This window comes from the organism of the source record quoted next, unplaced genomic scaffold (assembly GCF_019419815.1).
Source record: "Pyrus x bretschneideri cultivar Hongxiangsu unplaced genomic scaffold, Pyrus_bretschneideri_v1 Contig20, whole genome shotgun sequence".
In the NCBI taxonomy this organism is placed as follows: Eukaryota; Viridiplantae; Streptophyta; class Magnoliopsida; order Rosales; family Rosaceae; genus Pyrus; species Pyrus x bretschneideri.
Genome location: NW_025999502.1, coordinates 3,221,136 through 3,280,135, shown reverse-complemented (window position 1 = coordinate 3,280,135; position 59,000 = coordinate 3,221,136). Strand labels below are relative to the sequence as shown.

Below are 59,000 nucleotides of genomic sequence, written 5' to 3'. Positions count from 1 at the left end.
GGTTAACATGTGTAACTACTTAGGATGGACGACATGTCTTAGGAGTTATATGGTTTTTCAAAAGGTATTCACAAAACTTAATGAGTCTTGCATGTTCACATTCAATCTGGACGCTACGGACGGGTTGCATGTTAGATATACATTCTATGTTGGGGGTTCCAAGTAGGGCATACTTTAGGAAAACCTAACCTTCAAAATATGCATGTGTAATTCATAAGGAATTATAAGAACTACGTAGGATTGTTAAGGGGACGGCGGAACCATACGCTTTTACAAATTGATATTCAAAACTATTTTCTTTTGTTTTCTTTACTTTCCCAATTTATTTAATTGTTTTTAATTTAATTCGTTTTTAATATTTTAGATCATAAAATCAACATTTTTCAAACCTTCTTTTCAAATAATTAATTAAGATTTGATATTTACATAAATTATTCATTCAATCCCTGCGGAAAATGACCTTACTTGAGCCGTTTATACTACAACTACCTTGTACTCTTGTATTTATTTTTAAGTGTTTTCATCCCTACTTTTGCAAGTGGTAAAATCCCTATCACAGAGCTTCATCTCAGATCCGAGAGAGTTCCGGCGAGTTCACTTTCGCTACCAAGGTAAGGTCTGCAACTACCTCCGTTTAATTCCTTTCGATGTTCTAAGTTGTTTTCTATCCTTGCATGTGAAATTTCCTCCATGTTTGCGAGATTGAATGAAGAGCTAACGTTCTCTACTGTTCCGGAGAGTTGTAGGTTTCAAGATTTTCCGACCAAATCTCGTCTCTTGGATGAGATTGACACCACAACGAACTCCTCATAATCCCAAGGACCAGATTCAAGCTTTACATGCTTGAATATGTCAGGGATTCGTAGGGACCTAAACTGGGCTTTTAGGCCAATTTCCAACCACCTCTAGCCATCCCTTGGCCTCGATTTTGGTAAAATCAAACTCCTCTTAATCCCAGCTTCATTTTGACATATGTGTATTACAAATGGTTGAGATTTAATGTTGATCTGCTTCTGTTTTGAATCCAAATAGGTATTGATTTTAATTTTTGTATTCGTTTGTGTGTAATTTGAGATGGAATGTGGAAGTGGTTTGAATTTATGGTGTATTTATTCTGGTGTCTGACGACTATACTTAAATCACTTGACTCTAGATTTAACATTCTACCTACTGATATCATGAATACAATTGTTAAGAATGAGTTTTCAAAATTGTCGGTGATATTGTGAACTTATTCAAATCATTTTAGAGAAAATACATCCACTTTGATATTCATGTATTTTCCTTTCATTTTCGTTGTTCTTGCAAGTTGTCTGGTTTCTTTATCTTTGAGGTTTTTATTCATAACCTTGGCAGGAAGAGGCCCAGATTCTATATAGACCGGCTGATTAATTTATTTGTGGAACAAGAAGATGGGATGAAGTAAAAAGCTTTCTGGGAAAGATTCAAGTGTTCAGAAATGCTTGTTTGTAATATTTGAATCTGTATGAATTGATTGTTTGTAGAACCAAATCGTGAAAGCTTGTTTGTAATATTTGAATTTGTATTTTTTTATATTTTACCTATTGGGCACAAGAACAAAACTGTGCTAACAGAACTGAGACACAAAAGAACCCCTATTTGTGCTTAGCCCTTGGGCACAAAACATCCTATGTGCTATCATCAAATGCAACGCCTATAGAGGGCACATATAGAAATATAGTTGTTACATTGTTGCTATTGGTTTATGGGCACAATTGTTGGTGCTTTTTGGCCTCAAAGGGCACGAATAATTTATTGTGTGCAGTGCTCATATTTTTTGTAGTGTAATTTGTTATCGAATTCGCCATCTACGAGATTCGAACTTAAGACCTTTCACTTTCAAGTGAAGAGAAATACCACGAGACCGTAGTACTGAGTGGTTTGATTATATCGATTTTTAAACCTAAGCAAAATGTAAAAAGACTACTATATAAAAAATAAATATTAAGTAACTTCTATTGAGGGTATGACAAACACAGCGGATAAAGAATGATCAGGGATTCTGCTCTCCTAAAGTCCTTATTTTGAAGACTTGTGAGGACCAAGTGCATACATTTGACAAATATTTTTAAGTTTTTGGATCTAAACTAATATAATTTTACGGTTAATGTGCATTTGGTCCTGCACAAAATGAGGACCTTAGGAGAGCAGGACTGAGTGTGTATATACACACATACAATTTTATGCCAAAATATTAATGTACATGTCTTGCTATCAATGTGACATCCTGTCCCGGAATTATCGAAACGTACATGTGAATTGACCATTTTACCCCTAGTTTGTTTTTGTTATGTTGTTTGGTTGTTTGTGTGGTGTTGGCAAGCGTTGGGCCACACACACACACACACACTGTCTCACTCTCCCTCACCCTCTGTCATTTACTCTGTCTCTCTCTCTCCCTCCCGTGCTCCCTTTCCCCTTCCTTTTCACCATATACGTACGGACCAAACCCAAAACCCACCAAATCTTTGCAGATCGAGGGAACCAAGTACACCATCAAGTTCGTTAGGCTGAGAGGAGTCCAGTGGTGCCATTTTCAGGTGAGAAACCAGTCGTTTTCACGTCGATTTCGTAAGCTCCGTTTTGAGCACTGTTCATGCAAATTTATTCTAGCTTGTTTTTGGACTTTTGAAGCTCTTAGATGTCTTTGTGAGGTTCCCAGGAGCTTGGGAGTAGCTCGTTGGGTGAATTTGGACGTCAGGATCGTTGGATGTGGAGTTGGCCGAGTTTTGGAGATTTGGCCGGACAGGTATAATCTTGTAATTTTAGGCCTTAAAACTTGTTGGAACTTGTTCTACTAGCTCTAAGGTCGATTTTGGTGCAAGAAACGTGAAAAAAGGGGGGGTGTGTCAATCAACATTGTACATACAAATAAAAAATTTAATAAGCTTTATAAGGGAAAAGGGAATACAAGTGAGAAAGGTCACCTGGAGGCTGAATGGAACCCAGTTCGTCGGTTTATCGGTTCTTTTCCACAGTTGAGATTTTTCACTTGTTTTAGTTTATCATATTTAGAAACTGGGCACTAGAATGTAGACGGAAAAAAAGGAAATTGGAACACTAGAAATTTTTTTATTGTGGTTAATGGGTATCCGTCAATCATGAAAGATTCATTAACTAATGATGGGAAAAAAGAATTTTTTGTTTTACCAACTTGGATTATTCTTTCTTGCTTTTCCAGCAACATTCTTTTCAGTTTTTTGTGTTGCTGGTGGGTTTTTGCTCTATTTTCTGACCGCTGCCCACAAGCATAGATTCCTCTCTCACTCTAGATGTTATCTGTCCGTCTTTGCTGCAAGAGCTCTCTTTCTAAAGAATGGATCAATGTGCTCAACTTTGGCTGAATTTTCTCTGCTATCTTCCTACTTTGGATAATGCTAAGGAATCAAATTTATAAACCAAAATTTGCAAATCAAATGACATGCTATTCTTACCATTCATTTGTACCATATCTAATAGAGAAAGAGCTCATTTATGTTGATGAACCCTACCCCTATTAGAGAGATGGTACAAATAGATGGTCACTATCCCACAATTTTGTAGTTTATTTACCTCTCCTTTTCATTGATGCTTTGCTTTGCTTTTTTTCCTTTTGAGTTTTTTGGCGTAGCTCGTATGCACTGCACAATTCTCTTAATAGTGATGAATGATGCATATTCACGTGTTTTTTTTTCCATTTTTCTCACTCTTCCCCCAACCGTTTTGCCTATAAATACACATTCTTATTCTGGGTTTTCTACATTGCTGTGCCTTCTTCTAGCTTGCATGGACTTGGGGATGACAATTCAAGGTATTCTTGCTCTTCCCCCTCTTTTTTTGTATCGCTTTGCTCATTTTTTGAGTGTTATATCTTGCATTGTTGTGGTTCTGTATCCGGAATACTTTCTCTTGAAGTCCTTCTCTATCTAATTAGGGAAAGAAAACCTCTATCGACTAATTTTGTATCACATCAGAGACGACAACATGAATAGCATAAAGTTTCGTACTCCACTGTTTATACTAACAATCCTCAGTAAAATAGTTAAGGTCATAATTGAATTTGAGTATCAAGCGTGATTTTTCATAACACCACCAAACTTGTCTTCCTTCTTAACTTTATCATGGAACAGATTTTTCTAATTTGGTGTTTATAATCTGACTTAGCATCAACAGTCAATACACTTCTTCATTCCTTCCCTTTTGTATCAAGTACATGTCTTGTACTGGAAGGCTGATCTTTTTGGTTTTTGTATATGAGAAAAAGAAAACGTCTCCACCTGCAATTTCAGTTTTATTTTTAGCCGTCATGACTCATGAATAATCTAAGACTTAAAAGTCTCATGTTATGCTCCACCTATCGGCGGCACATCTCTAATATTGGAATCTCTACCTGAAATTTCTCTGTGCGTATGTGCGTGAGCACGTATTAGATCCCTGTGGTATCATTTTCTTTGCTGCTAAAACACAATAGTCATACGCTAGTATACAAAAATAAATTACTGAAAACCAAAAAAGTGAGGTGCATCATAACAAACAAAACCTGACCTGCCTTACTGCCAAACATATTTTGGCAACCGTCGCATCGACATCCACCCGAACAGCCAACTTTAGCCTTTGGAGAAAAAAACATGGAGCAATAAAATGATAAATCGCATGATAACAGGCTAAGAGCGTTTAAATAGTAACTAACTTCCTGCTCCGAATCTTGTTCAATGAACTTGGAGAAACACCGTGTTTCAGAAGCTACAAATGTTCATATAAACCTGGTACTAATTACAGTATTTTTTGAGACAATTTGACTTCTTGCAATTGCATCCTCTTTTGTGCCTGGCTGAGTATGGTGTTGTCAAGCTCTCTTCTTCTTGTGGAGGGTTCTCATTTGTCAAAATTCTTCCAAATTAGCAAACACGAAAGAACACGACATATATTTTGTCGATTCCACATCTTGGCATGTATTTTGGGCTTGGCTTGAAGCTCGTATAACAATTGGGCTTTGAGACTTGATTGGGCTTGCATGTGACATTTTTGGACCTCAACAACGCCAAACCATTCCTCACGGCCTCACCTCGCCGACGTTGTAGGATTGAGCAGTTATCATCATCATCATCGAATTTTTACTCATCGCCGTCGTCTTCCTCAAAGAAGGGCTTTTTATTGCTTCCTACGCTATCCGAGTAGATTGATGGGTTGAGAAGAAATTGGGGGCTGAGAGGTGGTCATGTGATGTAGAGCAAATGGCAGAATAGACCGAGGAGGAGATGGACCGTCAGAAGACAAACGGACGCAATGAGAATGTCTATTTGGCGTCCAAGCTCTAAATTGGATCCGTGATACTTTTTCGAAAAGAAAACAACACCATGAGTCAAACCTTTGATATACCAAGACTTATGATTAATTTTGATCATCCAGAGTCGTTTCAGCCTCCAAAACTACGCTTAAAGTTCGTAATAAAATCGGATTGTCACATCCCGGCCCGGGGCGGAACCACTTCCCGGGCCCGACTCCACCGTAGCACAATATTGTCCGCTTTGGGCCCCGACCACGCCCTCACGGTTTTGTTTCTGGGAACTCACACGAGAACTTTCCGATGGGTCACCCATCCTGGGAGTGCTCTCGTGCGCTACTCGCTTAACTTTGGAGTTCCCATGGAACCCGAAGCCAGTGAGCTCCCAAAAGGCCTCGTGCTAGGTAGGGATGAGAATATACATTTAAGGATCACTCCCCTGGGCGATGTGGGATGTCATACCCATAGTTTTCCCTCCAATTAATGTTTAGATAATGTTGTTTTAATTTCTAGAAGACCCTTGAGATGTTCCAAACGTTTGTAAACTTTATTTAAGTCCTTTGGATGTAATTATTTGATCATTCAATTATCAATTAAACAAACAACCCTTTTGAGATTTCTCTTAATTTTCTAGTGAATTCCAGACTTGTTCTTTGAGGGATTCCGTTGGTAACGCTTTTATTACTTCGTGTTGCGTCATCATAGGGATAGCGACGGCTTGGGTGTGTATTTTTGGGGTTGGAGTGGGTGGGGGAACTTTAAACGAAGTTGGGTTTGAGTTTTGTCTTAATTTTTAATTTCTTTGTTCAAAATAGTTTTCAATTTGAAAAGAATATTTAAAAAATAAATTTATTATTGCTACAAAATGACAAATGATGTACAAATACATGTATGGTGAACATACACCAAAATTAAATTGGGTGAGCAATAAGGCACCAATCATTTAAGGACTAGGATTCTCTCCTCTCTTCTTTTCATCCCCTTATATCCCTTCCTTTTATATTCTCTATTTTGTCTTTCTCTTTCTATAAAAAATTAATATAAAATATTAACGTGGCTTAACCGTGACTGTTCAAATAGGAGTGGAGAGGAGGGGAGAGAGAAAAAAAAAAAAAAAAGGGAAGAGAATCATACTCTATCATTTAAACCCAATAGACGTGACTCTTTACATTCATTGTTTAAAATAATAAAAAACTTTTATATCTTCACACATGAGCTAACGTGCAATTGAGGTTTTACAATATAACTAATTGGCAACATTGCCCAACTCCTAGTAATAAATGCATGCAAGATCCACTCGTCCCCAAGCATTCATGTTTAGTAAGTATTCATACACTCAACATCTTTTTTTTTTAATTATTATTATTATTTTTTTTTATGTTTAATTGGCCATAGTATGCCCATCCGGCCCCTCGAACTCAAATTCGGATATTCTTGTAGAGTAGTTTAAAATGAGAAAAGATTCTCTCTGGATCTCTTCTACCAAGATCACCAGATCAAATGATCCGGGTCTTTGAAATTTCATCCATCGGTTAAAAATTATTATAGCTTTTAAGAGGTCAAAACAGGTGGGCCGTTAGATGAAATTTCAAAAACTCAAATCACTTGATCTGGTGGCCTTGATGAAAGAGATCCAAAGAGGATCTTCTTCTCATTTAAAATAGTCTTGTTATAAAAATAAAAGAACAACTAAGGCGTGATATTATTGTTTTATATGCTGTCCTTCTCATCTTTCATTTTCATCGTAGAGATGAAAAACAAGCGAGTGGTTATCAAGAAACAAGAACCAATAAATTAAGTAAACAATCTCATATATGTTAAATATATAATTGTTACACAAGTTTAATTATGGCAAATATTGCAAGAAGTAAAAGTGATCCAGGAACAGTACATCTCTTGGAGTCCCCCTGCAAGCATTTGCTCATAATTCTCAATGGACTCAAGCCTTTGGATCAAAAGCTGCTTCCTGAACTTCTTGATGAATGCCTCTGCGCTTTCGTTGATGTCTTCAGTCGACTTCCTCTCTAGCTTCTTTGGTGCTGTTTCCTCTTTATTGTTCGCCATAGCATGAGACCTTGAAGCTCCGGTTTTCTGATCCACTTGAAAGCTTTTTGCTTCTTCTTTCTGATCACCTGCATTTACGGGAGAGTGGTATGGATGAGGAGGCATGGAGTTCTTCTTCATTATTGTAGCTTCTCTTTAATTTTTTTTTTACAACAAGATGCGCTTTCTGAGCTCCATTGCTTCCATATTTATATGTGAAACAAAGTTCTATAGTGTATTATATTCCTTTTCTATTTTTCAGCTAGGTGCTAATTAATAAGAGAATCCCTTCTGAGTCAAAGTTACCCTAAAAGATATTCGGTAGCGACTAGGAGAAGCTAGATAAGTTTTGACTGGATATGCGCTAGAAAGTCATGCTTTTTTGGATTGAAGTGCTATCAAACTAGCTATTTCTATCTGAAGATTATCAAACCAGCTATTCTGAGTTCTGCAGCAACTCGTGTTGGCTAATTAAGTGACAGTTGATTAAAATTATATCACTAATAATCACATGGGGTTTGGTCAACGAAATACAACTAATTTATATTGATTAACAGTAACAGTTGATTTTCTTTCTATGAAACTTGGTAGGTATTCTTTTAATTAATAATGATAAATGATTTCCTTTCTGTATAATTCAGCAGGTATGATTTTGGACGAATATAATAAGGGATTTGGCTTAATCATACAGATGCGAGATTGACAATCATCCCTTAAATATTTTATATATTTGGAAAGTTATTAACCCACACGCATGTGAGTAGACCTTTCAAATAATTCGTGCGGCTTACGGCAAGGGTTAAGGCCGAAAGGTGCCTCATCTGGCGCCATATGTAATGCCTTTGAATGCATGCAATTATTTGTTTACGTTTAATTTCTCTACACTACTATTATTGGATCGATCAAGCAGAAGAACCTTCGTGGCTCATGACTTGTAACTAAAAAAAGCATTATTGCATCTATACCCAATTCTGCCCAACTACAGGGGTAAACATCATGCATAAGTTCTATGCCGATAAGATAAAATATGAAATTTAAGAAGTACGTTGCACATCGGTGCAATTAATTGACGAGGTATGGCAGGTTGTCATCCATATGGGTGACCTAACTAAACCCTAGCGATGGCAATGGAATGGGTTAATAATCTTGGGATCAATTACAAGTGACAGGAAATTTGCTTTAGAGCCCTTGAACCATTCCCCTTTTTTCTGTTTTTAGCAAAGGTTGCGAAAAAGAGCAAACCCAAAAGAAGGAACAAGAGAAAAAGTAGGCTAGTGGATGGGATATGGATTACTCTATTACTTTGGATATATACAAGGTAATTGGATAGTGCCTTTAGGAAGATATGATAGAAACTTAAGCGGGGGAAGATGAATCCCCCTTATCTAATAAATTTGGTTTGGCAAGGGAATCAGGTCCTCATCGAATATTGGCCATATTTCAATGGTGACTAACAAATGTCTCTACAACTTACCAAATGCTCTACAACTTACCAAGAAACATAGAAAACACGACAACTCGAAAGATCACAAGCTCTCGAAACTGTGAAATCCCAAATTAATGATTTACTTTATCTTGCTAAATGCTAAGCATATCAAACTGGGCGGTACGAGACAATAGGACCCCCAATCGGTTGACATTAAAGCTAGACTACAAAAGCAAATCCAATACACATACCAAAGTAACTATTCTATTTTTACTAGTACAATTTTGGTCCTTAACTACATTAAGCAGAGGACGGTTGTTGATAAAACATCGTTTCGGTTTTCGAGATGACATACTAGGCCTAAAAATGTAGTTCAATGAGGTGCAAAAGGAGTGGAAGATAGATTTCTTAAAGACTTCCTTGTAGTTTTTGGTTCTCCAGACGATAGTTTTGTGGCACTGTCGAATGTCGATATGTGACAAAGGCCAAAAAGTTGAATAACACGGAGGGGCTCCGTGTACTGTTCACATTTAAATGAGCTCCCCACCCCAATTTTTTTATGAGTAAAGTCTTTCTCCTTTCTCAGTTTATCAGACACATGCAACCAAAAATCTCCAATCTACTAATTGTAGATCAAACGCCACAAACCAAGTCTCACCTTCTCGATGTTATTCGCGAAGATTTCCATACTACCTAGTGCTATAAATCTCCAATCTACTAATTGTAGATCAAACGCCACAAACCAAGTCTCACCTTCTCGATGTTATTGGCGAAGATTTCCATACTACCTAGTGCTACTTTATCAATACCAGACGAAGTATCGTTTAAGACCTTTTTTGCACTTAGCTCACATTTGAGGATTATGATATCACCCTTCTAGATTTAAGGAGTCTTATATTTATACCAATTAGCTTTGATTTAGTGGTACTTCTCTTCTCAATGTTAAATCGGTCTGCAATTTGAATCATCGTAAACCATTGATAAAAATAAAAATAAAGAATTTATATGTTTATATTTATTAAAATATTGTGGAGTTGTTTCAATATGTTTAGGCGTCAAACACAAATTTCTAGATTTAAGTTTATTAACTAGACAAGGAAGAACATAATTGTAACCTTACAATCTAGTTTATGCGAAAACAATTGTTGTCAAAGTCGTTTCGTACTTGTCAAGCAAGGTTTATATTATAGCGTGTTTGATTAATTTGTAATCCTTTTATCAGTCTAACTAATGATATCTGAACCCTCGTTTCATGCTTAAATCATGTATGTTTGTATTCATTTTATTGTTCAGAGACACTCAATTGAATTAACATATGTATTACAATGATGCCTTCACTGTTGAAGTCAGGACCACCACGTAAAACGTAAATTAACATAATTTAATATTTTGGAGTAGCAATTGTGATAGTTTGTATTTTGGTGTAAATTGTAATGAGAACGTAACTATTTTACAGCATATCTTACTTTATCTTACTTTCTTGTTTGTACACGTTATTTGAACAGCTTGCACAAAGAAAAAACCTCATTTGCTGGAAATAACAGAAAATTAATAGTACAAATAACAATTCACGAGTTAAATATATTCTATGAGACTTATAGCTTAAGTGATTAAAAACAATTTATTCATGCATACTATTAAACTAAACAAGGTAAATACCAAAAATATATATGATAATATTTGGGAATTTCTTATATATACATTAATCTCCAAAGTGGAGTATACATAGGAGTTACAATTAGTATTACATATGCACTTCATCAATGTGGGATAACAGACTACTATTTATACTTAAACTAATATATAACTCGCAACACTCCCTCTCAAAGCAAAGATGTCACGCATGCCCAACTTGTCAAGCGAGTTGGAAAACACACTATTAGACAAAGCCTTAGTCAGCACATCAGCAAGTTGATCTTAGATCCCACAAACAGAAACATAATAATCCCAGCATCCAATTTTTCCTTGATGAAATGTCGATCAATCTCCACATGTTTTGTTCGATCATGTTGCACTGGATTATGAGCAATTTCAATAGCAACCTTGTTATCACAATGGAGTTTTATAATACCCTTGGGTTTAAATCCAAGATCTCTCAACAATTTTTTCAACCACAACAACTCACATACACCATGAGACATACAACAAAACTCAGTTTCAGCACTTGACCTAGCCACCACTTTTTGTTTCTTGCTTCTCCAAGTAACTAGATTACCACCCACAAACGTAAAGTATCCAGATGTAGATCGCCAATTAGTGATAGAACATGTCCAATCTGCATCTGTATACCCTTCGACATTCAAATGACCATTCTTGGAGAAAACCAAGCCTCTGCCATGAGCCATCTTCAAGTACCTCAAAATACGGATTATTGCATCCATATAAGCTTCACTGGGTGAGTGCATAAACTAACTTACCACATTAACTGCATAAGCAATGTCAGGGCGAGTGTGAGACAAATAAATTAATCTCCCCACAATCCTCTAATACCGTTCCTTATGAGTAGGAACTTGATCCGAAATAAGCCCAGACGATGATTCTGCTTAATCAAAGTATCAACAGGTTTGCAATCTAGCATACTTGTTTCAGCTAACAAATCAAGAACAAATTCTGTTGAGACAGAAAAATACCATGCTTTGGATCGTGCAACCTCGATTCCAAGAAAATATTTCAATTCACCTAATTCTTTCGTTTCAAATTTAGTAGCTAGGTACTTTTGAAGGCGTTGTATCTCCTTCTGATCATCACCGGTCACTATCATGTCATCAACATAAATAATCAATGCAGATAGCTTACCATTTTGTCACTTTAGAAATAAAGTATGATCTAAATGACTCTGGACATACCCAAACTTCTTCATTGAACTTGTAAACCTCCCAAACCACACTCTAGGAGATTGTTTCAAACCATATAAAGCCTTTCGTAACCTGCATACAACACCTTTTCCAGGAGATGGTCCGATACCAGGTGGGAGATCTATATAAACTTCTTCCTTGAGATCACCATGAAGGAAAACATTCTTAACATCAAACTGCAATAGAGGCCAATCCTGGTTTGCTGTTAAGGACAGAAGAACACGCACAATATTAAGTTTGGCAATAGGAGCAAAAGTCTCCGGATAGTCCACCCCATAGGTTTGAGTATAACCCTTAGCAACTAATCTAGTGTTATACCGGTCATCAGAAGGTAATTCATCAAACATACTAATAGGCAACTCATTAGGCACATCTGATATTTTATCAGTAGAAATAGTTTCAGGAATGACAGGTGACCGATCACTATCTATAGCCGACTGATCAGTATCACGCAACATAATAGGTTATGTCCCCAACTCTACCTATAACACATCATCCATACCATCTCTTCGAATATGCACTTCACTCTCTATCTCCCTCTAAAGTGGAGAGTCGGAAGAGGGCTTCACAAAATACGAAACTTCCTCGTGGAAAGTGACATCCATGGTAATATAAGTTTTCTGAGTTGGAAGATGATAACATTTATAGCCTTTCTGATTGTTAGCATACCTAATCAATACACATCAAAGAGAACATGCATCAAGTTTACTCTAATGATGAAAGTAGACATGCACATACACAATACACCAAAACACCTTCGGAGGAAGTTTTGATACAGAAACAAAAGAAACATGTTTTTGTAGCACATCAAGTAGTGTCTGAAAATCAAGAACCCTACTTGAAACACAATCTATCAAGTACACAGTAGCCAAAACAGCATGAGCCCACAAATGATTAGGAACACATTTATTTAACATCAACGAGTGAGCAACCTCCATTATTTGACGATTCTTCCGTTCGGACACACCATTTTGTTTAGGTGTAAACGGAGTAGACGTTTGGTGAATAATACCCTGATCACAAAAAAAAACATTCCAAAGTGTGATTCACATATTCTCCTTCATTATCAGACCTGAAGACCTTAACTTTGGTATGAAACTAATTAGACATCATTGCACAAAATTCTTGAAGAAGCAAAGGACCATCACTCTTATTCTTCATCAAGAACACCCAAGTTAATCGAGTACAATCATCAATAAAAGTAACAAACCAACGGAATCCATTAGAAGTAACCTTCGCCGGACCCCACACATCAGAATGTATTAAATCAAATGACAAAGTAGCTTTAGAATCACTTATGGGAAAGGAAGCATGATGACTCTTAGTCATGACACATGTTTCACACTTGAACTTTGAATCCCTACAAGTGCGAAACAAATAAGGAAATAGATGCTTCATATAACTGAACGATGGATATCCCAATCGTCGATGCCACAACCAAATTTATGTCTGTTATCCACTTTAGCACTTAAAACTTGATGATTATTTGAACCAAAAACAAAAAGTATCCTCCATAGTCAAGATGTACAAACCCCTTATTCTTTTACCATGACCAATTATTTTCTGAGTTTGAATGTCTTGAAAATAACAACACGTAGGGTAGAAGTGAGCAAAACAATATAAGGTATTAAGTAGTTTTCCTACCGACAAAAATTGCACTTAACATCAGGAACAAGTAAAGCATGGACCAGTGATAAGGTCGGAGTAAAAGAGATGGTGCCTTCACCCTTCACAGGGGAAGGTGCTCTATTTGCACTAGTAATATACGGATCACGAACATAGTCACATAACTCATCAAACACTCTAGGATCACTAGTCACATGAACAGTGGCCCCAATATTAATTATCTATTTATTTGTTCCACCAAGATGCGTAACAACACTATGATTATATTGAGTCATTGAACTAAATCACGAACAATAAAGGCACAAAAGATGCACAGCAGAATGAAAACAATTTATCATAACACTATAGTAGATCACTGTTCATGCATTGTAGCAAATCACTGTTTACGACATTGTAGTATATTACTGTTCACGAACACTGTAGCAAACACTGTTCACGGCACTATAGCAAGGCAATGTCCTGTAGCGCAGTACTATTCACTTTCTTCTTCTTCTTCTTTTTTTCAACGAAGGAAATCATCACAAAGGTGAGCACAAAATTAAAGCACACAAGTCCCCAAGAGCGAACTACTCTGATGCCATATTAAACTAAACATGGTAAATACCAAAAATATATATGACAATATTTGGAAATTTCTTATATATATACATTAATCTCTAAAGTGGAGTATATATAGGAGTTACAATTGGTATTACATATGCATTTCATCAATGTGGGACAACAAACTACTATTTACATTTTAACTAATATATAACTCACAACACATACAAGGTTGAGTCACCTTTTCCTAATATGTTGTTGTCTGGGTATGAATAGTAGCTTGGGATGGGAATGGGTTAACCCGAACTAAAAAGCCACAATCCTCAAACCAATGGGCTTTTAGCCCAAGAAAGGATTGATTCGACCGAGTCTTGTATGAGGATTAAGATCATATGTGGTTCAATTGAGTTTTAGGCAAATTGAAATTGCCAAGGATCATAATAATACCCTGATTAGATGTGAATTATCCCAAGGATCAGAATCCATTCTTGATCAAATAAGAATGAATTAATCACATAATGGGGTCAAGATAATAATAGTTGGGATAAAAAAAGCCGAGACTGGATGAAGATGAAGTCTTGGCTAAGAGGGAAATTAAAGAGATAAGGGAATATCCAAGTAAGTGCCGAGAAAACACAGTCTTATCAAGACTTTACTATGGCAGACTTGTTTATCATGAAGGTTATCCCTATAAATAGGAAATGTTCTACGATGTGAAAACCCTTTTTAACTTAACAAATAACTCAAACGCTCTAAGAAAAATACTATCCATCCTAAACCTCTGGTCAACAAATCTTTCATTTGGATTAGCAGCACTTCATTGGCAACTGGCAACATCTTTAGTTTGGATTAACAACACTGGATAATCAAGCAATTTAAGAGCATCTTCAATTTGGATTAACAACATTGCTTCTGGTTGGTTGGATATCTATCCAAGTCTCAGCCAGCGAAGAATTATTAATTCTTTCATCCAAAGAGGTCACTTCATTAGCTTCCTAGCAAAGTAAAATGTTCTATGATTGGTTACTCTCAGGTGCATTTTACAGTTTAACATTTAAACAACCAAACCACATTCAATATAAGAGCACTCATCTTCCTTGAGAACTTGTGTCCCTACAGAATACAGATTCGGCACGCCTATATTCTCACAAATATAGTTGATGCAACCAACGCTGGTGTAGGAGATCCTAAACTTTGCAATGAACTAGGCAACCTTGCTTTCAGGTTTTAGAACCCCAATCAAAGAGGTGTTCCTTCCTTGGCCATAGTTTCTCAAGTGCAGAAGTCAATAGCACATTCAACACCACCACCACCACCACATCTATTCTACTCGCCTGACCGAGCTCTCTTGCGGGCATGCTCACATTCATAAACATGACGTAGTTAACTCATAGTTACTCGACCTGTGAGCCATGTAGGATTTGTAATTTTTAGGATCAACAATTGTATAAATTGAGAGATGTAATTTTCACACACCAATAGCTTCATTCACACTTATCCTTTATTTCTAATCGTCAAAATAAATAATTAAACCAAAACAACATACAAGATTAAACATGAAATTTGTGAGGCTAAAAATTTGCATTTATTACTCTATTTGGATGAGGAAATGTAAGATTAATAAGGAATTCCAAAATGACATAAATAGAAATGACGGAATTTTTTTCTAGAATTTGTGAATTTTCTTGTTTGATTAACCTACGAAAACAATGGTCGAATACGGAATTTAATGTGTGTATAGAGTCCTTAATATATAAATGAGATAGTAGTTAGAAAATGTGCTAGCACGTGGTGGTGGCGGCGATAATGATGGTAATAGGTAGTGGCTGTGGGAGTGGCGGGGACCATAACAGTATGTGGTGGCGACAGTAGTCGTGATGGTGTGGGTCGTGGTGATGTGTAATAGTGGTGGCCAGTCATGGTTAAGATTTTCTGTATTTTTTAATTTTAAATTATTATTCATAGAAATTTAGAAATAACACCTATTTACATAGATTTTAAACATGAGAATAAGAGATCCCAAATTTTATAGTTTTTTTTCTCATGCGAAAATTCTAAACTTTTTTGCTTATAAAACCAAACAAAAAAATTGATGCATATCAATTTATAAATGATGTCTTTTGTCCAAATTGTAAGTTTGTTTCCCTTGTGCAATTGCAACCATAGTGTACCGTAAAAGAAAGCTTGACTTGACGTTGTCGTTAAAGTGCCTGAACGACGACATTATTGTTGCTGTCGTTTGATTGAAGCAGTGGACGACATCATCACCTTCAAAGCATCCTTAAACCCTCTACTTGAAATCCAAACCACGGCTATGGAAACCATCCACCGATTCTCGCTCCGTCTCGGCCCGATATGTCTAGCTACCGCCCCGATATTTCTTAAATCCCGAATCATCTCTTTGGATCCCGGACTTCCATACCCGAATCCAGTCTTCAACTCCCACTTCACGATCGGGAAAAATTTCAGCTCAACCTCTTCTCCCGTCGCCAAAGCGGGTTGGCTTCTGGGTCTCGGAGGAGAGAAGAAGAAAAGCATCAGCATGCCCGATATAGTGAAAGCGGGTGACCCGGTTTTGCACGAACCGGCCCGAGATGTTGAGCCCGGGGATATTGGGTCGGAGAGGATCCAGAAGATAATTGATGATATGGTGAGGGTGATGCGGAAGGCTCCTGGGGTCGGTCTTGCTGCTCCTCAGATTGGAATTCCCTTGAGGGTCAGTTTTGGTATTTTATCTTAAAGGCTCAATTTTGATTATTGTTTTCTTCTTCTGTCTCATTAATTTCTGTTTGGCTGCTGAGAAAATGTCGAAAAAAATGTAAAATGTAGCTTTCTTTTTCACCCTGCGTTGGTTCTTGGGAGTAAAATTTTTAGACAAGCGATAGTCTGCACTAAATTCGTTCTAAACTATGGGGAGGGGGATTCGAACTTGGCTAAGCCCATGTATGCAGATAGATAGACCTTTAAATAGTAAATAATCAATGCTTAGTTCAATTTAAGGAAACTAATGAAAATAGCTTGAAAACTTTGAGTTTTAATGATAAGGACAAAATAAAAGATAAAGTGAATAGTATTATGTTTGACTTTTTAGTGTAAAAATATGGTTTTTCGTTAAAGTGAACTGTACCGTGGGCTTTTCGTTAAAACTCCCTTCAATTTAAGCTACATTGCTTGATTTTAGTGACATTCGTTTTTTTATTACGGTTACAAAAATTGATACTTTCTTTTTATTTTGGTGGAACGTATAGCTCAACTCACCAGCCTTAAATTCTCGTTGAAGATTTAAACTTCCGTTATTCATGAAAACCTAGCATTCCGTAAAACGAAGGCAACAACTCTGTCATTGTCATCTGCGCAGATAATAGTGTTGGAAGATACAAAGGAATATATCAGTTATGCACCTAAGGAAGCGACTGCAGCTCAAGATAGACGACCTTTTGATCTTTTGGTATGTTAAGTATCTGTGAGAGAGGTGAACATCCAAGTGATGTATTGAATCTTAAGATTGAAAATGTTGCACTTGACTATTGCAATTTATTTGTTATTTTTGAGGCAGGTGATTCTTAATCCGAAGCTTAAAAATAAGAGCAACAAGACTGCAGTATTCTTTGAAGGGTGCTTAAGGTAACGGATACAATGTTTTTCTATTTTAGCTAGAAATGAGAGAAATCTATGGTTGAGGTCGGAAGAAATAGTAAATGACATCCATTTCCTTAATGCCCTGTTCTTCTCGTAAATGGATAGCTGAGATTAATAGCTTTGTTAGGGGTTTTGATGTTACAGAGGCAGTGGCGGTGATTCAAGTTACATTTAAGTTTCTTTATCATTCTCAACATTTGTATCTACAATGTTCTTGTTAGGAATTTTCAACCCGTATTCTCTGCAAAACTATACAGAACTGATTCCATATGGTTACTGAATGCTCCTTTGTTTTGCAAGATATGATCATATGATATGAATAAAGTTTATGTATTATACCATCTCCTTGGATGCCACTGAACTACCACACGGTGAATTTTGAACCTGTCTCAATGCTAAACCGGGACTTAGTCATAGGGCATGTGAAACTATAGTTGACAACCTCGGGTGTTTCTAGTATTCGAGTCCCTCGATTAAAGAATTCCATCTCAGTTAACAAATGATAGGAAACATGACTGCTACTGCATTATAAGTGTTCCTCATTTGTTAGTAGTTTTCATCTCTAAGGTTGAAATTTTTATAATCAATCTCAATCAAGACAGTGTGAAAGCGAACATAGGATTTCATCATGGACCCTTGTTTATTTTGCTTGTGTTGGGTGCTCAACTTACTCGAGTTCACACTGTTCTAATATTGTGTTTTAGAATTTTTTTTCACTCAAGTTACTATGTCCATGGAAACTAGAATCGCCTGCTGTCGATAATATGTAATTTTACTGTGATATTTTGCAGCGTCGATGGATTCAGAGCAGTGGTGGAGCGAAACCTTGATGTTGAGGTTTCAGGTTTTGATCGAAATGGCCAGCCCATCAAAGTAAATGCTTCAGGTTGGCAGGCTCGTATTTTGCAGCATGAGTGTGATCATTTGGAGGGAACTCTCTATGTTGATAGGATGGTCCCAAGAACATTTAGAACTGTTGAAAACTTGGACTTGCCTCTTGCTGAGGGGTGCCCTAAGCTCGGAAATCGCTAGCTTATGGCTATGAAAATGCAGTCAGTTTAGAAAATGCAGAAGATAAAGGGACACATAATATGTGATGCTGTGAGATTTTATGCACTAGATTCTGGTATTCCTGGTGCGACAGACGATTCATTATTTCTACCGATGTGTTCGGTTATCTTAGAATGTATTCGAAAAGGCTTATTCGTTTGAAATTTTGGCTTATGTTGTAACGAAGTCTCCCTGTAAAATTTTTTTTTTTTTTTTTTTTTTGACAATATGCATAAATACATTCCATAAGTAATGTTTCATCGAATCGATGCCAAAACTATACTGTGTATACATTATGTACAAATATTCCAACGAATCGATGTCATCACTGCCGTTATCTCTTTTGTGCAAACCAAAGTTTTACAGTGGACTATATACAAAGGGAAAATGCTTCAGGGATCCATGCTCCAAGAACAATATGGAATCCAAAAATGTCGACTCTATACGCTGTAGCTAGATCTATACCACGATCTACTGGGTTGCTGTTCGTCCATATTCCAAACTGCCCAACCTCTGTGAATGAATGGTAGAGTATGACGGGACTTTTTGCGTAATGAAGCTTTCGCTACACGAGAAGCAAGCGGGCGGGTCTACCAAACCGAAACTTGAACCTTGAGCTTGCCAACAAAGAGAGGTGGTGATCTCCCCAACGGATGGTAGAAGCTGAATATCTTCCATGTATAACCCTTCACATGGTGAATAGTCACTGCAAACAAATTTTATTGCTTCCTCCGTAGCAGAAGTCCCTTTAATGTGCACGAAGGATATGTTCTCCACTTTTACCGCCGAAGTCTGCATTCTCATACGACATTGATGTAAATATCTTTTAGTTTAAGCAGCTCTAAAAACTAAAGATTACAATGTCAGTAATTCTAAGGAACTTTGTTTTGCTGGAGAACTAATAAGTCTCTCCGTAATAACAAGTACTCGTCGAGATGTCAAATAAATTGTGCCTTGCACTTATTAACAGAGTTATGAACTAAACTGTATGAGGCTACCGATACGTGGGATGAATGAGATAATCTATTTGCAAGAATGAAGTGTTTTTAGTAGTCTCAGTAACTCATGACCACGGAGAAAGAGGAAGTATTCTTGAACCGGTTACCTACAATAGCTCGGCTTATACCTATGAAGGACATTGGAATTAATGGGAGTAGCGCTATAATTTTGGTAAGAACTCTATACCTGATTTAGACATGGCAGCCAGGAGTCACAATAATACTGATCGATTATTATCGGATTTGATACATTTTCCATCAACACATTCCGGAATGCAATGTTGGAGGCAAAGCCACTTCCGCCCTGATGAAGATGCACGAAAAACCAATTTCAATTAAATGCATAATGGTTCAGAACAAAAGTACAAGATGAAGAATAAAAAGAACTCCTTGGTGTGTGCCTGTGAACAGAGTTCAGAGAAGGTTACCTGCCATGTTTTGATTCTCACCCCATTATCTGTGTTGGACAAGAATGCTGTATCAACTACTACATCATGCACTTGGGACCAAGAGTTTGATTTTCCCAAGCTTCCAATGCTTGATGAAGTATTTCAAAATTAGTAACATGTCCAGATGATTCCGAGGTTTACCAGAAATGGAAGTATAGTCCAGTTTTACCTTATGCCATGACCGGGGCCACAAGCAATATTTATGATCCGGATTCGTGAAGAATTGCTGACTATAGAAATACAGTCGTCTCCTGGATTGAGTGTATAAGACTCCAATATCAGAAAGAGACCAAGTTTTTTCACCACACTTTGGATTGGACAATGATTATAAGAAACCTTGATTGCTTAATCGGAAACTAAACATTAGATCTAATACTATGTTGAATACAAACTTCCAATTGGCACGTAATTTTGCTATCAAATCGCTCAAGGTAACAACCAACAACCTTTTCTGTAACAACTCAAACGTGAAAAATAGATTATATTTCCGGGATCACAAATACTGAATAAGTTTAAAATTGGCAATAGTTCCCTTGGATAACTGACCTGTTCTTATTATGGTATCCTTGAGCTCAACACCCTTCGACGCACTAATGTGGATGCCATCAGTATTAGGACTAACAGCAGGCGCTATCACTCTGAGATTTGATGCCACTACCCGCATGCAGTTTGTGAATGTCATGTGCATTTGTTGACTATTGACAATCAAAAGATTCTTGACCTTCAAATTCTTGCACTTATGAAACGTAACTGCCTGGAATGTATTGAATATCCCATATTAAGGTTATGATTAAAACCATCGGAGGCATGAAATAGTAAAAGGAAAAAACCAACTGCATTCCTCGTTAACCAAAAAAGCACTAACCGTTGGAGCATGTCGACATGGCTGCCATAAACAAATTAAAGCCACTTTTAGACAGATGTAGGTAGAATAATCTTTACATGAAACATAAAGCTTACAGGTTCAAGAGGGATATACATTTGATGAGTTGGTCTTGCAAGACCGAGCCCACCATTCCTGCCCCATTCCATTGAGTGTCCCTCCCCCTTCTACTGTAAGGTGGTTCACCCCATGGAAATAGAGCCACTTACGTCGATTCAAACCAATCCAAGTATCAGGATCTTCAGGAGCAATGACGGTACCAGAGATCTATTAAGGCATGCGATTTGTTAAAGGGAATGCAAGTAAATTCTGAATAACAAATGTCAAATGAACCATAGCTCTTGGACCAAAAAAATACTGAACCATAGATGCATTCTCATCGAAATACTGCTAGTTAGAAAGAAAGAATTACAGCAAGCAATAGAATTGATTCATACCATTAGAGTCACCTTTGATCGACAAGGCCCAGCGATATCAACAGGATGGAATAGGTAAGTGCTTCCAGCAGGAATTAAGATTCTTGTCCGCACAGGGATAGAACAAGCTATCTCCCAAGCATTTTTAAAAGCCTGAAGAGATGAAAAATACCATATCACTCGTCGACACAGGCTTCATTAACGGTTTTGTGGAAAATAATAATGCATAAGAAAGTGCCTCGTTATCGCCTAATTCCCAGAGAATGCATCTCCATAGCTATCTCATCAACCATACATCTCAGTCCATCTCTCCCACTTAAATTATATTTATAAGGAAAAACAACTCTCATTGATAAACGTCGTAAAAGTTGAATAAAATTTCTGGAATTAATATTAAATTTCTGAAACAATTCGTGGTTCTGCAAAATGGGCACAATTCATAGTGCATTTAATTAGTTATTTCATATATTGTTAAACCAATAAAGCAACAATGTCGTCATTTCATTTCAAGCGATATCACTATTCTAAGCTAGACTACGAGAGGGAAAAGGATTTGAACTCGAAACGCAGTGTGCTTAAGAGTAAAACCCTATTCACTATAGCACCCATTGAACAATGTCATCATTTGTAAATTTTTGTTTTAAAACCCCTAAAAAGAAAACAAAAATAAGCCAGCAGAAATATTACAGATTGTGGGAATTATGTTACCTGAGAGTCATCAGTGACGCCATCTCCTTTTGCACCAAACTCACCAACAGAGAGGACCCTCTTGGATCCGGGTCGGATTCTTGTCCACCAGGGTTGTGGGAGGAGCTGCAAGACAGAGTCGAAGGTTTCTCCATGCGCCGTATTTGAGCTGGCTAACAGAAAAAACATATGAATAACACCATAAATTATGGGTTTGGAAGCAATTGGGGAAGATCGAAGGCTTCTCATTGTGTCAGATCATGTCAGACAGATCTCAAGAGTTCAGCTTCGAGACGAGGTGCTTAACGACAGTGATCTTTGGAAAATCTAAGTCAGAACTGTCCCTTTTTTATTTACCAAAACTGAAAATGTCGGTACGTTTATTGGATTCTACTGAGAGTCGCAGGTTTCTAAACGCGGCTTCTTTTTATAAATTGTAGTTGACCTGATTAACCAAAACAAAACGGGTGACGCTAAAAAGACAATTTTTTTAGATCATATTTTATAAACCGCATAATGTGATGATTGTCGGTTAAAGTCACTTCTTAAATTATTAAAAATAGAATTTAACTATTGACTGTCGCACAATTTAATTTATAAAATATTGTCTAGAAAGATAGTTTTCCTATCATTTTTCAGAACGTGATTATCCAAATAAGTTATGGACGGAGTTGTGTGTTTTATTTTTGTAATATTTTTGGTTTGAAGTACTAGAAATGTAGATTAATACTAAATTTTACACATTTTTTTTCACAAAAAGGTTACTCTGAAAAATCAGGACCAAACCTATGACTTTTGAATGCGTTGAGGACCATCTGTAGTGACTTTTGAATGCGTTGAGGGATCAATTGTAGTAAAAATGGTAAACTATATTTTACACATTTTACTATATTTTACATATTTTAGGTTTAAGGTGATTTTTAAATTACGTAAAAAATTTGTAATTTTCTCATTTTTCATTATAAGAGTATTGAAATGTTATCAATATATACCTTTGATCTTATTGACTATTTGATCATTTGTTAAATTTATGACCCCATAAACATAAGACCCATATATGGGTTGACGTGTAAGCTATATTTGCGTTGCATTAGCCCAAAAAAGGAAAAAAATTCATGATTTTAGTGGAGGATTAGACATCCAAATAGAAGAATGTACTAGGGTCCAAAGTGAGAAAATTAGAACATCATGACCCATTTTGAAAACCGCCTCAAACCTAAAGAGTACGATGTTTTTACTTTTTTATTTTTTGGTCAAAAGGATAAAATTCATTAACAACAAGAGAAGTGCAACAAAAGCTCAAAACTAAATAAACACAGGAAAAGAGAAAGGGCCACAACACACAGAAGACGACCAACCTGGGAGCCCAGCACAAGCAACCAAACCACACAAAAAACCCTAAACAACTAGGCTTCCTGAAGTTGCAAACGACGATGCCACCACAAGAGAACCACATCACAATCGTCACGATCAACCACCCTCCACAATCACCTGAGATTAGACCAACAAGAAACCCAGAATTGGTGAGGACAAAGGTCACATCATCATCCATAGACCAGCACCAGAATAGCCGCCATGAGAACAATGAAGCACGCAGGTAGCAATAACCCACGAACAACATCGCTGACAAGGGCAAGCAACGGGAGTGACGAACAAGGGCCAACTAGGGTGGTGGTGTGGACACCCGAGCTAAAGCTCTACACACCCTCCCAAAGATCCGTAACAAAACGCGTTAAGTTGAGAGATGATGGAGCCAACTGAGGAAGATAATGGAGGGAAAGGGTCAAAGAGGATGGAGGAAATGGAGATTCGGGAATAGGACCCAGCATGGTGAAATCAAAGGCAAAAGGAGAAAAATGAGGAGTAGATCGTGCAGATAGCATGGTTGGGGAAGGAAAATGTGCAGGCTCCTGGAAGAGGAAAAAAACTGAAAAATTCAGAGCACAAACCACAAAGGAAATACACGGGGTCCCCCAGCCAAAGCTAGGGCCGGCGCCAAAACAAAACAGAGAGAAAGAAAATCAGTCACATGGCTGTGAGAAAAGCTCTCACGGGAGAGAAGTGAGAGTACAATGTTGTTAGCCCCAGAAAAACATAGGTTTGAAGATGTGCAGGTGGTGGCGGGGATGGCGATTGTGACGAGGTGGTGCTGGTAGCAACAGTAGTTGCATGCGGTGGCGATGGTGATGGGGTATGAATGGTGGCAATAGGAGGCAGAGATGTCGCGATGGATGGTAGCAAGGAGTGGTGCCGCCAGAGGGTGTGGTTGCTAGGTGGTAGGGGTTATGTTGGCGTAGAAAGTGACCGTGGAGGTGGCTACAGTGGCAAGGGTGATGGTAGCAGTGACGTTGGCATTGGTGGCAGTGACAGCGATGGTGGCTGGACCGTGGACGTGATGGCGCAGGTAGTGGTAAGGCAACGGCGATTAGGGAGCAAATTGTGATGAACACAAATGATAGTGGTGCCTTACATGATATTGTCATTTTGAAAGAAAAACACACAAGCATCCATTTGAAGTTTTTAAATAACCTACTAAACACATTTCACTAGTTTTTCCATCTGTAATTTAGTCCACGAAATAAACATAGCCTTGAGAGTTAGTCTTACTATTTTTTGTAAGTAAACACTTGACGTCGCTGCAAAGGATTAGGCCACATCGCTAACAGCTGCATCTTCAGTTGGCACACGCCGATAAAAGAGTACATACGCGGCGCCTGACTTCACCTCGTCTTCATTTATCGGTGATACGCAACTGTCATCAAAACTGTACCACCTATTCTCGTCTAGAAGCTGCGTAAAACAAACCAGTCAATAAATCTATTTCTGATTACCGGTGAGATATGCAGCTGATTAATGTTTCGACCAAATATACTTCTATCGTCCCAGATACCTTGATATGTGCAGTGTAGTGGCCGCTACCCATTCCGCCAATGTGATTGGTCAAGGCATAGAGCTCATAAAGTTGACGTCGCGAGTTGTTTTTGTTAGCAACGTAACGTGTTAGATCAAAACCATGGATTGGGAAATCCACAAAGGTTTCCAGTTTATGCTTCATCGACCTGCTGTATGAGAACCTCTTTAGATGGATGACTAACACTTCTGGAAGCCTCCATAGATCAAGCTTCTTACTTGCTTGCCTTCGCTCCTTGCACTTCGGGCAGTACCTACACCATACCATAATTATTCTATTAATTTAAGACACGCTTGTTTGAATACAGCTTCGTTCAACAGAATACATAGTTAATCCAAAATTCCGCTTATTAAGCAGGATACAGCTCCTACAGAACCTCTTGATGTTCAAAAGGCAAACTACATATGATTAAAATACATCCATTTAGGGCTTAGTCGAGAGGGAGAGAGACTAACCACATATCTTCAGGCACCAGTGGTTCTTCACGTAGAAAAGCTTCAAGGCAGGTGTATAAGGAGAGAGGTTCAGTTCGGGCTTTCTTTGTTACAGGTCCATATTTATAAACTTCTGGCAAGGTTTCTAGATACTGAGTATCATACTTTTCCGAAAGCTTCTGTGACCAATCAACATATATTAGTATTGATGTTGAAGATGAGGCCAATTTGATGGCTTTATCTTTCCTCGCTGATAGATCAATGCATGAATTATTTTCAGCCACCAACTTTAGAGGCAATTCTTGGGCTTTCACCGCTTCAGAACTAGTGATGTCCTTACTAGCTGAATTTGATACAGTGGAATCAGTACATGCTTCACGTGAACCCAAATCAAGAGAGGCGTCTGATCCAGCTGTTGTTGAGCTTACACCGGATATATCCATACTTTTAGCTTTAAGCATTGGAGAAAGCATTTTATGAACAATCGTCTGTATATTGCCTCCTTTAATTTCATCAACACAAGAGATTGGCGAGACAAGAGGTATTCCATAGGGTTTCCATCCTGATGCAACCTGGGAATCACTAATTCCTCTACGAGACAATTAAAAGTTAGTAGGAGAAGCCAGAAAATGATCTACATGAAAAAAGTCCAGTTGTTTAAAGTTCAAGAGAAATACAGATCAACACCACATAGATTTTGTTTTTTATGGTTTGAAATGAGACGTAAAATCAACACCACATTTTTTTTCTTTTTCAAATTGTTCTGATTAGGAAAATGTGAAAAATTAATTCTGGACAAATTATATTTTTGCAGTCTTAACTCAACAACCAGCTTCTTTTCAAAATGCTTATAAAAGTGGTTAAATTGGCCGGGACTAGTCAAGCAAGGAAAATAACTTTTTGTGAACGTGGGTACAGGAATCAAAGTTAGGGTTAGTGGGGGAGAGTGAGCTTTCTACATGATTCTAAACACTGTGCAGAATATAAGGTGAAGGTCAAAGTATACGTACTGTTCTCGACGGCGATGTATCAACTGAAGATACTTTGTTTTGTTTGGCAATTTTGGAACCTTATAAGCAGCAAGATGGTCATCATCTTTGATGGTAGACAATGATATTAATGGGTCTTCTAAAAATCTCTGAATCATATGATTTCGTATCTGTGAACCACAAATTGAAAAAGTTAACCAACCATGCAGATTCATAAAGCACAGAAGCATCAGTTCCAAATGTAAAATGCTGCTAACCTCCACAAGCAAAAGCTTTTCACCGTGCTTCACAGAACTAGCATTGCTAAGCACCTGGATCAAGTCCCTGCAACGTCCCTGTTTTGGGACTGTGACAGTGCAAGTAGACGGCAATGCACTTCCATCGCAAGAAAAAACTGTCACCGTCATTGTTCTAGTGGTGGTGGACTGGAGTGGCAACGAAAGGTACATAAAGGGATCGAACGTAACAGAGACTTTATTGCAAACGGGACAAACCAAAGTTGACTTATATTGGCCCTGTTAATAGGAAAAATTAAAACCATGAGAAAAAACTATTGGTTATTACAAACTACCAGGAAAAAAATTTCGATCAGTATCAAGATTTAGTGAAAATATCTTTTGCATTAACACCAAACCATGATGCACCGGCCTTCATAGCATCGAGCATAAAATACGAAATTATTTGATACATGAGATACAACACCAGGAAGCTTATATTTGATAAGTCTATAAGGTAATCAAAAGAATAATACGAAGACAAGTCACAAACCATTATTTGTATAATCCATGGACAAATTGTAGAAACTTGTCAGAAAAAGCACCCATAGAATTAGCGCACTAGGAGAAGAAATCAACAAGGAATAAGACCTAGGCATACAACCAGCGTATTTAAACTCAGGTACTATCAAGTCAAATGAATGGAAATTTGTCTTAGACTTAAGGTTTAAAAATGAAAAGACTGACGAGTCTCAGAAGTTTTTTTTCAAAGGTAAAAAAACTGAAGGCAAAAAACTGACGAGTCTCAGAAGATTGCGAGCAGAAAGCATAGGATTGTACATCATTAGTGGAAGTGCAAACTTAGTGATACATGTCACTGCTTGGGAGCAAAATCGAATAAAATTGTTACGTCAGCAGACAGTGAAAAACTTATTGACAGCGAATTTTGGTTCACCACTGGAGTGGTAAAATCAGAACACACAAATAAGATGGCAGTTGAGTAGTTCACCCATAATTGGGCTACATCCACTATACTTTGTAGTGTGTATTTCACTATGTAGGAGAAAAGTTACAATTAAGGGTACATTCCTCAGCTTGAAAGAACATTCCTATGTTTACGAAAATGATGGCAATGAGGAGTGGAAGGAAGAACAAAATGGTAAGTTCCTCAGCTTGAAAGAACATTTTAAACTAAATTACAAGGTTGACCAATAAGCTTTCACCCACATGTTAAGAAAATGCATATAATTTTAATACATCAGTTACACTACTATTCAATTGACAATGATAGTGAGGTATGCATAACTTACCCACATTGTGCGAAGGGCATGAACCACTTAACAAAACCACACAATTTAATCTTAAGTTTTACAAGTATAGAAGATAAAGTTTTTTTTTTTTTTTTATATTAAGAATAATGTACAATATAGGAACAACTATTGCCAGCAAAAGTACAAGTAGAAAACAGGATAGACATCTAGCACCAAGTCCCAACATGTATAAGAAACAACAATTTGAACTGCCCTTGAGGTTACAACAGATTAATATTGCAGGAATCCAGGTATCCACATCTACCATATGAAGAGTTCACCAGTCAAGACATCTCTTTCTTTACAAATATATTCAAGTAATATTGACACCATTTTAAGCGCTGCGTCTTGAAAACACTATCAACCATTTATTGACACCATTTTACAAATATATCACGAGTAATATTGACACCATTTTAAGCGCTGCGTCTTGAAAACACTATCTACCATTTATCTATTAGGTCTTTGATTGAGAAAGCATAATGAAAGAAAAGATAATGAACAGAATCAACTTCAAATTTTAAATGAGAAATAACACTAAACAGATACTAGCAGCAGCAGCAGTAGTAATAGTAGTAACCGTTGCAAGTCTGCATGCAAGTTAAGCACTTGTACAATGACCATTATTAAGTTAGTAACTAATAATTTTTTAACATATAATATTTCCAACAACATACTCACTTGGCACACATCAACAATTATAGAATCATTACGAGCAGTGTGGTTTGCCCAATACTCATCTGCGACTTCTTCATCAGGCCGGCCATCAGCATCTCTAGACTTTATATAAGGTTTGTGTTTCACGCGATTCAGATCTTCATGAAGACCATCTAGCAAAAATGCCAAAAGCTCCTGAAACAACAATTAGTTTTTCGTTAATGCAAATTGCATGCATACACACTGGTGAAAACCTAAATGCCAAGTACCAAACCTGAGAATCGTGCTGATTATAACCACTAAACTGAGGCGCAAAGCGAGCAAGTTTGGATTTAAAAGGTCGAGGGGACACTGGTGTTCGTCCAGGTGCCCATAGCTTCCGCAGTAACTCACCAAATGCTACAGCTAGCTCACCCTACATTTTGACCAATTTAGCAAAAGAAATTCAGCCAATAAAAAAAAAGCAGCAAAATTTTAATAACACAGACAAATCAACACTATCTCAGTATATCCTTCAAACTGCTTGCTTGGACTTCAATCAACAAACCGATTTCAACAAAATATCTTGTTTCTGAAAATCTTTCATCACCTCGATGTCCTAGAGAATTGAGAATAGTAGTTTGTTTCAATTCTAAGAATGGACATAAAAATGCATCATTTTGTAATGAGAATAAGGTAAACAGCCAAGTTGTGATTAAAGCAAGCAATACCCTCAAGAAGATTAAAGCTACTCCTTGAAAACATGTATGACTGAACACAAATCATTCATAGAGAGAAACAGGTATTGGCATTCATAGAGTTCCAAGTACTAGCAGTCATAAAGATCTCAGTACTAACATTTGTAGAGGTCTCTTGCAAAAAAAAAAAAAACAAAAGATTTCACGGTCTCAGGGTCTTCAAGAGCCTAAACACACCCAAAAAAAAAACTGCAAAACTGAATAAGAAATTTTGGCAGTCTATTATAGCAACAAAAGTATAGATTTCAAAAAGCACATAGAGCTGATTTAAGCTCGGATAGTGTTAGAAACTTACAACCATGCCCAGAGGGTTTTGCCAGTTTATCTCTTGATGATAATCTTCCCGAAAATATCTAGCAAACTCCGGTGTATGAACGAGGCACTGTATAGCACTATTCATAAAACAAGTATTCCCAAGGTTTTGCAACCCAGTCAAACCAACAGACGACCCCCTAGTACTAACACCAGTCGTAGGGTATGTAGTATCCAGTTCCCTTGCAATCAGGCCTTGACTATGTATGAGCTCTGAGCTGTAGTTCTTTGATGCACCCCTGGTTGCAGATAAACCTCCTGCAATCGACAAGCTTGACTTAGAAGGCTCTACAAGAACAGAGGAAGCTTCCTTCTCTAAAGAGCGAACAGAACTCGGGGATCCACCCGATGTGTTACCATTGACAGGGTTAAGCACCTCCACCAGAATCTGCTTCAATTGATCACAAAACAAAACAAGTTTGAACTCAGAAAAACAAAACTAAAATTAAATGAAGCCAAAGTAAAGCCTCCAATAAGGAAATCTCCACAACCATTAAACCAGTAAAACCGTGCTCCTTTTCGACTAAATTATAAAACCCAACTAATAAAGGTCACTCTTCCTTGACTGTAGATCTACGTCCCATCACAATTGACGGTCATTTCCTTCCCTCACCAGTTACCACACAAAATCCATCACAATTTTCTCTAGTTACTTTGCCACTTTAACAAAAGTTTTTAACAGAGCAAGATAAAATGTGTGCATATCACTGCATACTACTCAATACCGATTAACTAAACTTAGATTTTCCATTAATTATCATGCCACCATAATTTTCAACAGAGAATAAGCACCTTTGTGCATAGATACTGCTACAGCATAACATATTATTCCATATACTACATAAGACCTGTCTCAACTAGAAACCATTATCTAGGCTGGTGACAGGCCATAAAATTGCAGTCACAGCCCACAACCATAAGAAGCCAAGTTCACAGACACATCTCATCTATGCCTGCAAACCAAACACTGGTACCTACAGGTATATAATAGACAGATCTCCACTATTAAAAACCAAACATATGGTGCGTAAACAAAGAATAAAATAAAAAAAAGGATAAAAAAAAAAAAAAAAAAAAAGAAACACAGAAAGCTGTAAGTGAACGTAAATTGCTTTTGTACATATATATGCAGTTCAGAAAGTTCCTCAAAGAGAATGTGACAAACCAATAAATCATGTTCAGACACTAAGATGGCGGGTCAAAATGGGCCAACAAACTCAACTGAACCATTTGGAGGTAGATAACTACAAAAATACACTCTGATTAACCAAGTTAACTAAGTAGTGGGAGGTGACTAACCAATATAAAGGAGGCCAGCAACATACAGAGCAAAACTCTCATGAAAGAAGTGTGCAACGCAAAACAGATGCTCTTGCAAACTGACGTGGTAGAATAATAATTCAAGAATGGTACTTCCAGTGAATAGCAACACAAAAGCAATATATCTATACTTGATGTTTTAAGGAAACATTCAATTCAAACCTAAAAGCCCATAAAAACATTAAGGAACACAAGAATCTCTAATGATATCATGTTAAAGAAGTATATGTTTGTGATTCCAAAATTAAGAAACAATTTTTTGGAAATGTATTATGTAGCTGTAGCTTTAACTAAGCAAAACATGAACGTATAAAATTTCCTATGTACCATCATATGAAATTATGAAGTCCTATGCTAAAGAGAATTGTGCATGTCATTCCAATAAAGTGATGGAAGACTCACATCCTGATCCATCTGTATATTGGCATCATCAAGAGTTTTATCCATGTCGTTCATCAGGGCATGTTTCCGGCGTCCATAGTAATCCCAAATGCACACCTTCAATCGAGGAAATTCTTAAGTACCAACAACATACAGGGAGTAAACGAGCTGCTGAACAAAATATTTCAATCAAACAATGAAGCTAGATGCAGAACCAGAGACATAGGAAACTTTACTTGTTCCAAGCTAAGATCAAAGATATCACAAGCTCTTCTGTGAAGCTCTGCAATGGTTTCCTGCCAAAAGAATTTCAATCTTCAGGTAAGAAAAATCAGCACATACTTTGTAAGACCTTACTAAAGTGGTGCAACTACCACTGAAAAAAGTGGTACATCATGATCTGCCTTATATTTTACCTTTTTGCTTATTCGTACGGTAGAGCGGTCACCTTTTGGCATCACAAGTAATTGAAGCCGCAGAGGGTACACTTCTACTGCCATCTCCGGCTGAGAAAGACCTGAACTAATCACTTTCCTTGGCAATGTTGGACCACCACCATACCTACAACCAGAAACACTGCATTACACATGTAGTCTCTTGACATTCTCCTCCAACCACAATAAATTGCAAAAAAACACAGAAATGAAACTTGATATTGGCTCAAAGGCAATCATTTAAGTGTAAGGAGAGATACACTCTTCGGTACCCCTTCCAACCCCAAAAATATGCATAGATAATACTGTATGGTCACTGAAATGCAAATCTAAAGGAATTTTCAGGAAGGCTGGTCCTCTCAAAATAAATGTTAAATTTATTCAATCAATTGGTAACATTGCAAAAAAAGAGAAAGTAACAAATCTCTAGAATACAACTAAACAACAACAACGACAACAAAGCCTTTTCCCACTAAGTTGGATCAAATCTCTAGAATACAATTAATTCAATAAAATTGGTGGTGTGTTAAGATCATTCTGGGTTTCCTTTTACGATATAAAAACCCAATAAATATGTGTGTACATATATGAAAACACTTGAGTGTATTTGGATTTCCATAGTGGTAGGGTTAACAAAGAAAGGCATGACATTTCCATACCATGTATGCAATCGGTTCCAAACTTCATGCGGGAGCAAGACATAATCGCGGCCTTCCAGTAACGTATCATGTATCTCAATGCCCGAATTGGTGTCCTCTGATGCTGCATCATATATCAAGTCAGAATTATCAATACCAGCAGGCCTCTTTAAGGCACTGGAACCGGGCGAATCACAATGCTCCGACACCGAGGATGCATCATTCGGGTTATTGGGTTGGTCATGGTTCACATAATCAATCCAACGTTGCCACCATCTAATTGGAAACAAATTCAAAAATGAAAAATATCACAAAACATTAGAACCAATTTTCACTACAACATATGAAATCACAACCCATTTGATAAAAGATTAAGATTTCATTGTTTTAACAGAAACACCGAAAAATGAACAATTCACAGCGAAGAACTAATTTCTAATTATTTAAAAATTAATCATCAAATTTCATAAATAAATAAATAAACCCAAAAAAATGCAAAAATTTGCAACCTTTGGGTGAGCAAGTAGAAGACATCGCCCTCTTTGGAATTGGCTTCAGCAGCCAAAGCAATGTCTCGTATCAAAATCCTTTCTTCCTCCGGCGAAAGCTCTGTGCTGCTGCTGCTGCACAGCGACACCGCGTCCATCCCTCGCCGACTTGCAGGGTGCTGCCACGGGAATTGCAATCCCTTGTCCTGAGGCTACGGACGGAGAAGGAGGTGGGGAAATTTTGGGGAAAGAAGTCGGTGAGAGAGACTGAGAGAAACAGCGACTAGTTTTTGTGAAAAAAATAAAATTTGTAAAAATAAAATCAAGGGGCGAGTAGCGAGGGGAAGGTTTTCAAACCCACTATTCAGAATTTAAGAAAGTGTTTTTTTTTTTTTTTTCTTAAAAAGGGATAAGTTTGTGTCTAATTATTTATAAGTGACATGTCTTAAATTTGATTCGTCAAAAATGAATTTGAAATACATTATGACTAACTTATTACGTGTCGTGTAAAATACAGACATAAAATTTATCTCAACTACTGAGTCAACTGTTATTGTTGATTTCAAAGCAATTAGAAAGATTTGTTTGTGTATTTTAATTTTAAGAATAAATAAAAATCAAATCTCGCATCTCGCATCTCGCCTGAGATTTGGAGAGATTTACTCAAAATTTGACATTTATATTTCTAAAAATCAATTAAATCCCACCAAACTTTTTTTTTAATGAACAAAAGAAAAACATCAAAGAATGATCACGGTCACAACTAGTTCTAATAGAATTAAAAATTAGGCATTTTTGGCCAACAAATTAAATTTTGACTCACAAGGATTTACATGGCGCACACCATAGGTCCTGCCAAATTACACACATAGTATGTGAGTCAACAAAGTCAGATAAATTATCTAAAGTGACACATGTCGACACCTGAGACATCCGTCAAACAAATCAAATCAAGTACAAAAAGCGACAAAATAACTCTAATTTGATCAAATTATATCAATTTGGTTCAATTTCCTAAACCAAAGATTTTTGTTCAATTAATGACTAAATTAAAAGGAAAACTAATGAAAATGGCTTGAAAATTTTGAGTTTTAACGATATGAACAAAATAAAGGGTAAAGTGAATAGTACTAAATTTGACTTTTTAGTATAAACATATGGTTTTTCGTTAAAGTAAACAGTACCGAGGGCTTTTCGTTAAAACTTCCTAAATTAAATCAACTAGTCTATATCAAAAATCTAATTCAATCAATTACGGGATTGAGATTGGGCCTTCCAAACTAAGCTCAATTCTTTACCTATAAATAGTAGGCACTCATTCATAAACCAGGGGAAAATGAAGCAAGTCGAAGGGTCTTCGGACATCCAAAAATCTCTCAAACGTTCAAACACTCAAATACTAGTGTTCTTCATCAAGCTCCCATAGAATAAACAAGTACAATAGACATATGTCGATTCATCCCACAAAAAGAACATTATTTTTCTTTCGAAGTCGAAGGTATCATACACTCAAAAGGGTATAACTAATCTCCACTGGAGCCCAAAAAGGCTAAAGGCATTTTAGCCCAACTCACCTCACAATTAAATGACACACGTCTTCTCCAAAGCTTTCAACTCTAAAATTACTTGTATATAAACAGACGAATTAGAATTTCCTACAATTTGACCTTCAGTTTAATTTTTAATGTAATGATTTTATTTTTTTACACAAGGAACAATTCGCCTAGAAATTTAAGGGTGTTATTTCTTTTCTTTTTTTTCTTTTTTATAAAAAGGGGACAATTGGTGGTAAAATACGATTATCTATATCTTTCAGCCCCAGAAAGGTTATACGAAATTTTACCTTACTCGTGTTCACAATCAAACATATTCACCAGCTCAAATCATTCGAACCAGAGCCTACCATATTTTTTTAATGCTAAACTACTAATTTGCCCCTTGAACTATCATTTAACTTTCGATTCCCCTATGAACATTTTAATTGAACAATTAAGGACTTAAACTAATTTTTTGGCCGATATCCCCCTACTCTTAGTTTTTCATAGATTTCATCCAAATTAACGTTAACTCTTATCACGTGCACAACACGTGACTCTCCTTTGTCGACAAAAGCGTCACTTCGCTAGAGCTTCAAACACAAAAGCTATAGAATCACACATATTTACATGGGTTTATAGTTTAGAAATCTAGGGTTTTAAATTATTTCAAAGAATGAAGCGGCCGAATTATCTTCACATGTTGTGCACATGCTTCCATTTAACAAAAATTTGGATGGAATGAATGAAAAATTAACATCACGGGGCAAATCGACCAAAAAAAATTAGTTTAAGTCCTTAGTTTTCCAATTAAAAAGTTCAGGGGAGAAATCGAAAGTTAAGTGATAGTTCAAGGGTTAAATTGGCAGTTTACTTTTTTTTTTTTTATTTTTTATTGAAGAGTGTTATTTCAAATTGGTTGTTTTGTGAAAGATTTTGTGACTCGGTGTTTAATCAAGGTCAGCCCTCAGAATTTGAGGGCCCTAGGCGAACCTTGAATTGGGGCCTAATATTCTATGATCTCTGGTTCTTTATACATTGATATGTATAAAAGGAATTCACTAAATACATAAAAATTTCTATTTTCACGTTAAATATCATTAAAATTAATATCAAAACTCAAAAGAAGATAAATATACAAATATTACATGTCTCATGTTTTTAGACACAAATGTACTAAATGTTTGCAGCCAAGAGTCTAAGATTAAGAGTGAAAAACAATAAAATTTGATTGATAAGTACAATAACTTCAACAATGCCAATTGTTTCTCTTTGTTTTTTTTTCTAAAATCAACATTACACTAACGAATCAAATATTAAAATAATCCATTGAATAAAAAAAATTATTGAAAAGCAACAAATAAATTCATAGTTTTGATTACCTTAAAGTACAATCTTCAAGACCATGTGATGGTTGATTTAAACATTCAATAGAAATGGAGAGTATGGAAAGTTGAAAGGAAAAAAAATTGCAAGGGGACTTGAGTAAATTGGGAGTTGGACATACGGATTGAGAGTAAATTTGAAAACAAGAAAAAACTAGTGACTAAAATGGTAGTTCCATGTTTCGAACTCAAGGCCCCAAAAAAAAAAAAAAAAAAAACAGAGATGAACATTTCACTACACCAACAAATAAATCATGATATTTTTTTACTTTTTCTGTATTTATATGTTAATTGCAGGATATAAAAAAATTGGGGGCCTTAGGCGGGCACCTACTTGGGCTACTCTTAGGACCGGCCCTGTATTTAATAACCCCAAAAATAAAAAATTAAGCAAGAAACTACTCTCCCACCTAGGCCCGACTCAGGTCCAGTGTTACCAGGGCGATTATCTAGAGCCCAAAATTGAAAAAAGCACCCGAAAAAAAAATTTCAAATAATTAGGTATAAAAAAAAAAAAAATTTGTCCATAACCCAAAATAGAGGCTGGAGGGCAAGAGCCCAAGTTTGACAATAGATGAAATGTCCTAGGTTTTGGGCATTAAAAAATAATAATAATAACTCGTCCCCCAATTAACCTTAAGTTCCTAACACATCTACCTTTTTCTCGATTCCCCACCCCACTTTGCTGATAAATTTTTCATTGTGACGGGAATACGGTGGTACACCACGTATTTTTATATAAGTGGTGAAAAATTTTATTTTTTAAGTTATTAACTTTTTAACACACATATCGTACCATTTGTACAGTGACATGATATACCAACTCATGTGCCGGAAAAATTATCGTTTATAACCAAAATTTATGTTTTAAATTCAAAATTGTCAGTTTTTATAAAAACTATCATTTATAGCCAAAACCTCACATCAATATACCAAATTACCCTCAAAATAGAAAACAAACTCCAAAGAGATTCTCATTGTGTTTTTTTCATTTTAGGGTTTAATTATTTTCATATCTCAATTTGAATCCGAAAAGATAGAAAGAGAAGCTTGATGAAATTAAACATTTAAGAGAATTTATTATTAATAGTCAAATTTAACACTCAATTTCATAAATGTCATTTTTTTTATAAATTCTTTCAAATATAGCAGAAAAACCACTTAAATAGACCTAAATACCCTTATAATTAAAACCAAATAAACATAAGAGACAACACCCTATTATATCAGAATTAAGGAAAAATGGGAGGCACATTTCGTGAAGTCAAACCAACTATAAATTGGAAACAAAAAGAAGTCCATAGATGAAATTGAGAAACTCCATGTCACCAAGAAGAGAAGAAAAGAAAGACTTAAAAGAGGAGTATAAGAAACAACGCGAGCAAAAATGTCAGGACTCGTAGTAGTATAACCAGCAAAAAATTATGATGCCAATGAAAATTTAGAGTTCAAAGCTGAGATGGAACAGAAGAGTAGAGGGTTTAGGCTTGAAGGAGTTTGAGTTGTTGGGGACAAAACCAAACCATAAGGTGGTGGTACATGATACAAGGATGTTCGGGGCTTCCATCTTTCCCTTTCAAAACATTGAGTTCCTAGCACCCCAAATTATTGCCTAACTCAACATCAAAAAGAGGTCGAATTCCGAGATGATCTGTAAAACACGGACACAAATACGGCAATATGATACGACATGACACGGTGATACGAAAAATCTCTAAAAAGTAGGATACGATACGCAATAGATACTGACAATTAAATTTATATAATAATAAACAAAGATAAAAATATAATTTAGAACATATTTTGATAACACAAGATCATTCAAATTCAAGTTCATTTGATTTATTGTCACATCCCGGTCCGGACCCCCACCACATCCCAAGCTCGACTCCACCGTAGCATGATATTGTCCGCTTTGGGCCCTGACCACGCCCTCACGGTTTTGTTTTTAGGAAGTTAGCATGCCTTGATTTTAGTCGGGGTGTGTCATTTATTGGAGAAGAAAAGTTGGAAATCTAATTCCCCTAGTATATATAAAAAAAGGATGACAATTGTATTCATAGTTTCAATTAGAGGTTGCTCTTTGTAATTCATATTCACTGATTTCAAATAAAGCTTTGTCTCTTATTAATTTTTTCTTTCTAATTTTTTTATTTGAAAGTGTAAAAGTATTCTAAAAGCATGATACTTGTATCCCAAATGTGGGATACATGTATCCGTCCAGTCAAAATGTATCCATTAACCATGATATGTATCCAACAAGTATCTAAGAGTATCTAGCAAGTATCATTTCCGAAAAAGTATCGGATACGGGATACGCAACCAAAGTAAAGTATCCGGGCATCATAGAGTTTCTCAAACAAAGATGTAGATGAGATCTATACAATTGTTTTGCTTTTTAATGTGTAAATGAGTTTTGGATTTTGAGAGTATTTAGGTCTATTCATGTGAATTTTCTGTTATATTTGAAATATTTTATAAAAAGTGACATTTATGAAAGTGAGTGTTAAATTTTGACTATTATTGATAAATTCTCGAAAATAAAGAAGTATTTATTCTAATGGAAATTAAATCAATCAAAGTATCAAATTTCATTTCTTAATTTACAAGCCTAGAACGAAGATCATGATAAAAATTTCACATAACTACAATTTTTGAATATTCTTGTGTGATAATTAATTGATTTTTCTTCGGAAATTTTGTTAGAACTATAACTTATGGATATTTTTTTAAATAGTATTCGGCAGGTAATTATTTTTTATGAAACTGCGATTGCATGTTCTTATGCATTCTGCATATGATCTCTTAAGTAGAGGGTTACCCAAATTAGACATTTAATTGAGGGAAATTGAGCATAATATGCACTACCGGTGAATCAATTTTAGTATGGATCTGTAAAAGGCAAAGAAAAAGAGGGAGACGGAGGAAGGTCTTTGTAGCAAGTCACTCCAGATAAGTGCATTGGAAGATGAGAATATTTTAGATCGATTTTATAGTGATTGGCTTCTTATGTGACAAGAATCATATATATCACGATTCAAATCCTAAGTTTAAGAAAATTAATGTTGCTGCTTCGGAATGGGTTTATATGACTAAGAGCGTTTTTAAAGAAAATGTTTTTAGATTCCAAAAACACTTTAAGTGCTTTTTGCAAGAAGCACCAATTATGTGCTTCTTTCAGGAAACACTTTAAGTGCTTTTCTAGAAATATTTTCACCAAAAACGTTTTCAGTTATTTTAAAAGTACATCCAAACGAGCTCTATCATAATGATGCTTAATTAGGTTTTGGTTTTAGATGTAATTAAGTTTTAATTTTAAGGGTAGTTGGGTCTATTCAAATGAATTTTTGGGTATATTTGAATTGCTATATAAACACTGATATCACATTGAAAATCTCTCCACTTTGCTGCTGTCTCTGTTCTCTTCTCTTAAACTCTGCAAAACCGATAAATCCCTACCCGTTTGCCATTGCAATCTCTCTCTCTCTCTCTCTCTCTCTCTCTCTCTCTCTCATTGAAACTGGGCCGCACGATTTGCGGACCTCTCATGACAGCCATTGAAGCCGGTGATTTCTGCGACGATGACCTCCATCACCTCCGTTGAGTTGAATTTCCTAGTCTTTCGTTACCTTCAGGAATCAGGTATGCTTCACTTTGCAAACCCTCAATCGACTTTTCGAATTTATTTCCCTAATTTTCTGTTCCCGTTTTTAATTGTATTGTCATTCTAGGGTTTCGGGGAATTTGGGTGTGCTGTACAGATTATAAGGGTGTATTTATCAATTGCTGTTACATGTTTGCTATTATAACTTAATTAGGGTTGAATCGTTGCAATATTGAAATGCATACATATGTTAACATGTTGACAAACTCGAAACATCCAATTATCACCATACTAGATTGTTTTGGTTTGAAGTTGGAAGTCATTGGATATGTAATACATATGTAGTTTTGTTATTAGAGCTTGCTACAACTATTCTACTAGTCGCTCTTTTGCTAAATGTTGTTATTTCTTTTTCACATTGCATACGATAAATATGATCAATTTTTTCAGGTTAGCATCTTGAAGCAGATTTGTTTGCTTTTGGTTTTGAGTAGTGTAAGTGTTTATGGGGAAGATGAATTGTGTTTCATCGCTAGTGCGCCCCATGAACGTTGTTCAGAATGCTTAGAATGATTTTCAAGGCTTCTTAGGATTACAGTTTTATTACATACTACATTCTTTTTTCATCTTCCTCTTTTGGCCTTTTCCGTTGCTGACCATTAGCAAACGTTTCTTTTTTATTTATTTATGTTCAAATGAGAAGAAATGTATTCTAATTCTTGTCCGTCTCAAGTTTTCAGGCTGCTCAGGAAGGAATGTGCCTTGGACTACAACTTAGAGATATGTACCTTGGACTAAGAAAGCTGCATACCCATAGCTACTCCAAAACTTAAAACCAATGCCGGAATTTCATGTGTGCTCATTTTGTCCGACCACTCCTCAGAAAACTTGAGCCTGTTACCTCTGCCCCATTTCACTTCTGTCCCAAGAATTATCATTTCCTCTCCTTTAACTACTTTTTAAACTCCTGCTCTTCTCTTTCAAACCTCAAATGTATCCACGCTCTAATCTTCCAACATGGATCCAACCAAAGCCTCCTCCTCTCAACAAAGCTGGTTACTTTGGCATCTTCATTGGCCCCTACTATGGACTATGCACAAAAACTCTTTGATGCCACACCTGAAAGGGATGTATTTCTTTGGAACACCTTGATTAGGGGTTATGCTGATCAGGGTCCTTGCCATGAAGCCATAGTTTTGTACAGAAACATGCATCGCAGTGGGTTGTCACCTGATAACTACACTTTCCCTTTTGTGGTTCGGTCCTGTGCGGTGCAGTTGGCTTTGAGGGAAGGGAAGGAAGTGCATTGTAATGTAATTAAATATGGGTTTCATTCGGATGTGTTTGTTCAGAGCGCTTTGGTCAGTATGTATGCACAGAGTGGAGAAACTTTGGACTCCGAGATTCTTTTCAGCGAAATGGTTGTGAAAAACATAGTTTCTTGGACTGCGATGATAGCAGGGTATGTGCAAAATGGGTTTTATAAAGAAGGGTTGAGTGTTTTGCGAGACATGGTGGCTTCAGATACCCAACCAAATGTTGTAACGCTGGTCAGCGTCCTCCCTGCTTGTGCTAGTTTGGAATTTTTGGATTTAGGAAAATTGATTCATGGTTTTGGAATTAAAGTTGGTGTTGACAAAGATGTAGCACTCATGAATGCTTTGATTGCATGTTATGGCAAGTGTGGGAATCTTGACACTGCAAGATATTTATTCGATGGGATGGCAGTAAGAAACTTGGTCTCATGGAATGCAATGATCGCCGCCTATGAACAGAATAATTCAGGGACAGAGGCAATAGAGCTCTTTCGCAGGATGCAAACTGAAAATGTCGAGTATGACTATATCACACTAGTCAGTGTTATTTCCGCCTGCACTAGCTTGGGTGCACTTAACACTGGGAGATGGTTGCATGAGCTCATTCGAATGAAAGGCTTCGGAGCAATGCTTCAATCACAAATGCACTCATTGACATGTATGCAAAGTGTGGCAACATAAACCTGGCCAAGGATGTATTTCAGGGGTTGCCTCATAAAAGCGTTGTGTCCTGGACATCTATAATAGGGGCTTGTGCTTCTCATGGTCACGGTGATGATGCTCTCAGGCTTTTCGCTATGATGAAAGAACAGTGTATCAAACCAAATAGTTTCACTTTCACTGCTGTTTTGACTGCTTGTAGGCATGTGGGTCTAGTAGAAGAAGGGAGAAATCACTTTGAGAGCATGATCAAAGACTACTCAATTTGCCCTGGTTTAGAGCACTATGCTTGTATGGTTGATCTTCTGGGTCGAGCCGGCTGTTTGCTAGAGGCTTATAAGTTTATTGAGAGGATGCCGGTTGATCCAGATGTGGGTGTTTGGGGAGCTTTACTTAGTGCTTGCAGGATACATGGCAATGTTGAGCTCGCCGAGCTTGTGACAGCACATCTGTCCCATTTAGATACTCAAACAGTTACATCCTACGTTCTTATGTCAAACATATACGCCGAAGCCTGTAGGTGGGAAGATGAAGCTAGGTTGAGAAACTTGATGCGAGAAAAGGAGTTGATGAAGTTACCTGGGCAAAGTTCTGTTGAGGTGAATCAACGATTTTATACATTTCTATCAGGTTCAAGATCCCGAGCCTCTTGTCTGAATTAAGTAGATGGTTTTTGTCCCTAAATGATACCCTTCTAGCACTGAAATTATGCTTCTTGATTGTTTAGTTGGGTTAAACATACAATGTAATGTTACTCGTTACCCAGCAGTGACGTAAGCTAGCGGCACTACACCAAGCGCTGCAAGTTTATAAACTATATTAATCAACTTGAATAAATATTCGATGGACCTCACACATTATGCGTGTGTAAATATAATAATTTAAGATCACCATGATCAAATCGCCATGCAATTTTTAGGTAAAGGTTAAAACTAAATTATCATGCGAGTGCTTTAATGAGTGCGACACTAGGGCTGTAAATCGGCTCAAACGGCTCAAGTTCGACTCGTTTTTGATCGTTCAAGCTCGAATTTCTTAAGTTAAACGTTTTTAGCTCTTTTTATATTATATCAACGGTGTGTATTAATTTCATTTTATGAGATTCATTTGAAAATGAAGTCTGGACAAAACATAACCTCGAGTTTGTTTAAAGAACAAATTGGGCAAGCTAATGACAAGCTCATGTTTAGTTTACAAACGAGCTCAAGCTTGAATAAATTATTCGAGTCAAGCATAGGCTAGGGATTACGATCTATTTTCGAGCTTGAGCACACATAATATTATCTGAGCCGACCTTGAGCACCTTGATATTCAGCTTAACTCGGCTCATTTACACCCTTATGTGACACCCCACCATGGACTTTATGTGATTGAAGTATGATTAATAATGTGATGAACTTCAGTTACCAAACACTTGAAGGTTCCAAAATTAAAAAAAAAAAAAGCTTTTTTAATAAGCACCACAACGCCAAACCGTCCCTTAACATTGTTCGCTGTTGACTCTAATTGAAGTTTTTTTTTTTTTTGGTTAAACGATAAATTTATTAAATTAAATGTTAAATTAGAGAGCTGATCACGTTCGAAGTGATGTAAGGACAACACTCATGTAGCAGCTTTTTAGCGGTAACTGAAAACTTTTCAAAGCAAAATCCCGCGAAAACTCCAGCAACGCAAAACAGATAAAGATTTCAAAAAACATTGTTTTCGGAAACTCATTTCCAGAAACAGAGTCGCCGTCCCGTCGTCTTCCTCAGCCTCCCTCAGTCGGCATCTTCCGAATTCAGAGATACCTTCTCCCAGACTCGCGCTCTCGTCTCTCCTATTGCTTGCTATATAGGTGCAAAACTGTAAATCTTGATTGTCCATTGTTGGGATAGCCATTCCACCAGGTACTCGTCTTCTCTCTTGCTCTTGGTAGCGGGCACTTATTTTTATTATTCTTTATTCAACTCATAAGTTAGGGTTGGTTGTGATTTGGGGATTTTGATGAAATTAGGGCCGTGATTTCGGATTTTTTTTTGTTGAAATTAGGGCTGTGATTTGAGAATTTTTTTAAGTAAGGGCTGTCATATGTGAAGGTTTCGTTGGTACGGGTTGCGATTGTTGCAATTATGTTTTATTGGTAATTTGGCGGGTTCAATTTTCATTCTTTTTGTTACCCAGTGTTGAACTGGGAACGTGATGAAGGCTTCTCAATTTTATTTATTTTTATAATTCAATTGATAAATGGAGTTTAATAGGTGTGGTTGCTTACCAGATTATTAACTCCATTAACACCAATTTGGCATAGTTACTGATAATTAATTGTTAATTTTAGATGTTGCATATTAATGAAAATGCATTTGTACCGTCAGATCTGTTTAGATTTGTGTTATTTAGTTCGATTGTATCTATCTTTCTATATGTTTTATAATTTGGGAAATTCTGAAAGAAAAAAAAGGAAGAATCATTCAAAGTTTCTTTAGACTTGTATGAATCTCTGCCTTTTGAGGGTTTTTGGCCGTGGTTAATAGTGGGTACTTTAGGGTCTCAATTTTATGCGCGTAAGCTGTTTGATCTAATGTTTTGTTGAATGTAGGTTTATAAGGAACATTTATTTGGATCCTGGGGTAGGGTTGGCCTTTTTTGGAGTTTCGAAGATGTATGGGACAAATGCCATCCAACTGGTCAAAGAAATTGCAAATGGCGAAAAGGGGCAGCTCACAGGCTTTCAGTGTAAGTAGAGAACCATCTTGTTTCTCATTTTGACCTGCCATAAATCTGTCTGTTTTTTCTATGTATTCTCTTATTTGATATATGTTACTATCATCTTGTAGAGTAATCTGTTCAAGGATGTAATTGCAGAATGTAGTCAACATTATGAAGATCTTCAAAAGTCGTTAAGGTAACATGATATTGCAGTTTTTGATTGTGTGTTTCCTTTTCTTTTTTCCCATTCAAATTTGTTGTTTCTATTCCATAGCAGCAAATTACATGCTTCATCTCATCTTAGATGATGAAGCTGTACAACTTAACTGCTGAAATTCTTCTAATGTAAAATAAAATTGATGTGCTATTATGAAATTAGGGGAATGGATCCAATCAATCCCAAGAATCTGCTTGAAATCTGTCTCAGTGATCTAAGAAGTTTCTCATTCTTGAGTTGAAATATAAATTGCTCAGGCTTCATGTTTTTTTCGTCATAACTTTTGACTTTTCAAAATAAGATAGGTACTACTACAAAGTAAAAGAAAGTGCATGAGAGTTGCAGATACACTTGAGCGTATGTATCTGTGCTTATAGTGCCTCAGTGCTTGTTTTACTGCCTTAAGTCTTAAATTGCAGATCATGATACCGGGGTTTTCCTTGCAATTCAATTGATAATTTCACTGTATTTTGGTTGGTGTATATACCCTTCGAGCCATACTTTTACGTTTTTCGGCTTGGACATAGGCAGTCCCAAGATTCAGTGTTGGATTAATAATCATCATGTGCCGAGCATTTTTATTTTGAGAAATACCAGCTAACCCGTATGACCAAGTCTAAAACTGTGCATCTCGTTTTGCTTTATGTCTAAATTTCCATAAACCCGGCTTTATCTTTTTGCTTGTATTCTTAGTCAACTTATATGACCTGATGTTGCAACAGGAAAATGCAGGAAGAAGGAATAGATTTCCAAACTCAAAATGAGGACCACTATGGTTTCCTTATCCACCACCTTTCTTTACTTCGCAATAAACGCTGCTTAATGACTTACATGTAATTTTTTGTTTCCTTCTTGTGCTGTTATATAATTATATGTTTCTTTTTAATCGGTACGCCTTATGTAAATGATCTTTAATCAGCTTTTGTTGTACATGATTCTCATAACCATTCAGGCACAGCCGAGCAGAAATGTTACGGAATCTCATATGGAAGGTGGGCTATGAAATTCCAGAAGAAATTGAAGAGAAGCTTAATCACACAGAGAAAGAGTACTTTAAGAAACATTCAGAGGCTTAAGATCATACATGTCGAGAGTGGAACTCCATTTGGATATGGTAATCTCTCTCTACACTTGCAGTTATAACTTCATAGTATAATAAACTGATAAGTTTGGAAGTCTTTCTCTTTGATACTTGAATATTCATGTGAATTAATTTTGAAACTTGAGCAAGATGACTGTTGGTTGGTAATGACTGGAAAGTTGTATACTTTAAATTGACTGGCACATTGGAGTCGCTTTTAATGAATTTTTTTGAGAAACTTGCTTGACTGTTGCTCATTAATGAGAAGCTCTATGCTCTATAAACTTAAGACAAGTATCTTGCTTCTTAAATGGGTAGGTTTCGAACCTTTGGCTTTCATTCTGTAACGTTGGAATTATTCTGATGATAATGCTAATAGCTTCAGTGAATAGCACTGGTAAACCCTTTCTTCTGATCACATAAGCAGAACTTAGACGTACCAAATTCTCGAATTTTTAAAATTCAGTGACATTTCTTTTATCTTTTCCGTTCACAATGGGAAACCCTGGAGAAAAATGTAAAGAAAATTTTTGACAGTAACCAAACATGATAGGAGAAAGCCAAAATTTTGAAATCGGTCCTAGTATCTGGAGTTATGAATCATAGTATCATCTGCAGTTGGAGAAGCAAAACCCTGTTGTAAAGTACGATGAAACAATGGACATTGTCATCTTGGCTGCTAGTGGATTTTTAATTGTAAGGTTCATATTTCGAGTATTGGTGTGGGGTGAGCAATACATTGGGTAGATGCCCTATGGGTGTGCTAACAGAGGAAAAATCCTCGCCCTTGTTTCACTACATCTTGTGAGGAAAGATCCTCATTCTGATTTCTTGTGTTTGCCAGGATATGGTGCCCCCGAAGACCCCTACATCAAGGTGAGAGTCCTCGACGACATGGGCGAAGTACAATTACCTAGCTTCAACACGGCCAATTTTGCTCAGCACTCGATGCATTTTCTCAAACGAACTGATGCTGAGAAGTACATCTCACTGGTATGTTTAATTAACCGGACAGCTTGAAACTCGATCCAATTTGGTTTGGTAAATTCTAGCTAGCTTTCTAACTTGTATCCTCCACTAACAGGGGAAGATGGAGGAGCTCACAGGGTGATTTTACTGGCACGACCCGCCAAACCATTCTTTCTCGGACTCTATAGTCTATATATTGTATGACGTTTGGTTTGTGGCTACATTGATAATTTTATTCCTAGTTTTTCTCAATAATGTCGCTTTGTTAGCGATTTCAATTTTTATTTTCCGGATTGATACTTTAATCTCAATTAAAAAATCAGTATGAGGATTCTGGGCGCAGAATTGAATTTGTTATGTAGAACTAAATGCACAAAGATTAAAAAAAAAAAAAAAAAAAAAAAAAGTAAAAGTGTATATAGCAAAACGAATAAAATCCTTTATTTATTACTATCATTGTAAATTATACATCAAAGATTAAGAAATGTGAAAAAAAGAGCAAAAGAGCATCAAACGACTGCATTCTCATAACCTAGTCAAGAGAAATTTATCCTTCGTTAGTTTACTCAACAAGTTAGCTTGCACATGCTTAAATGTGATTCCCCATCATGTGCAGCAACAAAGTATGTATGAGCGAGTCCCAAATCTACAGATTCAAATTGAGTTAAAAACTTTTTTCGGTACAAGAGGGCTCGGTATAGTGGCTTTCACTTTAACAAGGCGGTAGCCCTCTCCGTTCGAAGTTGGTTGCCTACTCAACTCAGGGCGGTTTTTTTTCCTCTTTTGGCCGTGTCCACACTTTTTTGATCTTAATGTGTGCTAGTAGCTGGGGGGTATAGGTATGGATTGTTGTGTACTAGTAACTGGGATTTAATTTAAAGAGTGGCAGCTTAACGCTTACAGGGTTTTGCCCTCACCCGTCGAGAAAAAGCGAGCACTTGTACAGCTACGGCGGCTTTCACACGTCCCCGATAGGTAGCCTTCTCTACACCTCACCCTCTCGTATATCTCTATGTCTTATTTAATGACTAGGGTTTTTAAATAGGCAGACGTAGAACTCGCTTATACACACTTGGTGAAACGATACATGATAGGAAATCTGAAGGGTCATGCAAGATCGCTAACTGAGTGAGCAAACTAACAGAGGTTACGTAAACTTGACTAAATCCGAAAACTGCATGCGTTTGTACAACCAGCCTACAACAAAACCTTCTAGTTTTGAAAGGTGGTGATATCCTATGATTTCTAGTTTTGTTGTTTACCGAAATGTTTTAAAAAAATAGAATGTCAGATCAAAACCTGTGTTAAGAAAAACAAGAAGCCAACAAAAAGAAGAAAGAGAAACGAGCAAACATATAGCCAAGAGAACAAGAAAGAGAAAAAAACTTGCCATCAGCCGTTGTTGGCCATTAACATGACCGACAGAGGGCTGGGCCGGGACTGGAAGGTGTCGATTCTTCTTTTGTCCTGTGCGGAAGGACGAGGAAAAGCGGCGGCCAAGAACCTCTTGACCCACCCGCTCTGTTGGAATGGCGACGATGGTATGGACAGCTTATTTGAGTTTGCTGAAGTTTTCTTGATTGCAGCGTTCCGGTGATACCGGCAGCGGAATGCTTCAGGGTGGGTAGACGGCGAACAAAGGCAAGTTCTGCTAACCGGAGTGCTCGACATTGTTTAGAGTAATTTGATGGTAGGATGGAGAGAACACTGTGCGTCCTTGTATAGGTTCAGTGTGCGTCCTAATCCGTAGTCGGTTTAATAAAAACGAGGGATGTTAATCCTGATAGAATATGGTTTTCCCAATTTCACTAGAATTAGGAAGGGTGCATTGGTAATTTCCAAGACACTAAAATAAAACCTAATTTTTCATACTTCTGTTATAATATAACAGGAAAAGTTAGAGAGATAACCTTTACTAGGGACATGAGAGAAGCGAGTGCAAGATATTACACTGTTTAGTTTCGTAACTATGACACAAAAGATTGCAGGAAAAGAGAGCTTTGACTTCTTTTCTTTTCTGTGTACTGTAATCACACACGGAGTGCTCTTTATATAGAGCCACGCCGTGACAAACCAAAAAGTGAAATAATTGCTCTTTTTGAAAACTTCACATAATAATAATCACACTATTGTGACTTTTCTGAAAACATCACATAATAACAATTACATTACTGTGACCTTTTTGAATCATCACATAATAACAATCACATTACTGTAGGCATTCATTCTCACAAACACGTTACAATTGTAAGTTCCAAAAAGTTTATTTTCTAAGATTTCGGTTTTGGCCTTTCTACCAAGCATAACAAGTGTTCATAGATATTTCTGATAATACCGAACAAGTGTTCATCGATATTTCTGATAATGCCGATGTCGAGTCAGTTTATAGTATTTACTCAAGTGAAGATCAAGAAATTTCACTTAATTCTTCAGAAGACGAATCTTCTTCAGAAGATGACACTATAAATCTTCTAAATGACATAACCCAATTTACTATATAATGAACAACTGTATTCATCAATTTACAGATGCTCGGACGTTATGATAGATAGGTGCATTAAATGTAAATATTTCCCAGATAAAAGAAACAAAGTAAAATGTTTAAAGTGTACTGACATAAGACATATAAAATGTTCTGATTATGAAGAGGAACAATCTCAAGAAAGAATGTTAGAAAAAGAAAAACATTCTTCCAGTCTATCATAGAAACATTTAGAACTCGATTTAAGAGAAGAAAAACTTAAAAATAGGAATATAGTACTTCAGATTCAGGAATTAGAATATCTAATAAAAAATGATAGGGTGAGACGTACTTCATTCTTTAGTTTTTACGGAATAAGTTAAAGAATTAGTACCTCTATTCTTCAAGGTCGTCCTCAAATTGTTCTTCTTATTTCTAGGGTGAGACGTACTTCCATTCTTTAGTTTTTGTGAAATAAGCTAAAGAACTAGTACCTCTATTCTTCAAGATCATCCTCATATTATCCTAATATTACTCTTCGAGGTCGTCCTCATATTATTCTTCTCTACATATCTGCCCTTTTTGCTTTTAGGACAGAAATTCCTCTACTTCCAAAAATTTCTAAATTCTTGTTTAAATCTAATTTTGTTCTAATACTACTATTTACTTGTAACTTTCCAATAAATCCTACACAAAGTAATAAGTTATCTTTATTTTCTATCATTTCATAACTCGTAGATTTTACTGTTATCTGAATATCTTTATAAAAATCTTTGAAGGGAATCATGAAGCCAGGTTGGCAATAAACTACTCTAGCATTCTCAGAAATACTTATTTCCATCATTCCTATTGTGGCAGCGTTTAACTTTTTATGTCCAGTATCAAGTATGCTTATTAAAACTTTAACACCTAATTGTGGTCTGGTTAAACTCTTAACTCCTACCACCATTATTCCTAAATGTATTAGATTATATTTCTTATCTAATTTTATTATAAGATTCTCTTGTGATTGAATTAATTCTGCTTACGTCTTGTTTGTTTACTACTCGTATAATTTGTTCTTGATAGTAACTATAAAGTTTACTTTCACTAAACCATTCTCCGTCTTATGTAGGTTTTTTGGATTTAACAAATGTAGAGTATTATTTCTAAAAGCTTATGCTTCTCTTTCAGTATCTACTTCTTCTTCTATTCTTATTAATTCTTTTCCTTTAGTATTATTTTGAAAAATTCGTCTAAACATATTATTATTATTTTCTTTAACATAACTAGAGTTAGTTCTTACTACTGATCTGAATGTTCTTGAAAAACTCATCCTAAATATTTGCTTTTGATTTCTTTTTTAATTGTCGAAAATCTTTTTCTTAAAATATTGTATTTCTCTTCCTTTAAATTTCACCTCTTTTAAAATTGTTCTAGGATTAGGATCACTGTCTATTCTATATATTAGTTCTGCTATTTCGCTACATGTTTTGTCTATTATGTGTTTGTAATTTTGTATCCATATTTTCTATCTTCAAAATAATTATCTGAATGAATATAATTATTTAATATTCTTCTCTTGTAGAGTCCCATTTGCATTGCTGCTTCTTGAAATACCTGTCTTACTTTTTTTTTTTCATATTTTTATTCTATTTCTTCTTCCAACTGTTCGTCTATTAGGCGTTTTAGGGCTTCTATAAATGAATCTGTTAATTTTTTCTGTATTTTTATTTCTTCTTCTGGTAATCTTTCCCCTTTGTCTACTTCGGCTTCTAAGAACTCAATATGTTTTTTTATTTCTTCTAACAATCATTATCTGTCGTTTATTTTCTAAATCACAGTGTTCAAAAATTGATATGATTTTTCTTCCAAAAGTGGTACTCATTTCTCAAGATGTTAATTTAAAAGATTTTCCCTATCAAAGGTATTCTTCCTACTTCTCAATTGTAAACTAATGTTTAAGAAAGTTTAGTACATTCATTATTCAAGACAAACTTGCTTCTTTTCTTAATAATATATGCTTTTGACACTATCGCCAAGATTACGCGAGATAATTTCCCATGTTCCTTTCTGACAATACAGTCCTAAACACGGCCTAACGGTTGCCATAAACGGACTCACGGCTGTCTTAATGATTCAGAGGGGTATAAATCTATAATAATCTTGTGGGTAACGTAGTGACTTTCAGAGATGAACCAAGCTTATGAAGAAAAATTCAAGCTACTAAACACTCATAAACAAAATTTTACATAAAAAAGAAGTAGGAAATTTCCTTTGGTAGGAAAATGTCCTTACTACGCTCTTTTATTCATTATTACTTACATTGGAATTCAAATACTGGACTTTCTTCTTCGCTTGTAGTCCAATTTTAAGAGTTGTGTATGCGTCCCAAAATCCCTTACCCATAAGTGAAGAAAGTGTATGCACCACTTTAGCAGTAGAGTTCACCTTATCGCTCTTCATAGTAGTAAGCCTCTTCAAAGGTGAATCGGACTTAGCTCCCAACGGACGCTTTGACACATACTTCGGCACTGGGGGCACGATTGAACCTCTTCGTTGAGCAATCCTATCGGTAATCGTACTAGCTATCTTCATCATGGCAGGCATCACTGGCTAAGATCTAGCAGCTACATATTTCTTCCCCTTGAAAGAAGTCAAGTCAATCACAACCCTCTCGGCAGTAGCGGACCCTCACAAGCAGTGGAGGAAACCTTTGGTTTTTTCTCAACCAGCATCTTTTGAGTAGGCAAAGAAGATCTCTTCTTTCCGTCTTCATTCACAGCAGGCTCCACGACGGCAATTGGACGAGCCAATGCATCCGCCTTGATCCACTTTATAACCTTTCTCGGGGGCTGCCCACCTTTCTTTTGGCGAAAAGGACTACGCAGCCAACCTCATTCACGGTACTAAACGGGGATACCTAAAGCAATGTGCACCTTTTCCATATCTAGAGAAGCCTTGGGAGGTGAACCAAATTTCGAATCTACATAGACCTAGGAGGATAATCAACAAATCAGTGGGTAGCTCATCAAAAGTACAAAGTAGCCTAAAGACCAAGTAGTCTACTTATCGGTGATGAAAATCGTCGGAACACGCAGCTCAGGGGAAGAATCAGACTCCCACTCTCCATTTATCTCCGAAGTCTGCTTGGCCTAGTCATGATCTCCCTTGCTTGAATGATTGAAGAGCCTATGGCAGGATTGCAGTTTACTCAAAGACCCGCTGTGACAATACAACGGCAGTACACCATTATCACTTTTGTGGCTTGAAGAAAACATGCTCGAAGAAATTCGACAAAGATGCAAGGAAAAAATCATTAGACAGTTGCAAAAAAAATTGCACCAGGCCCCACGGCCCAAGGATAACAGCTAAGGGAGCCCAGCACGCGCTGGCTCCCATCTTTCTCTTGACCCAACACGGTAGGCAGCCCAACACACCAGGAGACTCAACATGCCAGGTGTTGCCATTCGCTTGGCCCAAAAGCCTCACGACCCAATCCAAAAAGAAAGGGTCTAGCACTTTGCACATCCCTTTCTCTCATCTCTCCCGCATGGGCCTAAGCTCATCAGCCCATAGATCAGCGTCCCAGCCCCCTCATAACCTCGGCCTAAGCCGAGAAGTTCCTGACTCGAGCCGAGCCTTAATTTGCCTCTGCGGCCCATGCCAATGCACCTAGACCTCGGCCCGCGTTGAGCTGCCGCTGCATTAAATCACCCACGGCAACAATGTAGTGGCCTCTCTAAGCCACTTTTTGACATATCTTCGACCCCCATCGAACCAAATTTCAAGCCCCGAGACTCCGAAAAATTAAGAAGACAAGGAAAATTAAATTTTTCTTACCTTGGTGCGGTGTGAAGGTGAAGAAAGCAACAAAAAACAGTCATTTGCACAGGCAAGTGAAGAAGATTGCTAGGGGAGAAAAAACAAATATCCTCTAACTTTCTCTCTCTTGTAGGGTAGAATAAATTGCTCTTAAAAGTCGATTTAATCATCTACTTAAGTTAGACTTAAATAAACTTTATCAGTAATTTATTTCCCTTTAATTTCCAATTAAAGTGGGAATCTACATCAAAATAAGAAACAATCTTATGTTTCCTAAAGCAAGGGAAAATCTCTACAACATCTACCTTTTCCTACGAGCAGCCCAACATGTGTGGGGGCATTTGTAGAGCAAAAAAGAATCAAGAAAATTATGGAGGTGACACGTGGACTTTTGGGTAAAAAGTACAAAATTACCCTCAAGACACATTAGGAGTCTCATGCACATGCACCAGACAATAACGGCTCAATCAAAGAAGAGTCAAATGTGATCAAAATGATATTTATTCAAATCCCTCTCATCACTCCTCATTAAATCCTTATTCAAAGGGTAACTCCTAAATTTCCTATTTAATTTAGGATTAATTGTCATGTTAATTGCAAGATATTATTTCACATAGTATCTTGCAATTATTCACCCAATTACACCGTATATGGTTGGACACTATTCTCCAAATAGGGCCGGCCAATCCCCTATAAATAGCCCTATTATCCCACTAAAAAGCTAAGCTAATTGCTACCTAGTAACTCCTAATCACATTCTTTTCAGAATTCTAACTCTGGCATCGGAGATTCTTCGACTAAAGCCCTCCGGTCCCTACCATTCATCGTGGGGGCGTGAGGCTTTTGGCCTCAATCTAAAGTGTTATTATTTTGCAGGTGCATTTTCCTCAAAGAAGAAGACGACGAAAATTTGCATCCACAACCACGTCTTTGCGCTAGTAGCACTCCAAATCATAAGACTATTGAAAAAGAAGAATTTGTGATTTCAGTTAATTAATTTTTTAAATGAATGTATAAGTGGATTCCACATGTCAAAATGCGAGTGAAAAAGAAACAAAGAAAAAAGGTAAACGGGGAAGGTAGTTAGCATTTCTTTTATTTTACTCCCTCCTCATTTTGGTAAGGACATTTTCATAACTTTGGTTCATGGTTAGTACATAGTAGGGTGGGCGCAGGTCGAGTCGGGTTCATTTTTTTGTGGATCCAGATTCTAATTGTTTTTGTAAATGAGTCCGAGCCAGTCTAGGTTTATGTAATTTTATTGGTGGAACCATCTCATTTGAATCCGATTGATAGCGTTTGGTTCTTACAGGTAAAATGGATTTGTTTTCAATCATATGTCGTATAACAACATAAAACAATCTCCATGTGTTTCCGTTACTAAATAATTACGTTTAACAAAGTCAATATTGAAAAATTCTAAAGGAAATGAAAACTCCATAAGTTCAAGAAACCAAACTACTAAAGTCACTTTGTTGCTTAAAGAAATAAATCAAAGAAATGCCCAAATCACTGTGAGAGAGAGAAAATGCTCGTTTGAAAGTGCTTTTAAAATGATTGAAAGCGCTTTTGGTGCAATTGACTTTGGGTTCCAAGAGCACTTTATGTGCTTCTTTGGAAGAAACACCCAGTATGTTTTTTTTATAAGAAGCACTTAAAGTGTTTTTCCAGGATCCACTTAGATCTTAACTAAGGATTGGTGCAAAAAACATTTTTACTAAAAGCAGTTTTAGTTATTTTGTAAGCACTTCTAAATAAGCCCAAAGAGAAAGAGATAGAGTGAGTTTAGAGTATTGATAGAGTAACATTGACTGTAAAGTTTAGTGAAAAAAAAAAAAAAAAGAAGCAAAAATTTGTTTGTGTGAAATTAGTTTAATGCCCATCTTTTTTTTTTTTTTATTTTCTAATATTTTGTTTCAATTATGTATAAAAAGGTATAATAGTAATTTTCTTGGATTTTGATTGACAATCATGATTTTATTAATATATAGTTTACATTATTATTATTATTATTATTATTATTATTATTATGATGAATATGGAACGTCTCATCAAAGGACCTAAACCCTAGACGTTACAACTTAACAGCCACACCACGTATGTAGCACTATTAATTGAGTAATGCTACCACTTATTCCATTTTTAAGCCATATTTGTATCATCTTTTTAATAGAGATAGATCCACCAACATAGGTGTGTTTCGTCTTTATTAGAGAGATGATACAAATGTGGTATAGAAAATGAGTAATGCTAGGTAAACCAAATTTGTATTCTAAATTTGCAAATCAAATAATATGTTACGGATAAGAACAAACACGTTAATCAACACTTAATCCAATCACCAACTTTCATATAATTTGTTTTACAAAATTTTGTGTACAAATTAATTTTTCTAATATTACTCATAGAAAACGTGGTAAGAATATTATTTTTGTTATTTATTTTCTCTTCCTGTTCTTGTTTGATCTTTATGACTGAGTTCTCCTCAAAGACACCCCACCCTCTGCCATCTTCCTTTTACCACCTTAGCCACCTCAACCTCCAATGATGTAGGAGGACTTACCCCAACATCCGACGGTTCTTCTCTAGCTAGCCCTCTTCCACCTCCCCCCACCTTTCTTTCCCTTCTGCCCTTCTGCCCTTCTGCCCTTCTGCCCTGCTTTATCCAGCACCCCTCGCTGCAGTAGGAGCACACATGTGGAAGCTGCGTTAATTAAGACTAGCTAGCATACTCTATCCTTGCCTTCTTCTTTTCTCCCTTCGCATTGCCATAGAGGCAGTCACAGTATCCTCCCCCCCCGCTTGTAGACTGCTTGCCCAACTCATTAGTCTTGCTGGGAGATGGTATTTTTGAGCTCCTCACTCTCTCTACTACTTCCCCCAACCTCCGTTTTCTGCATCTATATATCTCAAGCCCTATCTTTGAGGTCGGAGGTCCTCCCCCGACTTCACGGCGAGACGAGCTGTTTATCATTACGAAAGGTGTCCCGTATGCCCTCTTCCACCCTCAAACTTCGGCTGTAAAAACGATCATTTGGCCTACTTCTTCTTCTGACTCACTAGGTCAGTCGCACTTATCTTTCTAAACCCTAATTTCTCGTAAAAAACAAAGATCCTATTTTTCATGAGAGAAATATTCTACCAAAAAAAAAAAAAAAAAAGCAAAAACTATGCTACGTAAACAAAAGCAAAAACACACCGCACTTCCTACGTCGCACGTTACCATCGCGTGCAGCACACTCATAATAAATCGCGTTAGCCAAGACAGATCCCTTTCAAGCATCTAGCGATTCTATTGGTTCTTCTAACTTACAGCTTTATCCACTTCAACACGGATGAGTCAGCATGCAGGTGCCAATAAGCACGAATGAACCAATCAAATCCATTGAGCCAGGTCAATAGTCAACCTTAATCAGTTTAACCCTGCTTAGCTTTTACCAAGTAGCTAGTTTTTTACCGAATCACCGCCCGGTAAAAACTCTGAAACTGCCTATATAAGTAACTGTAACAGTTCTAGCAACATCACAAACAAATATAGTAAAAAACTTTTCTTAGAGAGAGAGCGAGAGCGAAAGAGAGAGAGAGCGCTAGAGAGAATTGGAATTAGAAACAGAGAGCCAGAGAATTACTTGACAACCACCCACCGTTGAATGGCAAACCGAGTAATCCCGGCAGCGTCAAAACTCCTGAAAACTATCAGGCCACTCAACTCCGCCTCCACTAGCACCATCTCCGGCATATCCCCACCAATCGGCTTTTCCGAAAAAACACCACAAGCCACCACCACTGCCATCACCCCCGCCGACAATGCCGCCACTAACCTTTCCAACTTCGATGACGCGGACAAGCTGTTTGCGTCCGTCTCCACGTCACGGCTGTTGAGGACGGCCCTGAACCTCCACTTGGTGGGAATGGAGCCGATGGTGGACATTGGAATGTGGGTCATGCGGTCCAGGCTCATGCAGACTCCCTTAATCAAGGAGGCGATCCTGGGGACCATACGGTCCACAATTTACGACCATTTTTGTGCTGGCGAGAACCCCTCGGCCACCGGAAAGTCGGTGCTGGAGCTTAACGAGGCGGGGCTGAGAGGGATGCTGGTTTACGCTCTCGAGTATGCCGGCGACAACGACGCATGCGACAGGAACTTGCAAGGTTTCTTGGACACCGTTGAGTCCACCAAATCCCTGCCACCTTCTTCGGTAACTAGTTTTTCTCATCACCCCAAATCAGGATTCCAAGATTCCATTTATTGACTTTTCTCTTTGAACTTGTCAAATTCTGGCTTCCTTTCTAATTTTTTGAATTCAAAATGTTTATTTCTTTATAAAACTCTATTTTATTAGGATAATACTAAATGAGATCAAAATTTCAAATTAAATAATGTGTCACGAATAAGAAATAATCATGTATTACGATTACAAAGACTAAAATATTGAAATATTGTTGTTTTAGTGAGATTGTTAAGACTTGTCACGTGATCAAGCAGACTCCATGCAATTAACATGCCATGCCTCATGGATGTAGGATTGTGGATCCTAGTCTCTATGTGGTCGACATGTCATAAATTTAGTATTGCGGGTCCTACTTACTTACTTATGCCACTCGGTGAAATTTTTAGTTGTTACAGGAACATGGATGCTACATCAAGTATTTTATGTAAGTGGTGAAAAATTTTAATTTTTAAGTTATTAACCTTTTAACACACATAACCCACCATTTATATAGGAATACGTTGTGTACCAACTCGTGTGACGATCACACTGAAAAATCTCTCTGCCACTTGGATCTTTCGATACACCACCCAATTGTGTTCTCACTCCAACGTTAGTATCTCCCTACTGGGGCTGTTTAACTACATTTAACATAGCTTGTTAGTCGTCGGTCGATGCCAAGTTCTGAATCAGACACTGACTTATCCCAGAAGCACCTCCAGACAAAGCAAAGTCTTGTTGCGATTTGTTTTCTTCACGAGATCCTTCTGAAGTTGTTTGTTTTGATGGTAACTGAAAATGACGTTTTTGGATTGTAACAGGTGAGCTTTATAATTTTGAAAATCACTGCAATTTGCCCAATGAATCTACTTCAACGAGTGAGTGACTTGCTGAGATGGCAACAACACGATCCTTCTTTCAATCTCCCATGGAAGCGCGACACGTTTCCCATTTTCTCCGAATCTAGCCCTCTTTACCACACCCTTAAAAAGCCGGAGCCTTTAACTCCTGAAGAAGAGCGTGATCTTGAATTAGTCCACCAAAGACTAATGAAATTGTCCCAAAACTGCGTAGAAGCCAATGTGCCTCTATCGATCGATGCAGAGTACACATCAATTCAACCGGCCATCGATTACTTGACCTACTCCTCTGCAATCATCTATAATAAAGATGACAACCCGATTGTTTATGGGACGATCCAAGCTTACCTGAAAGATGCAAAGGAAAGACTGTTGCTGGCAACAAAGGCTGCAGATATGATGGGTGTTCCGATGGGGTTCAAAGTGGTGAGGGGAGCTTATATGTCGAGTGAGGGAAAATTGGCTTCTTCCTTGGGCTATAAGTCTCCCATTCACGATTGCATTGAGGACACGCATGCGTGCTACAATGATTGTGCTTCGTTCATGCTTGAAAGGATTGCTAATGGCTCTGATGCCGTTGTTCTTGCAACCCATAATGTTGAATCAGGTAACGAAATTGACAAACTTAAAAGTTAAAACTTTTAGAAAAAAGGCTACCGCATTGTTATGAGTTTTGCACAAAAGTTTTAAAAAAGGCTACCGCATTGTTCTGAGTTTTGCACATAATATGTCTGACGTAAAATGTTGAATGTTAGGGAGACTAGCAATGGCAAAAGCACACGAAATTGGGGTCAGGAAGGTGCACCAGAAGCTTGAATTTGCACAACTGTACGGAATGGCAGAATCGCTTTCCTTTGGTCTAAAAAATGCAGGGTTTCAAGTAAGTAAGTACATGCCATTTGGACCGATACAGTTGGTTCTGCCTTACCTTCTAAGGAGGGCTGAAGAGAACAGGGGACTCTTAAATGCTTCATCTCTAGACAAACAACTAATAAGGTAAATTTAAATTCGGACAAAAAATTTTGAATTCAGCAGCGTAAAAGGTTGGTTTTATTCTGATGCGGTTTGAACTCTTCGTTTGGGTACAGGGAGGAGCTGATGAGGAGACTCAAAGCAGCAATCTTCTAATGCGAAAGTGACGGCATTGTGCAACAGCAAGGTTGGTGATCCATCACCAATCTTGTAAATGAAATGATCTGTAATTATGGTGATTGCTCATGAGTTTAGTTGAATTAAAATGTGCATATAGGAATTAGGAAATCTGGGTTCTATTTTCCTTATTACATTAGATTGTATTACAGGACAACAATCCATATTTGCTTCCTAGCTCTACCTCCATGGCAATTCACCACAAGCGCCAGCATCCTATCAACCGTGTCCTAAATCGTGTTGCTTCCTTCAGCAAAAGAAATATGAATAAAATGTTTATGTTGCTTCCAAATTACTCAAATCTGTGTGCAATGTGGATGATGTTTGATTGACTA

General features: G+C 36.9%; 5 protein-coding genes and 1 pseudogene across 6 annotated transcripts in view; 4 read left to right on the top strand and 2 right to left on the bottom strand.

Annotated features, from left to right (window-relative positions):
• Positions 1 to 15,965: 15,965 nt before the first annotated feature.
• Positions 15,966 to 18,743, top strand: LOC103930700 (peptide deformylase 1A, chloroplastic/mitochondrial). The gene is made up of 4 exons (XM_009340068.3): positions 15,966 to 16,490; positions 17,133 to 17,222; positions 17,331 to 17,398; positions 18,205 to 18,743. Exons 1-4 carry the CDS (start codon positions 16,089 to 16,091, stop codon positions 18,443 to 18,445), a joined length of 801 nt encoding a protein of 266 aa, XP_009338343.2. The 5' UTR covers positions 15,966 to 16,088; the 3' UTR covers positions 18,446 to 18,743.
• On the bottom strand, positions 18,733 to 22,305 carry LOC103930699 (probable polygalacturonase At1g80170). The gene is made up of 9 exons (XM_009340067.3): positions 21,918 to 22,305; positions 21,231 to 21,362; positions 20,890 to 21,060; positions 20,776 to 20,796; positions 20,457 to 20,664; positions 20,080 to 20,161; positions 19,890 to 19,998; positions 19,649 to 19,765; positions 18,733 to 19,255 (listed from the first exon to the last, which is right to left on the bottom strand). The coding sequence occupies exons 1-9, from the start codon at positions 22,143 to 22,145 to the stop codon at positions 18,935 to 18,937; spliced, it is 1,389 nt and encodes a 462-aa protein (XP_009338342.2). The 5' UTR covers positions 22,146 to 22,305; the 3' UTR covers positions 18,733 to 18,934.
• Positions 22,306 to 24,339: 2,034 nt separating this feature from the next.
• Positions 24,340 to 33,057, bottom strand: LOC103952615 (ubiquitin carboxyl-terminal hydrolase 5). Its single transcript, XM_009364245.3, has 13 exons — positions 32,744 to 33,057; positions 32,256 to 32,510; positions 31,579 to 31,723; positions 31,399 to 31,458; positions 31,184 to 31,279; positions 29,445 to 29,849; positions 28,687 to 28,827; positions 28,437 to 28,607; positions 26,488 to 26,745; positions 26,252 to 26,400; positions 25,263 to 25,832; positions 24,787 to 25,060; positions 24,340 to 24,686 (listed from the first exon to the last, which is right to left on the bottom strand). Exons 1-13 carry the CDS (start codon positions 32,878 to 32,880, stop codon positions 24,543 to 24,545), a joined length of 2,805 nt encoding a protein of 934 aa, XP_009362520.2. The 5' UTR covers positions 32,881 to 33,057; the 3' UTR covers positions 24,340 to 24,542.
• Positions 33,058 to 39,040: 5,983 nt separating this feature from the next.
• On the top strand, positions 39,041 to 42,077 carry LOC103952614 (annotated as a pseudogene).
• Positions 42,078 to 42,818: 741 nt separating this feature from the next.
• LOC103952634 (probable DNA replication complex GINS protein PSF1) lies at positions 42,819 to 46,522 on the top strand. Its single transcript, XM_009364271.3, is given in 9 exon segments — positions 42,819 to 43,111; positions 43,801 to 43,937; positions 44,039 to 44,106; positions 44,850 to 44,960; positions 45,080 to 45,192; positions 45,195 to 45,241; positions 46,053 to 46,065; positions 46,068 to 46,201; positions 46,293 to 46,522. Coding segments are annotated over 8 exon segments (585 nt in total). The 5' UTR covers positions 42,819 to 43,111; positions 43,801 to 43,865; the 3' UTR covers positions 46,320 to 46,522.
• A 9,466-nt stretch (positions 46,523 to 55,988) lies between these two features.
• LOC103952635 (proline dehydrogenase 2, mitochondrial) overlaps positions 55,989 to 59,000 on the top strand; it is a 3,269-nt gene continuing 257 nt past the window's right edge. The window contains exons 1-5 of one of the 2 annotated variants that reach the window (XM_048584117.1): positions 55,989 to 56,644; positions 57,478 to 58,123; positions 58,272 to 58,512; positions 58,605 to 58,675; positions 58,818 to 59,000. The exon at positions 58,818 to 59,000 is cut by the window's right edge and continues 257 nt beyond it. In XM_048584117.1, the coding sequence (XP_048440074.1) occupies positions 56,093 to 56,644; positions 57,478 to 58,123; positions 58,272 to 58,512; positions 58,605 to 58,644 (1,479 nt within the window). In that variant the 5' untranslated portion in view covers positions 55,989 to 56,092 and the 3' untranslated portion in view covers positions 58,645 to 58,675; positions 58,818 to 59,000. Of the gene's footprint in view, positions 56,645 to 57,477; positions 58,124 to 58,271; positions 58,513 to 58,604 lie in introns of both variants that reach the window. The other variant, XM_009364272.3, reaches the window with a different exon arrangement.

Coding starts and splice junctions, on each gene's coding strand:
- LOC103930699 (XM_009340067.3), bottom strand. CDS start 22,145: ATGAGAAGCCTTCGATCTTCCCCAATTGCTTCCAAACCCATAATTTAT. Junction 21,363..21,917: donor GCGTCACTGATGACTCTCAG/GTAACATAATTC, acceptor TCATCTCTTCAG/GCTTTTAAAAATGCTTGGGA. Junction 19,766..19,889: donor TGAGAATCAAAACATGGCAG/GTAACCTTCTCT, acceptor CATCTTCATCAG/GGCGGAAGTGGCTTTGCCTC.
- LOC103952615 (XM_009364245.3), bottom strand. CDS start 32,880: ATGGACGCGGTGTCGCTGTGCAGCAGCAGCAGCACAGAGCTTTCGCCG. Junction 31,280..31,398: donor TTGATCTTAGCTTGGAACAA/GTAAAGTTTCCT, acceptor CCTCGATTGAAG/GTGTGCATTTGGGATTACTA. Junction 26,746..28,436: donor TAATTGTTGATGTGTGCCAA/GTGAGTATGTTG, acceptor TCCTATTAACAG/GGCCAATATAAGTCAACTTT.
- LOC103930700 (XM_009340068.3), top strand. CDS start 16,089: ATGGAAACCATCCACCGATTCTCGCTCCGTCTCGGCCCGATATGTCTA. Junction 16,491..17,132: donor AGATTGGAATTCCCTTGAGG/GTCAGTTTTGGT, acceptor TCATCTGCGCAG/ATAATAGTGTTGGAAGATAC. Junction 17,223..17,330: donor GACGACCTTTTGATCTTTTG/GTATGTTAAGTA, acceptor TTTTTGAGGCAG/GTGATTCTTAATCCGAAGCT.